The 72,089-nt window shown below is 47.7% G+C and overlaps 2 protein-coding genes and 1 long non-coding RNA gene across 3 annotated transcripts; 2 read left to right on the forward strand and 1 right to left on the reverse strand.

Moving 5' to 3' along the window:
* Positions 1-26,012: 26,012 nt before the first annotated feature.
* On the reverse strand, positions 26,013-36,256 carry LOC123136216 (uncharacterized). The gene is made up of 4 exons (XR_006466679.1): positions 36,034-36,256; positions 33,570-33,728; positions 27,566-27,711; positions 26,013-27,491 (listed from the first exon to the last, which is right to left on the reverse strand). It is a non-coding gene; the product is annotated as an uncharacterized lncRNA (long non-coding RNA).
* LOC123136215 (probable E3 ubiquitin-protein ligase ARI3) lies at positions 27,723-29,962 on the forward strand. The gene is made up of 2 exons (XM_044555547.1): positions 27,723-29,143; positions 29,229-29,962. The coding sequence occupies exons 1-2, from the start codon at positions 28,581-28,583 to the stop codon at positions 29,299-29,301; spliced, it is 636 nt and encodes a 211-aa protein (XP_044411482.1). The 5' UTR covers positions 27,723-28,580; the 3' UTR covers positions 29,302-29,962.
* Positions 36,257-39,437: 3,181 nt separating the features above from the next.
* LOC123133786 (PLASMODESMATA CALLOSE-BINDING PROTEIN 4) lies at positions 39,438-41,437 on the forward strand. Its single transcript, XM_044553193.1, has 4 exons — positions 39,438-39,769; positions 39,931-40,164; positions 40,280-40,313; positions 40,833-41,437. The coding sequence occupies exons 1-4, from the start codon at positions 39,703-39,705 to the stop codon at positions 41,092-41,094; spliced, it is 597 nt and encodes a 198-aa protein (XP_044409128.1). The 5' UTR covers positions 39,438-39,702; the 3' UTR covers positions 41,095-41,437.
* Positions 41,438-72,089: the final 30,652 nt, after the last annotated feature.

Here is a 72,089-nt window from a genome sequence, read left to right on the forward strand (position 1 = left end):
TGCATTACCGAGTGGGCCCAGAGATACCTCTCCGTCATACGGAGTGACAAACCCTAGTCTCGATCCGTGTCAACCCAACAGATACTTTCGGGGATACCCGTAGTATACCTTTATAGTCACCCAGTTACGTTGTGACGTTTGGTACACCTAAAGCACTCCTACGGTATCCGGGAGTTACACGATCTCATGGTCTAAGGAAAAAATACTTGACATTGGAAAATCTCTAGCAAACGAACTACACGATCTTGTGCTATGCTTAGGATTGGGTCTTGTCCATCACATCATTCTCCTAATGATGTGATCCCGTTATCAACGACATCCAATGTCCATAGTCAGGAAACCATGAATATCTGTTGATCAATGAGCTAGTCAACTAGAGGCTTACTAGGGACATGTTGTGGTCTATGTATTCACACATGTATTACGATTTCCGGATAACACAATTATAGCATGAATAAAAGACAATTATCATGAACAAGGAAATATAATAATAATCATTTTAATATTGCCTCTAGGGCATAATTCCAACAGTCTCCCACTTGCACTAGAGTCAATAATCTAGTTACATTGTGATGAATCGAACACCCATAGAGTTCTGGTGTTGATCATGTTTTGCTCGCGGAAGAGGTTTAGTCAACGGATCTGCGACATTCAGATCTGTATGCACTTTGTAAATATCTATGTCTCCATCTTGAACGTTTTCATGAATAGAGTTGGAGCGACGCTTGATGTGCCTGGTCTTCTTGTGAAACCTGGGCTCCTTGGCAAGGGCAATAGCTCCAGTGTTGTCACAGAAGAGAGTGATCGGCCCCGACGCATTGGGTATGACTCCTAGGTCGGTGATGAACTCCTTCATACATATTGCTTCATGCGCTACCTCTGAGGCTGCCATGTACTCCGCTTCACATGTAGATCCCACCACGACGCTCTGCTTGCAACTGCACCAGCTTACTGCCCCATCATTCAAAATATATACGTATCCGGTTTGTGACTTAGAGTCATCTAGATCTGTGTCGAAGCTAGAGTCGACGTAACCCTTTACGACGAGCTCTTCGTCACCTCCAAAAACGAGAAACATATCCTTAGTCCTCTTCAGGTACTTCAGGATATTCTTGACCACTGTCCAGTGTTCCTTGCCGGGATTACTTTGGTACTTTCCTACCAAACTTACGGCAAGGCTTACATCAGGTCTGGTACATAGCATGGCATACATAATAGACCCTATCGCTGAGGCATAGGGGATGACACTCATCTCTTCTATATCTTCTGCCGTGGTCGGGCATTGAGTCGAGCTCAATCTCACACTTTGTAATATAGGCAAGAACCCTTTCTTGGACTGATCTATATTGAACTTCTTCAATATCTTATCAAGGTATGTGCTTTGTGAAAGACCTATGAGGCGTCTCGATCTATCCCTATAGATCTTGATGCCTAATATGTAAGCAGCTTCTCCAAGGTCCTTCATTGAAAAACACTTATTCAAGTAGGCCTTAATGTTGTCCAAAAGTTCTATATCATTTCCCATCAAAAGTATGTCATCTACATATAATATGAGAAATGCTACAGAGCTCCCACTCACTTTCTTGTAAACACAGGCTTCTCCATAAGTCTGCATAAACTCAAACGCTTTGATCATCTCATCAAAGCGAATGTTCCAACTCCGAGATGCTTGCACCAGCCCATAAATGGATCGCTGGAGCTTGCATACCTTGTTAGCATTCTCGGGATCGACAAAACCTTCCGGCTGCATCATATACAGTTCTTCCTTAAGATAGCCGTTAAGGAATGCCGTTTTGACGTCCATTTGCCATATCTCATAATCATAGTATGCGGCAATTGCTAACATGATTCGGACGGACTTCAGCTTTGCTACGGGAGAGAAAGTCTCATCGTAGTCAACCCCTTGAACTTGCCGATAACCCTTAGCGACAAGTCGAGCTTTATAGATGGTAACATTACCATCCGCTTCCGTCTTCTTCTTAAAGATCCATTTATTTTCTATCGCTCGCCGATCATCGGGCAAGTCTGTCAAAGTCCATACTTTGTTTTCATACATGGATCCTATCTCGGATTGCATGGATTCAAGCCATTTGTTGGAATCTAGGCCCGCCATCGCTTCTTCATAGTTCAAAGGTTCACCGTTGTCTAACAACATGATTTCCAGGACAGGGTTGCCATACCACTCTGGTGTGGAACGTGTCCTTGTGGACCTACGAAGTTCAGTAGCAACTTGATCCGAAATACCTTGATCATCATCATTAATTTCCTCTCCAGTCGGTGTAGGCACCACAGGAACATTTTCCTGAGCTGCACTACTTTCCGGTTCAAGAGGTAGTACTTCATCGAGTTCTACTTTCCTCCCACTTACTTCTTTCGAGAGAAACTCTTTCTCCAGAAAGGACCCGTTCTTGGCAACAAAGATCTTGCCTTCGGATCTAAGGTAGAAGGTATACCCAATGGTTTCCTTAGGGTATCCTATGAAGACGCATTTTTCCGACTTGGGTTCGAGCTTTTCAGGTTGAAGTTTCTTGACATAAGCATCGCATCCCCAAACTTTTAGAAACGACAGCTTAGGTTTCTTCCCAAACCATAATTCATACGGTGTCGTCTCAACGGATTTAGACGGTGCCCTATTTAAAGTGAATGTAGCTGTCTCTAGAGCGTATCCCCAAAATGATAGCGGTAAATCGGTAAGAGACATCATAGATCGCACCATATCCAATAGAGTGCGATTACGATGTTCGGACACACCGTTACGGTGAGGTGTTCCAGGCGGCATGAGTTGTGAAACGATTCCACATTTCCTTAAGTGCGTACCAAATTCGTGACTTAAATATTCTCCTCCACAATCTGATTGTAAGAACTTTATTTTTCGGTCACGTTGATTCTCTACCTCATTATGAAATTCCTTGAACTTTTCAAAGGTCTCAGACTTGTGTTTCATCAAGTAGACATACCCATATCTACTTAAGTCATCAGTGAGAGTGAGAACATAACGATAGCCTCCGCGAGCCTCAACACTCATTGGACTGCACACATCAGTATGTATGATTTCCAATAAGTTGGCTGCTCGCTGCATTGTTCCGGAGAACGGAGTCTTGGTCATTTTGCCCATGAGGCATGGTTCGCATGTGTCAAATGATTCATAATTGAGAGACTCTAAAAGTCCATCAGCATGGAGCTTCTTCATGCGCTTGACACCAATGTGACCAAGGCGGCAGTGCCACAAGTATGTGGGACTATCGTTATCAACCTTACATCTTTTGGTATTCACGCTATGAATATGTGTAACATCACGTTCGAGATTCATCAAGAATAAACCATTGACCAGTGGGGCATGACCATAAAACATATCTCTCATATAAATAGAACAACCATTATTCTCGGATTTAAATGAGTAGCCATCTCGTATTAAACGAGATCCAGATACAATATTCATGCTCAAAGCTGGCACTAAATAACAATTATTGAGGTTTAAAACTAATCCCGTAGGCAAATGTAGAGGTAGCGTGCCGACGGCGATCACATCGACCTTGGAACCATTCCCGACGCGCATCGTCACCTCGTCCTTCGCCAGTCTCCGCTTATTCCACAGCTCCTGCTTTGAGTTACAAATATGAGCAATGACACCGGTATCAAATACCCAGGAGCTACTACGAGTACTGGTAAGGTACACATCAATTACATGTATATCACATATACCTTTAGTGTTGCCGACCTTCTTGTCTGCTAAGTATTTGGGGCAGTTCCGCTTCCAGTGACCCTTCCCTTTTCAATAAAAGCACTCAGTCTCAGGCTTGGGTCCATTCTTTGACTTCTTCCCGGCAACTGGCTTACCGGGCGCGACAACTTCCTTGCCGTCCTTCTTGAAGTTCTTATTGCCCTTGCCTTTCTTGAACTTAGTGGTTTTATTGACCATCAACACTTGATGTTCCTTTTTGATTTCCACCTCCGCCGACTTCAGCATTGAAAATACTTCAGGAATAGTTTTCACCATCCCCTGCATATTGTAGTTCATCACAAAGCTCTTGTAGCTAGGTGGGAGCGACTGAAGGATTCTGTCAATGACCGCCTCGTCCGGGAGGTTAATGTCCAGCTGGGACAAGCGGTTGTGCAACCCAGACATTTTGAGTATGTTCTCACTGACAGAACTATTTTCCTCCATCTTACAACTATAGAACTTGTCGGAGACTTCATATCTCTTGACCCGGGCATGAGCTTGGAAAACCATTTTCAGCTCCTCGAACATCTCATATGCTCCGTGTTGCTCAAAACACTTTTGGAGCCCCGGTTCTAAGCTGTAAAGCATGCCACACTAAACGAGGGAGTAATCATCAACACGTGACTGCCAAGCGTTCATAACGTCTTGGTTCTCTGGGATGGGTGCTTCACCTAGCGGTCCTTCTAGGACATATGCTTTCTTGGCAGCTATGAGGATGATCCTCAGGTTCCGGACCCAGTCCATATAGTTGCTGCCATCATCTTTCAGCTTGGTTTTCTCTAGGAACGCGTTGAAGTTGAGGTTGCCATGAGCGTTGGCCATTTGATCTACAAGACATTTTTGCAAAGGTTTTTAGACTAAGTTCATGATAATTAAGTTCATCTAATCAAATTATTTAATGAACTCCCACTCAGATTAGACATTCCTCTAGTCATCTAAGTGATACATGATCCGAGTTGACTAGGCCATGTCCGATCATCACGTGAGACGGACTAGTCATCATCGGTGAACATCTCCATGTTGATCGTATCTTCCATATGACTCATGTTCGACCTTTCGGTCTCTTGTGTTCCGAGGCCATGTCTGTACATGCTAGGCTCGTCAATTTAACCTAAGTGTTTGCATGTGTAAATCTGTCTTACACCCGTTGTATGTGAACGTTAGAATCTATCACACCCGATCATCACGTGGTGCTTCGAAACAACGAACTTTCGCAACGGTGCACAGTTAGGGGGAACACTTTCTTGAAATTATTATGAGGGATCATCTTATTTACTACCGTCGTTCTAAGTAAACAAGATGCAAAAACATGATAAACATCACATGCAATCAAATAGTGACATGATATGGCCAATATCATACAGCTCCTTTGATCTCCATCTTCAGGGCGCCATGATCATCTTCTTCACCGGCATGACACCATGATCTCCATCATCGTGTCTCCATGAAGTTGCTCACCAACTATTACTTCTACTACTATGGCTAATGGTTTAGCAATAAAGCAAAGTAATTACATGGCGTTTAATCATTGACACACATGTCATACAATAATTAAGACAACTCCTATGGCTCCTGCCGGTTGTCATACTCATCGGCATGCAAGTCGTGATTCCTATTACAAGAACATGATCTCATACATCACATATATATCATTCATCACAACTTTTGGCCATATCACATCACAAGGCATATGCTGCAAAAACAAGTTAGACGTCCTCTAATTGTTGTTGCATGTTTTATGTGGCTGCAATAGGGTTCTAGCAAGAACGTTTTCTTACCTACGTGAAAGCCACTACGTGATATGCCAACTTCTATTTACCCTTCGTAAGGACCCTTTTCATCGAATCCGCTCCAACTAAAGTGGGAGAGACAGACACCCGCTAGCCACCTTATGCAACCAGTGCATGTCAGTCGGTGGAACATGTCTCACGTAAGCGTACGTGTAAGGTCAGTCCGGGCTGCTTCATCCCACGATGCCGCCGAAGCAAAATAAGACTAGTAGTGGCAAGAAAGTTGACAACATCTACGCCCACACAAATTTGTGTTCTACTCGTGCAAAGAGAACTACGCATAGACCTAGCTCATGATGCCACTATTGGGGAACGTTGCAGAAAATAAAAAATTTCTATGCTTCACCAAGATCAATCTATGAGTTCATCTAGCAACGAGAGAGAGAAGTGCATCTACATACCCTTGTAGATCGCGAGCGGAAGCGTTCAAGAGAACGGGGTTGAGGGAGTCATACTCGTCGTGATCCAAATCACCGATGATCCTAGTGCTGAACGGACAGCACCTCCGTGTTCAACACACATACGGTTGGGGAAGACGTCTCCTCCTTCTTGATCCAACAAGGGGGAAGGAGAGGTTGATGGAGATCCAGTAGCAGGACGACATGGTGGTGGATGCAGCAGCGATCTCGGCAGGGCTTCGCCAAGCTCTACGAGAGGGAGAGGTGTAGTAGAGGGAGAGGGAGGCACCAAGAGCATGGGTGCGGCTGCCCTCCCCCCCTCTTTATATAGGGCCCCTAGGGGGGGGGGGCCGGCCCTAGGAGATGCAATCTCCAAAGGGGGGCGACGGCCAGGGGGGAAACTTGCCCCCCAAGCCAGGTGGAGGCGCCCCCACCCCTAGGGTTTCCAACCCTAGGCGTAGGCGGGGCCCAAGGGGGGCGCACCAGCCCACCAGGGGCTGGTTCCCCTCCCATTTCAGCCCATGGGGCCCTCCGGGATAGGTGGCCCCACCCAGTGGTCTCGATACAATACCGGTGACCCCCGAAACTTTCCCGATGGCCGAAACCTGACTTCCTATATATAATTCTTCACCTCCGGACCATTCCGGAACTCCTCGTGACGTCCGGGATCTCATCCGGGACTCCGAACAACTTTCGGGGTACTGCATACTAATATCTCTACAACCCTAGCATCACCGAACCTTAAGTGTGTAGACCCTACGGGTTCGGGAGACACGCAGACATGACCGAAACGACTCTCCGATCAATAACCAACAACAGGATCTGGATACCCATGTTGGCTCCCACATGCTCCTCGATGATCTCATCGGATGAACCACGTTGTCGAGGATTCAAGTAACCCCGTATACAATTCCCTTTGTCAATCGGTATGTTACTTTCCCGAGATTCAATCGTCGGTATCCCAATACCTCGTTCAATCTCGTTACCAGCAAGTCACTTTACTCGTACCGTAATGCATGATCCTGTGACCAAACACTTGGTCACTTTGAGCTCATTATGATGATGCATTACCGAGTGGGCCCAGAGATACCTCTCCGTCATACGGAGTGACAAATCCCAGTCTCGATCCGTGTCAACCCAACAGATACTTTTGGGGATACCCGTAGTATACCTTTATAGTCACCTAGTTACGTTGTGACGTTTGGTACACCCAAAGCACTCCTATGGTATCCGGGAGTTACACGATCTCATGGTCTAAGGAAAAAATACTTGACATTGGAGAAGCTCTAGCAAACGAACTACACGATCTTGTGCTATGCTTAGGATTGGGTCTTGTCCATCACATCATTCTCCTAATGATGTGATCCCGTTATCAACGACATCCAATGTCCATAGTCAGGAAACCATGACTATCTGTTGATCAACGAGCTAGTCAACTAGAGGCTTACTAGGGACATATTGTGGTCTATGTATTCACACATGTATTACGATTTCTGGATAACACAATTATAGCATGAATAAAAGACAATTATCATGAACAAGGAAATATAATAATAATCATTTTATTATTGCCTCTAGGGCATATTTCCAACAAGGATAACCGTCGTCTTCCTCTTTGTCCTCGTCTTTGTCCTCGTCTTTGTCCGACTCTTTCTCCTTATCATTGGGTTGTTTCTCTCGGAACCGCTGGATCAGGAGTCGACATTGTCGAGTGGTGTGCTTAGGGTAAATCATATTACCCTCTTCATCTTTCTTCGTATGGATATGACATGGTAAATCCAACACATCATTTCCTGCTTGATCTTTTACCTTCTTAGGGGTCCAGGGCCCCTAGGTTTTCCTTTAAACCTTCCTTGAACTATTGCCGCGATCTCACCGGGTGCTGCAGGCTCGGCCTTACATTTCTGTTTCCGAATAGAATTACCGCCACCGGCATCTTGGCCGACTGGTTTACCCTTTCCGCTGCGGAGTCGATCCTCTTCTTCTCCGTTAGCGTACCAGGTGGCTATTTCCATCATCCGAGTCAGAGTCATATCTCCAGTCCGACCGAACTTCAGGACCAGCTCTCGGTATTTAATGCCTTCCTTGAAGGCAGACACTGCTTGATGCTTCGATACATTTTCCACGGTGTGATGCAAAGTGGTCCACCTCTAAATGAAATCCCTTAGAGTCTCACTCGGTTTCTGCACACAATGCTGCAACTCTGTCAACCCTGCTGGCCGCTTGCAAGTGCCCCCAAAAGTTCTGACGAACACCCGAGCAAGCTCTTCCCAACTGTATATACTGCCTAGGGCTAACTGAGTCAACCATGCTCTGGCCGACCCTTCTAACATCAGAGGAAGATGCTTCATTGCCACTTCATCATTCCCGCCACGATTCTGCACAGCCACTCGGTAATCCTCAAGCCAAGTTTCAGGTTTGGACTCTCCAGTGAACTTACTGACTCTAGTCGCCAACCTAAAGTTGGAAGGAATCACTGTAGCCCTAATGGCTCTGCTGAAACGGACCCGAAACATGAACTCTGCTACCAGTCGGACGATCTCTGCCAGGGTCTTCTCTACGCGCTCTGTTCCGGTCGACTAGACCTTGAACGAGGATAGATCTTGCATCAAAGCCTGGCTCTCTTGGGTCGACTAGTGCTCTGCGCTCGCCACTATGACGGCGCCTGTCATCGTACTGCCGAGACACATATGATGCACTCCTCGGAGGAGGTGTGGGCACTCGACGATGATCGTCGTGGTCGACTCGGTGATCATACTGCCCATGGCCTTCACGCCGCAGGGGCGATCTTGGACTGTGGGCCGACTAAACTATATCCGCTACCAGGGATCTGCTATGAATCCTATTCCGCGACAGAGACACTATCGTGTTCTGTTCTCCTGCTGCCCGGAGTAAGGCTTGGATCTGCATCAAACCTCTGCCAGCCTCCGACTGGGAAGGTTGAATTGACTCTGCTATTCGGGCCGCAGCTGTGAGATTTTGTATCGGAGTGCAGTATACCTTAGGCGGAGGCGGGAAAAGCTGTCATCAACTGGACTCAGGGATCCGCTCCTGAGCGCGCTCGTCGAGAGCGCGCTGGAGGTTCTTCAGTCGAGTGTGCTCAGCCAAATTAGCCAAGCGCACCTCTTCCAAGGCCCGAGCCTCAGGGGTTTCTCCAACGATGGGCGTGTGTGTTGGAAATATGCCCTAGAGGCAACAATAAATTATTTATTATTATTATATTTCCTTGTTCATGATAATCGTTATTATCCATGCTATAATTGTATTGATAGGAAACTCAGATACATGTGTGGGTACATAGACAACACCATGTCCCTAGTAAGCCTCTAGTTGACTAGCTCGTTGATCAATAGATGGTTACAATTTCCTAACCATGGACATTGGATGTCGTTGATAACGGGATCACATCATTAGGAGAATGATGCGATGGACAAGACCCAATCCTAAGCCTAGCACAAAGATCGTGTAGTTCGTATGCTAAAGCTTTTCTAGTGTCAAGTATCATTTCCTTAGACCATGAGATTGTGCAACTCCCAGATACCGTAGGAATGCTTTGGGTGTACCAAACGTCACAAGGTAACTGGGTGGATATAAAGGTGCACTACGGGTATCTCTGAAAGTGTCGGTTGGGTTGGCACGAATCGATACTGGGATTTGTCACTCCGTGTAACGGAGAGGTATCTCTGGGCCCACTCGGTAAGACATCATCATAATGTGCACAATGTAACCAAGGGGTTGATCACGGGATGATGTGTTACGGAACGAGTAAAGAGACTTACCGGTAACGAGATTGAACAAGGTATCGGGATACCGACGATCGAATCTCGGGAAAGTACAATACCGCTAGACAAAGGGAATTGAATACGGGATTGATTGAATCCTCGACATCGTGGTTCATCCGATGAGATCATCGTGGAACATGTGGGAGCCAACATGGGTATCCAGATCCCGCTGTTGGTTATTGGACGAAGAGTTGTCTCGGTCATGTCTATGTGTCTCCCGAACCCGTAGGGTCTACACACTTAAGGTTCGATGACGCTAGGGTTATAGGGAATAGATATATGTGGTTACCGAATGTTGTTCGGAGTCCGGGATGAGATCCCGGACGTCACGAGGAGTTCCGAAATGGTCCGGAGGTAAAGATTTATATATGGAAAGTTGTTGTTCGGGTTCCGGGAAAAGTTCGGGTTTTCTGGTATTGTACCGGGAAGCTTCCAGAAGGTTCCGGAGGATTCCGGAGGGGTTCGGAGGTCCGAAAATTGTTCCACCACGTCCAACACAGCAGCATGGGCTGTAAGGGGGCGCCCTAGCCTTAATGGGCCAGGGGCACCAGCCCCCCCAAGGCCCATGCGCATGGGAGAGGGGAAACCCTAAGGGGAGGGCCTCCAATTGACTTGGGAGGCACTCCTCCCCCCCTTGGCCGCCGCCCCCAACCTTAGATGGGATCTAGGAGGGCCGGCCCCCTTTCTCTCCCCACCTATAAATAGTGGAGGGGTGGGAGGGCAGCCGCACCCCAAGTTCTGGCGCAGCCCTCCCCTCTCCCAAGTACTCCTCCTCTCCCGCGATGCTTGGCGAAGCCCTGCAGGATTGCCACGCTCCTCCACCACCACCACGCCATCGTGCTGCTGCTGGACGGAGTCTTCCCCAACCTCTCCCTCTCTCCTTGCTGGATCAAGGCATGGGAGACGTCACCGGGCTGCATGTGTGTTGAAATGGAGGTGCCGTCCGTTCGGCACTAGGATCTCCGATGATTTGGATCATGACGAGTACGACTCCTTCAACCCCGTTCTCTTGAACGCTTCCGCTTAGCGATCTACAAGGGTATGTAGATGCACTCTCCTCTCTCTCGTTGCTAGTCTCTCCATTGATAGATCTTGGTGACTCGTAGGAAATTTTTGAATTTCTGCTACGTTCCCCAACAGTGGCATCATGAGCTAGGTCTATTGCGTAGATTCTTTGCACAAGTAGAACACAAAGTAGTTGTGGGCGTTGATTTTGTTCAATATGCTTACCGTTACTAGTCCAATCTTGTTTCGACGGTATTGTGGGATGAAGCGGCCCGGACCGACCTTACACGTACACTTACGTGAGAAAGGTTCCACCGATTGACATGCACTTGTTGCATAAGGTGGCTAGCGGGTGCCAGTCTCTCCCACTTTAGTCGGATCGGATTCGATGAAAAGGGTCCTTATGAAGGGTAAATAGCAATTGACATATCACGTTGTGGCTTTTGCGTAGGTAAGAAACGTTCTTGCTAGAAACCCATAGCAGCCATGTAACATGCAAACAACAATTAGAGGACGTCTAACTTGTTTTTGCAGGGTATTCTATGTGATGTGATATGGCCAAAAAGGAATGTGATGAATGACATGTGATGTATGAGATTGATCATGTTCTTGTAATAGGAATCATGACTTGCATGTCGATGAGTATGACAACCGGCAGGAGCCATAGGAGTTGTCTTTATTTATTGTATGACCCACGTGTCACTAAATAACGCCATGTAATTACTTTACTTTATTGCTAAACTGTTAGCCATAGTGGTAGAAGTAATAGTTAGGGAGACAACTTCATGGTGACACGATGATGGAGATCATGATGATGGAGATCATGATGATGGAGATCATGGTGTCATGCCGGTGACGATGATGATCATGGAGCCCCGAAGATGGAGATCAAAAGGAGCAAAATGATATTGGCCATATCATGTCACTATTTGATTGCATGTGATGTTTATCATGTTTATACATCTTATTTGCTTAGAACGACAGTAGTAAATAAGATGATCCCTCACTAAAATTTCAAGAAAGTGTTCCCCCCTAACTGTGCACCATTGCGAAAGTTCGTCGTTTCGAAGCACCACGTGATGATCGGGTGTGATAGATTCTAACATTCACATACAACGGGTGTAAGCCATATTTACACACGCGAAACACTTAGGTTAACTTGACGAGCCTAGCATGTACAGACATGGCCTCGGAACACAAGAGACCGAAAGGTCGAGCATGAGTCGTATAGTAGATACGATCAACATGAAGATGTTCACCGATGATGACTAGTCCGTCTCACGTGATGATCGGACACGACCTAGTTGACTCGGATCATGTAATCACTTAGATGACTAGAGGGATGTCTATCTGAGTGGGAGTTCATAAGATGAACTTAATTATCCTGAACATAGTAAAAAAAACCTTTGCAAATTATGTCATAGCTCGCGCTTTAGTTCTACTGTTTTAGATATGTTCCTAGAGAAAATTTAGTTGAAAGTTGATAGTAGCAATTATGCGGACTGGGTCCATAAACTGAGGATTGTCCTCGTTGCTTCGTAGAAGGCTTATGTCCTTAATGCACCGCTCGGTGTGCTGAACCTCGAACGTGGTCTGTGGATGTTGCGAACATCTGACACACACGTTTTTGATGACTACATAATAGTTCGGTAATGTTAAATGGTTTAGAGTTGAGGCACCAAAGACATTTTTTGAAATGTCGCGGAACATATGAGATGTTTCGAGGGCTAAAATTAGGATTTCAGGCTCGTGCCCATGTCAAGAGGTATAAGACCTCCGACGATTTTCTTAGCCTGCAAACTAAGGGAGAAAAGCTCAATCGTTGAGCTTGTGCTCAGATTGTCTGAGTGCAACAATCACTTGAATCGAGTGGGAGTTGATCTTCCAGAAGAGATAGTGATGTTTCTCCAAAGTCATTGCCACCAAGCTGCTAGAGCTTCATGATGAACTATAACATATCAGGGATAGATATGATGATCCTTGAAGTGTTCATGATGTTTGACACCGCGAAAGTAGAAGTCAAGTAGGAGCATCAATTGTTGATGGTTGCTAAAACCACTAGTTTCAAGAAGGGCAAGGGCAACAAGGGATACTTCATGAAACGGCAAAACAGTTGCTGCTCTAGTGAAGAAACCCAAGGTTGAACCCAAACCCGAGACTAAGTGCTTCTGTAATGAGAGGAACGGACACTGAAGCAGAACCACCCTAGATACTTGGTAGATGAGAAGGCTGGCAAGGTTGATAGAAGTATATTGGATATACATTGAATTAAATGTGTACTTTACTAGTACTCCTAGTAGCACCAGGGTATTAGATACCGGTTCGGTTGCTAAGTGTTAGTAACTCGAAATAAAAGCTACGGAATAAACGGAGACTAGCTAAAGGTGAGCTGACGATATGTGTTGGAAGTGTTTCCAAGGTTGATGTGATCAAGCATTGCACGCTCCCTCTACCATCGAGATTTGGTGTTTGCGTTGAGCATAGACATGATTGGATTATATCTATCGCAATACGGTTATTCATTTAAGGAGAATAATGGTTACTCTGTTTATTTGAATAATACCTTCAATGGTCTTGCACCTAAAAAGAATGGTTTATTGAATCTCGATCGTAGTGATACACATTTTCATGCCAAAAGTTATAAGATAGTAGTGATAGTAGCACTTACTTGTGGCACTGCCATGTAAGTCATATTGGTATAAAACGCATGAAGAAGCTCCATGTTGATGGATCTTTGGACTCACTCGTTTTTGAAAAGTTTGAGACATGCGAACCATGTCTATTGGTGTATACGCATGATGAAACTCCATGCAGATGGATCGTTTGGACTCACTTGATTTTGAATCACTTGAGATATGCAAATCATACCACATGGGCAAGATGACTGAAAAGCCTCGTTTTCAGTAAGATGGAACAAGATAGCAACTTGTTGGAAGTAACACATTTTGATGTGTGCAGTCCAATGAGTGCTGAGGCATGCAGTGAATATCGTTATGTTCTTACTTCACAGATGATTTGAGTAGATACTGAGTATATTTACTTGATGAAACACAAGTCTGAATTATTGAATGGTTCAAGTAATTTCAGAGTGAAGTTGAAGATCATCGTGACAAGAGGATAAAATGTCTATGATATGATCATAAAGATGAGTATCTGAGTTACGAGCTTTGGCACGCTATTAAGACATTGTGGAAATTGTTTCACAATTAATACCGCCTGGAACACCATAGTGTGATGGTGTGTCCGAATATCATAGTTGCACCCTATTGGATATGGTGCGTACCATGATGTATCTTATCGAATTACCACTATCGTTCATGGGTTAGGCATTAGAGACAACCGCACTCACTTTAATAGGGCACCACGTAATTCCGTTGAGACGACACCGTTTGAACTATGGTTTGGAGAAACCTAAGTTGTCGTTTCTTAAAAGTTTGGGGCTGCGACGCTTATGTGAAAAAGTTTCAGGTTGATAAGCTCGAACCCAAAGCAGATAAAAAGCATCTTCATAGGACACCCAAAACAGTTGGGTATACCTCCTAATTCAGATCCGAAAGCAATAGGGATTGTTTCTTGAATCGGGTCCTTTCTCGAGGAAAAGTTTCTCTCGAAGAATTGAGTGGGAGGATGGTGGAGACTTGATGAGGTTATTGAACCATCACTTCAACTAGTGTGTAGCAGGGCACGAGAAGTTGTTCCTGTGGCGCCTACACCAATTGAAGTAGAAGCTTATGATAGTGATCATGAAGTTTCGGATCAAGTCACTACCGTACCTCATAGGGTGACAAGGATGCGTACTACTTCAGAGTGGTACAATAATCCTGTCTTGAAGGTCAAGTTGCTAGACAACAATGAATCTACGAGCTATGGAGAAGTGATGGTGGGCCCATATTCCGACAAATGGTTAGAAGCCATGAAATCCGAGATAGGATCCATGTATCAAAACAAAGCATGGACTTTGGTGGACTTGCCCGATGATCGGCAAGTCATTTAGATAAATGGATCTTTAAGAAGAAGACGGACATGGACGGTAATGTCACCGTCTATGAAGCTCGACTTGTGGCGAAGAGTTTTTGACAAGTTCAAGGAGTTGACTATGATGAGATTTTCTCATCCATAGTGATGCTTAAGTCCGTCGGAATCATGTTAGCATTAGTTGCATTTATGAAATCTTCCAAATGGATGTCAAAACGAGTTTCCTTACCAGTTTTTGTAAGGAAAGGTTGTATGCAATACAATCAGAAAGGTTTTGTCGATCCTAAGGATGCTAAAAGGTATGCTAGCTCCAGCGATCCTTCTAAGGACTGGAGTAAGCATCTCGGAGTTGGAATGTACGCTTTGATGAGATGATCAAAGATTTTGGGTTTATACAAAGTTTATGAGAAACTTGTATTTCCAAAGAAGTGAGTGGGAGCACTATAGAATTTCTGATGAGTATATGTTGTTGACATATTGTTCATCAGAAATGATGTAGAATTTCTGGAAAGCATATAGGGTTATTTGAAAAGTGTTTTTCAATAGAAAACCTGGAATAAGCTGCTTGAACATTGAGCATCAAGATCTATGAGGATAGATCAAAAACGCTAAATGGTACTTTCAAATGAGCATATACCTTGACATGATCTTGAAGGTGTTCAAGATGGATCAGTCAAAGAAGGAGTTCTTGCCTGAGATGTAAGGTATGAAGTTAAGACTTAAAGCTCGACCACGGCAGAAAAGAGAGAAAGGACGAAGGTCGTCCCCTATGCTTTAGACGTAGGCTCTACAGTATGCTATGCTGAGTACCGCACCTGATGTGTGCCTTGCCACATGTCTGGCAAGAGGGTACAAAGGTGATCAAGGAGAGGATCACCAGATAGCGGTCAAAATTATCCTTAGAGGAATAAGGATATGTTTCTCGGTTATGGAGGTGATAAAGAGTTCGACGTAAAGAGTTGCGTCGATGCAAGCTTTAACACCTATCCGAATGACTCTGAGTAGCAAACCGGATACGTATAGTGGAGCGACCATTTGGAATAGCCCCAAGTGGAGCATGGAAGCAGCATTTACAATATGACCTAGAGATTTGCGAAGTACATACGGATCTGAATGTTGCAGACCCGTTGACTGAAACCTCTCTCACAAGCAAAACATGATCAAACCCCAGAACTCATTGAGTCTTAATCACATGATGATGTGAACTAGTTTAATGACACTAGTAAACTCTTTGGATGTTGGTCACATGGCGATGTGACCTATCAGTGTTAATCACATGGCGATGTGAACTAGATTATTGACTCTAGTGCAAGTGGGAGACTGTTGGAAATATGCCCTAGAGGCAATAATAAATTAGTTATTATTATTATATTTCCTTGTTCATGATAATCGTTTATTATCCATGCTATAATTGTATTGATAGGAAACTCATATACATGTGTGGGTACATAGACAACATCATGTCCCTAGTAAGCCTCTAGTTGACTAGCTCGTTAATCAATAGATGGTTACGGTTTCCTGACCATGAACATTGGATGTCGTTGATAACGGGATCGCATCATTAGGAGAATGATGTGCTGGGCAAGACCCAATCCTAAGCCTAGCACAAAGATCGTGTAGTTCGTATGCTAAAGCTTTTCTAATGTCAAGTATCATTTCCTTAGACCATGAGATTGTGCAACTCCCGGATACCGTAGGAATGCTTTGGGTGTACCAAACGTCACAACGTAACTGGGTGGCTATAAAGGTGCACTACGGGTATCTCTGAAAGTGTCTGTTGGGTTGGCACGAATCGATACTGGGATTTGTCACTCTGTGTAACGGAGAGGTATCTCTGGGCCCACTCGGTAGGACATCATCATAATGTGCACAATGTGATCAAGGGGTTGATCACGGGATGATGTGTTACGGAACGAGTAAAGAGACTTACCGGTAACGAGATTGAACAAGGTATCGGGATACCGACGATCGAATCTCGGGAAAGTACAATACCGCTAGACAAAGGGAATTGAATACGGGATTGATTAAATCCTCGACATCGTGGTTCATCCGATGAGATCATCATGGAACATATGGGAGCCAACATGGGTATCCAGATCGCGCTGTTGGTTATTGGCCGGAGAGTTGTCTCGGTCATGTCTACGTGTCTCCCGAACCCATAGGGTCTACACACTTAAGGTTCGATGACGCTAGGGTTATAGGGAATAGATATACGTGGTTACCGAATGTTGTTCAGAGTCCTAGATGAGATCCCAGACATCACGAGGAGTTCCGAAATGGTCCGGAGGTAAAGATTTATATATGGAAAGTTGTTGTTCGGGTTCCGGGAAAAGTTCGGTTTTTTCTGGTATTGTACCGGGAAGCTTCCAGAAGGTTCCGGAGGATTTCGGAGGGGTCCGGAGGTCCGAAAATTGTTCCACCACGTTCAATACAGCAGCATGGGCTGTAAGGGGGCGCCCTAGCCTTAATGGGCCAGGGGCACCAGCCCCCCCAAGGCCCATGCGCATGGGAGAGGGGAAACCCTAAGGGGGACGGCCTCCACTTGACTTGGGAGGCACTCCTCCCCCCTTGGCCGCCGTCCCCAACCTTAGATGGGATCTAGGGGGGCCGGCCCCCTTCTCTCCCCACCTATAAATAGTGGAGGGGTGGGAGGGCAGCCGCACCCCAAGTTCTGGCGCAGCCCTCCCCCTCTCCCAAGTACTCCTCCTCTCCCGCAGTGCTTGGCGAAGCCCTGTAGGATTGCCACGCTCCTCCACCACCACCACGCCGTCGTGTTGCTGCTGGACGGAGTCTTCCCCAACCTCTCCCTCTCTCCTTGCTGGATCAAGGCATGGGAGACGTCACCGGGCTGCATGTGTGTTGAACGCGGAGGTGCCGTCAGTTCGGCACTAGGATCTTCGGTGATTTGGATCACGACGAGTACGACTCCTTCAACCCCGTTCTCTTGAACGCTTCCACTTAGCGATCTACAAGGGTATGTAGTTGCACTCTCCTTTCTCTCGTTGCTAGTCTCTCCATAGATAGATCTTGGTGACTCGTAGGAAAATTTTGAATTTCTGCTACGTTCCCCAAAAGTGTGGAGCACATCCATGTTGCGGCAACGAAGTTCTTCCCTCTGCTGCGAAGAGAGGAGTTCGGGATGGTACTCCTCGTGAACGCGTGACGGATTGCCGCCACCATCCCCGCCGTCTTCATGGCGGAAACCAGGCGGACTTCGTGGTCCATCGACCATCAATACTTCAGCCGCAGGGTCGCTGCTATCGTACTCGGATGTGGTCTCGACGGAGCCAGTCGACAGATCGAACAGGCAGTGGAGAGTTTCGTCGGGCTCGATTGCCGCGACTTGATGGGTGGCCGAATGTCGAGCCACCGCGTGCTTCACCCACCGCTGAAGCCGCGACCGACCGGATCGCTTGCGGCGGCGAACAGCGGGGAGAGAAGACACCATCGAAGCCGACCGATACTGGGTCAACGGCTGCCGGAGAAGGACGCCGCGAACGCACGTGCGAAAGTGTGTTGCCCCTCAGACGGGGAGCGCCTCGACATCAAGGGGAGCTTCATGAAGCCAAGCAGAGTCGTCGGCGATGAAAATGAGCGCGCCGAGACGGATCTCGCGGCCCTCAGCCATTCCACCGCCGGAAACCATGATGATGGGGATCGAAAAAATTGCAACTTCACCAACAAGTCGCTAAGACACCTGCCCCACGGTGGGCGCCAACTGTCGTGGTTTTAAGACTGACAGTAGAAAGGGGGGTAGGTATAGAGAGGCAAGATCCCAGCTATGGTGAAGGTGTACACACAGGATTTACGAGTTCAGGCCCTTCGCGGAGGAAGTAATAGCCCTATGTCTCGGTGCCCGGAGGCGGTCGACTGGATTATATGTGTGTGATGTTACAGGGGGTGCCAACCCTTGTCTTAGAGGAGGGGGGTGGCTTATATAGAGTGCGCCAGGACCCCAGCCATCCTCCATTACAAGGGACTTAATGTACATAAAGTAGGGGCGTTACTGATAACGCCAGCCTTAAGAGTTATTAATGATCTTAAAGACTACGGAGTGAATGTCCGACCGTTGCAGTGCTGAGTGACTCCTGGCCTTCAGTAGGTCGAGTGATTCTTCATATGGTTGAGTGACAACAGGCAGGGGGACACCTGAGTGATATGACTGGTCGAGTGGATTGCACTCGACATCTTTGACTGGGGGTTCTTCGCTGCCTCTTGAACTTCTTATCTTCTAGGGTAGTGACCTTGGGTAGGACGTATAGGTCAGGCCTATGACCCTACCCCAAGTATGTATCCTCATCAGCGGCGGTCCGGAGGTCCTGGTTTGCGTCAGGTTTGCAAGAGTTCGGATGCCCGGACGCGTCTACGGATAATAGGGTTTCATGTTGAATGCTAAACTACGTCCGGACAGCTTGGTTTGAACGTTTGTGGGCTATTTGAGGGTCCGCTTGAAGATGCCCTTACATACAATATTTTCATTTGAACCGTTTGCAACACATTTCTTTTTGTAGCTCATTCATATTTCTTATTTAGGTTGCTTTATTTCTGTTTTTCACATATTTACCGTATAAGGTTTGAATGATGGAGGCCATTAGGTGCACATTTATGATTATTGAGAAAAAAATCAGTATGCACCATGCAAGATGCAAATACTTCGCATTTTTGTTGCATTGCTGGTGTATAGTTCAAAATACAGAGAAAGTTAAAGCTAATATGAATATTGAGAAAACATTACTGTAGTTTTTGGTGAATGGTAAGGATCTTAATGTGTGGCAATGGAAAACTAGCAATATTGTCGGCAGTGGAGGAGCTAGGTAAAATTGTTTGGGGGGGGGGGCAAATAGAAAATGTGGATGCTTGGGGGTGGGGGGGGGGGCAAAAGTCTATATTTCTTCTAATCTTCCTCTCCAAATTTTTTTCCTTCACATAATTTAACCAGGCTGGGGGGGGGGGGGGGGGGGCGCATGGCCCCTGCAGACCACAACATAGCTCCGCCGCTGATTGTCGGCACGCCATACAAAATAATAGAGTCCACATACTGCTTTCTAGCATTATCTCTTCCCCTTCTCCTCGTCCACTGGCGTCTTCCATTAGTAACAAAAGATGTAAATATTTATGTGATCCACTTAAGTCTCGTGGACTCTTCTTCCACTCGGCACATCAATGCCCGTATTGCAATTTCATTTTTAGAATTTTGGAATGTCATGCCTCTGTCGTTTGTTCATTTTCTAATTATGTTTTCTTCTAATTACCTCTATCATTTGGTCATCTCAGGCATTATAAATACCATTGTATATTCATAGAAAATTTGCTAAAACATTCTCTTGTACTCACTTTTTCATAGCTCGTTCATCGAAACTGACTTAAACTTGACATATTTTTTGCTCACAAATCTTTAAAGTCAATTCCAAACACATGAACCAAAATATACATAGTAGGTAAAGTACATGGTTGGAATCATAGATTTTGAATGTTTATTCTATTTTCCATCTGTTTTCAATTGTTCTTTCAAGTTAACATAACTGACATGAGGCTTACAGCTGCACTCTCCGAACTGATAGCTGTGTCATTTCAACAGTTCATCATGTAAGTTTTGTTTACAAACATACGGCCATACACATTGCCCTTATTTTTGCAATCCGAGGGCCTGATTGCTACTCCCTCCGTTCCAAAATAGATGACTCGACTTTGTATTAATTTATTTTGGAACGGAGGGAGTAGATCGCATTATTTTCCATGTTGTATCTTTTGGAGGAGCTCTAGATCACCTACTGTTATTGTACCAACCTCTGATTAATCACATTCTTGCTTCTCTGTAGATTCATGTCCAACAATCAGCCACAACCTTTGATCTGAAATTGATCCTCCTTAGAAGAGCTGTCAGCCTATTGCATCATCGGTTAAAAAAGGCAGCTAAATGATAGGACGTGTCGCAACTTGCATATTTTGTCGGAAATCGTTCAAACCTGGCATGGATCCTTACCACGGGCATGGCCCCTGCCTACAAAAGTTTGGGTCATTTAAATTTTTTCAAAACTAGACCATGTTCAATGGAGGGTGCACCCGGATGGGCATGCCCATGGTAGGCAACCATGCTAGGTTTAACAATTTCCGACACCATATGTAAGTTGCGACATGTTCGACCATTTTATCGGTCTTCTTTTACTAAGAAAACTTCAGAAAATGCAGAACTTGTCAAAAACCAAATCAACTTGGCATGGTGCCCTGAATTGCTCATAAAAGGCCATGGGAAAAATTAGGTCCATTACTTCTTCTTTTTTGCTGGGGAAATTGGGACCATTTCAAAGATATTGAAAAATAATGTGCTCTCAGAAGAATCATTCTGACCTTACCGAATAATCTCCGTTAAACATGGTGTTTTTTGGACATCCTTGAAATGACCCCAACTAATAAATACAAAGGGATAAAATTGAAAACCGTAAGTATTTTTTAAAAGCATTTAATAAAAAAATAGAAAAAATAATTTGGAACCATTAGTTTAAAAAGTTAGTTAAAACATGTATTTTGGTATTAAAAAAAGAGAAAAGTGAATTAGTAAAATAAGAAATGAAATGAAAAAGATAGAAAAGAAAATAGAACGCTTAGGCCTTGGCCTAACTAGGCGACGACATTGCTCTCGTCGGGCGCGTGTGGGCCCGGTCCAAGAGCTCACATATTTGAAAAAAGTTCATCAATTTTTTTACAAAATATTCATGGATCTGAAAATTTTCAAAAAAAAGTTCACTAAGGAAATTTGCCAAAAGGTTTTCTCGGTTTTGGGAACCTTGGCTTCCCAGCCATTTTTTCCGGCTTTGGGACATTCTCGAAGGTCGTGAACCGTGTTTTTTCTTTTTCTCTTTTTATATTCTCTCTTGTTCATTTTTTGTCTTCTTTGACTTTTCGTTTATTCTGTTTATTGTTTCTATTTCTCATAAATTAAATTTTTTCGGAATTCATTTTTTTTTTCATATTCTTCTGGAATTCCAAATTCGCTACTGTTTTTTTAAAAAATGTACATGTTTTAAATTTTTGTTATTTTATAAAAAAAATGTTTGTGTTTTGACATTCTGAGCAAGTTTGAAAGGCATGACATTTTTTTTGAAATTTATGCACAATTTTAAAAAACAAACATTAGTCTTTTATGAACAAAACAGGAAAACTAGAAACCGTAACAAAAACCGTGCAAAAAAACATAAACCAAAGAGTGAAGGTGTTGTGTTTTTTTTTCTTGGCGTTGTGTCTCTCGAACAAGAAGAAGAAAACAAGGTTAGTAAGCATATTAGATGTGCTAGCCCAGATGGTTTGTGCGGTTACATGTAGTGCGTGAGTGCTGTAGTTCGAATCCAGCCGACGACATCCATTTTTTAATGATTAAAACTAAAAAAGCTAAATGGGCTGAGCCCATGTGGGAGGGCTGTTCGCCGGGTATTATACGAACCTACAACGTATACGTAGAAAAGTGTCCATACTATTCTTTATACGTTTTGTGAGGGGGGGTGTACCGAAGCATTGCTGACTCGATAAATGTGTCTTGCTACATACATACGCACTGCATTAGACAAGAAAGAACATAGTGCCAAACACATGACACAAAGTTCCTTTGTACACCTGTACAAATACAATAACGAATGTCTAGAAATGAAAACGGGGAAAACAAAAAACAGCATGTGCTAGTATCTTGCTTGATCAGACTGACCTACAATTATCGCCTTTAAGAAAAAAAATACTCCTATTACTTTCCATCCACTAACCTTGGAAGAAGGAAAGGAAGACTCATGCAGTATGCTGGTCATAACATCCAAGGCTCTCATCCGGATCACGCGGCACTTCTCGAGCCCATGAGGGTCACACAGGCTGAAGGTGACGACTGACGAGCTTCTTCTTTCTCTTGATCCAATCGCACAACTTCTTGGCCTCCTTTGCCATACCCTTGAATCGAATCCAAGACATTCATCTTTTGCAACCAGTACGTGCCACTATGAATAGTCCGGCAATTCACAGAAAAGAAATGGATAGACATATACTCCCTCTGTAAACTAATATAAAAGTTTTTAGATTACTAAACTAGTGATCTAAACACTCTTATATTAGTTTACAGAGGGAGTACTTGTTAAAATTCAGCGCATTTTGGAAGGCAGGCACGTACCACCATTGCAGCAGCGGGGGCAATAGACTGCTGTCCTTTGAGGTTGTTGGCAAGGCCCAAGGCGCACGTGCGGATCATGCTGCTATGCTGGATTATGTCGTCAAAAGGCGCCGCGCCATGCTTCAGCAGCTCACACATCAGGTCAGCCTCTCTGATGATACACTTGAAGCCAATTTTTTTGCATCAGTCAAAAGACCACAGAAAGAATCGAACGAAATACGCTAAGATTGAGAGGGATAGCATTCCAGTGGTAACATACAAAAATAAATAATTTGCTTTGTTCAGGCAAGGAAGGCACATACCACAAGAGCAACGGCAGTAGGAACACACAATTCACCCCCTGCGCCGTAGATTGAAAGTGCAAACTGCTTGATAAGGCTACTCTGAATGGTAGTGCTGATTGGTAAAGTGGCATCCAAGCTACGTTCCACTCGAGTCTTCCACTTGGACAGGAGTTCCTCCTCCGTCTTGATACACTACTTGAAAAAAAACGCCAATTTGAAATATGTCGGCGCAAAAAGTTTCAGTTAGGTAACTGATGGTTACTTACCAATTTGGCAACAGCAGTACCCATGTCAGCAGCAGCGGTGATTTGCGAATCCCCGGGAGTTTCGTTTGCAGCAGCAGCATCGGCGACCAACTCATGAGCATTGCAGTTATAGTACTCCTCAAGGTAGCTGCTATAGTAAGACCACTTAATGGAATCGAGCAGTGGTAGCAGCCTTTCCCACCCCCATAGTTTCTCAAAAAGATCTTCTGAAACAAAACATTACCCAATTCTTTTTTACATACGAAGCGTATTGCAAGGGAAATGTGAAGAGCCCATAATAACCATAATTGTGGTGATTAGCTTGTCTGTTACCTTCTTTCCTCTTCTCACTCTTTTCACCACCTTTAATATTTTTCTTATACTGAGAATTCAACACATCTGGAATGCCGCCCCTGGTGATCATACAGTGAAATGGTATAGCATTACCATCACAATGCTTCTTACCATCAAGAAGTAACAAACTAATTCTCTTCAACCACCTATAGCTGCATCAAGAAGGAAGAAACAAATGGAACATCCATACTAGATGTCAGCAGCAACTGCGATTTGCAAATCCTGGGGAGTTTGGTTGGCAGCAGCAGCAGCATCGGCAATGAACCCGTAAGCATTGCGTTTGTAGTACTCCTCAAGATAGCTGCTATAGTCAGACCACTTAACGGAACCGTATAGTGGCAGCAGCCTTTCCCACCCCATAGTTTCCCAAAAAGATCTTCCAAAACAAAACATTACCCAAAAAACATTACATATGAAGGATATTGCAAGGGAAATATGAAGAGCCCTTATAGTAACCAAAATTGTGGTGATTAGCTTCTCTGTTACCTTCTTTCCTTTCTCACTCTTTTCACCACCTTTAATACTTTTCTTATACTGAGAATTCAATACATCTGAAATGCCGCCCCTGGTGATCGTACAGTGAAATGGTATATAGTATCACAGTGCTTATTATCAAGAAAAAACAGATAAATTCTCTTAAACCACATATAGCTGCATCACGAAGAAGAAACACCCATACCCTGTGATGTTTGCTGCTCCAGCAGCAGCAATGCCGTCCCCGTCACCACCAGGACCATTTCTACTAGCAGGTTCTTCTTTATCAATCTTGTGCCCAGCAACAGCAGAAGACTCTTCTAGTCTGTCAATCATAGCATTAAAAGTTTGGTACCGGATCCTGCGGCTGTCCTCAATCTCATCAGGTACGGAATAATGACATAAATCAACAGGCTTGTTATTTTCACTTATCCACGCACATATAATTCCGGTCTCCTTGGCAATACCCTTAAATTGAAGCAGCCCATCAGTTTGCAGTTAGTGCCCATAATTAAGCTACTAGTAGTAAAAACAAAATTGTGCAAAGTGCAGTTCATAACGCTCAAGAATGGATGGATGATAATGTTATGTTCGACAGATGGCCCGCAAGGCTCATACATAGGTGATCATCAATTTGACAGATGGATGGGTGGTAATATTAGGTGGGTTTTTGAAGGCAGGCAGGCACGTACCAACATGGCAGCGGATGCGGCAACAGAATTGTCCGAGGTGCAGTTCATAAGGCTCAAGGCACAAGTGCGTATCTCTCTGCTCTGGTCGATTAAGTAATCATCAACCGGATCATTGCCACACCTCAACAACACATGCGTCAGGTCAGCTTCCTTTGCAATACACTTGAAACCATCGTTTTGCATTAGTACAATGAAAATAAAGTCAATCAAAATAATCCATATCCAATCCAACTCGCCAAGGCGAATTTGGGTGCCAATTTATCCTTTATATAGGAACAAAGCTGCCAAGTTCCTCCCATATATACTCCATGCGTAAAGAAATACAAGAGCGTCTAGATCACTAAAATAGTAGTGATCTAAACGTTCTTATATTTCTTTACGGATAGAGTAAGTATTAACTAGTCTCTCTCCCCTCTAAACAGGATGTTACCTCCCTTTCCATTTAAAATGATTGTCCAAGTCAGTAAAAATTACTCCCTTTACGTTTTTGACACTACACTAATGTAAAAATCATTCTTATATTATGGGACACAGGGAGTACTAGGTAATTAGGATGCAGAGAAAGGAGTGCTTAACATTTAATGATGAAATGATCCGAGAAGGGCATCCCCCCCTCCCCCGCGCCGCCCTCCTCTGGCGACACGGGGGCGCCCCTGTCGTGCCGCCGCTCCTCTCCCTCCCTCACACCCTGTCTCGCCGCCACCTGAGGAGGCCGCTGGCAAAGGCCGCGCGCGCTCCGGGGAAGGTGGTGGCGAGGCGCTTCTCCTGCTCCGCGCGTCCGTTTCGTCAGAGGAGGGGCAATGGGATGCGTCAGATTGGATCGGGAGGCCGGCCTCGGAGGCGGACGGAGGCGCCGCTCGTCGGCGTCGTCTCGGAGTCCCTGCCGGCCAGTCCCGACCCCCCTATGTGCAGCGCCTCGTCGCTGCTTGCTCGGGCGCTGACTGGTCAGGGGCGGGGGCGGATCTGGGGCTCCCTTCCCAGATCCGGACGGTATTGGCTGGGGCGCGAGGTTGTGGCGGGCGGCAGGTGTGGTTGGGTGTGTGCGATCTGGGCGCCGGCCGCGGCGGCGTCGGAAGGGTGGTCGTGGTGGAGCAGCGCATGACGGTGCTGGCCTGGTGCTCGTTTGGCTGCGTAGTTGGGCCGTCTAGGTCCGGCGCTGTCCAGATCTGCCATCCTCGGCCGCTGGGTCGGCAAGGACTCTGCTCCTGACGATGAGCTACATGCGTGGAGGTGTCTCCGTCCGGTGGCGTGGTGGCGGCTCGCTGCTGGCTGCATGGCGGTGCGTGGCTGGGAGATGGAGGTTGCTGCCGGTGGCGGTGCTTGGTGGGGCGCTCATGGCGCCCAGTGCATCCTGTGGCTGCTGGTGCTGCCATGAGGCGCGGGCGATGGTGCGGTGTGCCATTAATAATCTAATCACAGGGTGTGTGAATGCTCAACTCGGTGAAAGCCATGCTCTGTCCAGAGCCGACGACAGTGACGCCCGTGGGCGCCACTACCCTTCCTGGAGGCGTCATCAAAATGTTGATTTCACCACCCTTTGCCCGACCTAGGAGGAAACTCTGCTTCCAGGTCTACCTGGAACTGATGATGGCGGCGCAACCGTGCGCCGCGCCCCTTCTTGAAGGTATCATCGAGAAGTTGGCTAGGTTGTTTTGTTGGTTAGCTGCAAGCAGTGGGGTTGTCGGTGGTGGTGGTGTGACTGGTTTGGGGTAATGGTGGTGCGTGTCGGGGTCTGGCAACAACACTCCTCCGTGCTGTGGAGCGGCCATCTCTACCCCGTATGCATGTCCTTGGTGGTGTTCTGTAGGGATTTGGCGGCGGTGCCTTTGTGTCGTCCCTCTTGCTGTGCAAGCTCAAGACCTTCTCATGGCTACCGTTGTGTTGATGCGAGCTTCGTGCTCTTGGTGTTGCTTTGGTCATCTTTGCTCAATGCCGCGCAAATAGCCTCCCCAACTTGCTAATCGTCCTGAACTTCATTAGCGGAGCTCGTAGTCAAGGTTCGTACGTGGCACTCGTTGACTATGGTGCTCCTGTGTTGCGCCGTGGGTTCGGTATGCATGCCAGTGCGGTGCGTTAGGTTCCTTGCAAAGTCTTGGTATTGTGTCCCTCGACATTACCCCACAACTACTTGTGTCTTTTATGGTGTTGGTCTTGTTAATCTGCTAGCTATGTCCTGCCTTTGGTGGGCGCCCTACTCTTCTCATCTTCTAGTAACCTTGTTACTTGTACGGTTTTTGGCCCGGTTTTTCTTATAAACGGAGCCAAATTGTTTAGGTTTTCGATTTGGTTTTCCTTATAAACCGGATCACTCTCTGGCATAATAGCCACTTTGAGCAATATATTCAGGTGGAGGGACTCCTCCCCCGGTGATTCTCAAAAAAATAATAATAATTATGAAATGATCAAAGACAAGATAATTGTTTGGTGTGTTCTTATGGAACGTACCAACAAAGCCGAACCGTGCAGATTGGAAAAGCCACGACCTGCTGCGTGGACGACTGAACGTGCACGCTCGTGGATCAGGCAACTCAGAAGGGTCGATTTCCTCATCGGCAGGATAACATCCTTTTGAGATTTCATCTGGGTCTTCCACTCGGACACAAGCTGCTCCTCACTGATGAGACACTGCTTGAAAAACCATAAAAATTAAAAAGAAGCAGGATATGTATAATTGGTGGCAGGAGGTTTATTTTGCTTACAGTCTGAGCTAGAGCAGCTATGCTGCTAACAGCATCGACATTCCGACGGCGATACTCCTCGAGGTAGGCACTGTAGTCGGACCACGACAAGGCGGAATCCCCGATGGATAGCAGTCTGTCCCATCCCCATAGTTTCTCCAAGAGATCTTTCGTCGATCCAACAAGTGAAACAACATAATTAAGTAAGATTCCAGCACTGACGAACAAAGGAAGAAGCATGTTACTGTAGATGGCAATGCAAGCAATGGATGCTGGAGTTTGGTTCCTAGATAGAGTTGAACCATGGTACTTGACGATATGTGCGCTCGGCATCTCCTTTGTGACTGTGCCGGACCTCTCCATGTCTTGGATGAGACCGGTGAAGTACTCCCTGTCCTCTGCCTCTTCTTCCCTGCGCGCGGCCTCCATCCGCATCTTGTTGGCCATGTCCTCGAAACGCCTGCTCTTGGCCTCCATCTGATCGGCCTGCTTCTTCGTCGCGGTGTCGCCGAAATGCGCGCAGCTGAAGGGGTGCTCTGATCGTGCCCCAGCCGGGTCCAAACTCCAAAGTTACGGCGTCGCCGACAGAGCAGTCACCAAGGACGGAGATCACGGCCGGAGAGGCGGCTAGTACTACTTTACTATACTATCTCGTCTCGTCTGCGGGGATGCAAAGGCGCATGCAGTCGAGTTTGTTGGACGTGCCGCGGAAATCAGACCTGATGCGGGGGAGGGGAGAACGCCCGGCCGAACGGGTAGCGAGGGAAAACGAAGCCTTCACTTTCCATTTGCATGGCAAAGTCAAAATCTGGTCAAATCAGTCTTAAAAGATCTTCTTGAATCATCACCACGATCAGTACCGAGGCATCGTCGTCCCATCCGTAGTGTTAATTAACCGAGACTTCTTGGGAAACAACGGAAAGGCCCTTAAAATCCCACTCTAAACCCCCAAAACCAGCAGATCCACTCCTGTCCGGTGACCCCTGTCATTCCAAAACTCCCAGCCTTCCTTTCCTTCCCTCAACAGCTCGCGGCCATGGCGAACGCCGCGCAGCGGCCATGCAGCATCTGCATGGAGCCCATGGCGCCCTCGGAGGCCCACCGCGGCGGGAGCGCCTGCGCGCACGCCTTCTGCGGGGCGTGCCTGACGGGCCACGTCCGCGCGAAGCTCGAGTCCGGCCGCGCCGGCGCCGTGGGGTGCCTCGACGCGGCGTGCGCCGGAAAGCTCGACCCGGAGCTCTGCCGCGCCGCGCTCCCGCGCGACCTGTTCGAGCGGTGGTGCGCCGCGCTGTGCGAGTCCATGTTCGCCGGCGCGCGGCGGACCTACTGCCCGTTCCCGGACTGCTCCGAGATGATGGTGGCTGACGGCGACGGCGACACCGTGACGCAGTCCGAGTGCCAGGTATGCAGGCGGCTGTTCTGCGCCCAATGCCGCGTGCCGTGGCACGCCGGCGTCGACTGCGCCGCGTACAGGCACCGGGACACGGCCAGGGAGGATGCGATGCTGATGGAGATGGCCGCGGGGAGGAAGTGGAGGAGGTGCTCCAAGTGCCAGTTCTTCGTGGAGAAGACCGACGGCTGCTTGCACATCACATGCAGGTAATTAAATCTTCTTGCGAAATTCTATGAAGATGATTTTTGTTGCATCAAAATTGATCGAGATGGTGGTAAAATTAATTGGCAGGTGCGGCTACCAGTTCTGCTACGGGTGTGGCTCGCAGTGGGCTACGTCTTGTTCCGGCGGCTGCACCAATTAGGCCATATATGTATATCCTGAGATTATATCAATGCTCAGATGCATGGAAGGATGATTATCATGTTGTCGGGATATTTGTGGCCAGTTTGCGAATTGGTTGAGGATGATATTTTGATTGAGGATGATAACACTAAGCTAGTAAGAGGTGGTCTTAATTATTTGGCCATGATCGAGGAAATGAAATGATCCATGCTTTAGCCAGTTTATGGATTTGTTAGTCGTTGCTATGTGTCACAGTGATTGTTTGCTGAATGCGTTATAATGTTGTAGCTTATCAGATGATATAACTAATTATGTCAGCTCTACTAACCTATACAATAATCAAATGCAACAAACCGTATGTATTTCCAATATCAGTTCTCATATTATTAATCCAAGTGTTCATGTTTCATACAATCAAATTTTCTTGAATATTGCAACCAATTCATGTACCAACGTGCAAGGTATAATCTAGTTTCTTGAAACGGTGCACCTACTTTCTGATAAAAGATTAAATCAAGTGAGATATATGGGATACACATATTTTAATGATAGTACATGGTCCATCCTCTTACTCTGGTGGTTGGCTGCCGGTGCCTCTTCGCGCGTTGTATTGTGTTGCTCCACACTTCGCCGCTCGAGGAAGCACAATATGTAGCATAGGCGTCGATCTGTCATGGTCCCTACCTTTCTCTCCCTTCTCTCATTCGTCTGGTCGGTGATGCACCCCCCCCCCTCTCTCTCTTTGCTCACCACCAATCATGTATCCTACATAGCTAGATTGACCCGGTGGAATCATGCATGAGACAACCGTGGATAAGAGCGAGAACCTCGTTCGCTTGAACCAGAGCAGACGAGGAGGATTTGGGGATCAGTTGGTTATCTTTTTGTTGCTTGATGAAATCTGTTTTGTTGAACTTGCAGCAGCTTATTCAATAAAGTTGAAATGGAATTACGCCTACAAGTAGCAAAAGTCATTTATGATCACACAACCCAAATAAATAGATAATAAACTTTGCCATCACATGCTTGATGAGCTTCTTCTTTTGCTTGCTTAAGCCTTGCAAACTTGCAGTAATATGATTGGAGACTTGAAGTGAGTGGCAAGAGATAGCAAATAAATTATAGAATAATGTCAAATCTTGGCATAGCTCATGTGAGGTTTGTGATTAACTGAAACACTTCAAGCATGAAGCATGTATACCTCAAAAAATTAGTACAATGGCAAGGTAGAGACATGTTGACACTTGATGCATGATTCATCATAATATTGCAATGAGTTCAGAACTCACGAGATAAAACTACATGTGAGTTCACATCTTGCATAAGTGATATTTGTAGCCTCCTCTTTGGAGTCGTCTTCTTTGCTAAAGCTGCAGTGGGTATCCTCTCTAGACTAGTTCTAGTTTGTGATGAAATACTTCTCCGAGAAAGAAAGCAAGGAGGATGCACATATACATGCTATCAAATTTATATAAGTATTTTGTTTCTCATTTTTTTACATTGTCGAACATGTAACTATTTGTTGTTTACCTTCTAGCGAATACGCCCGGATTGTCGTGTAGTATTTGTTCTCTACCTAGCTTTTGCGGGTTGCTAGATTCACCTATCATAGCTTTTGTATTGCTCTTTATAGGTTTTCTATTCTTAAAATTAAAGAAAACAAGCTTTATTTTTTGGCATGAGGTGATAATTTAAGCTTTGAACGAAAAAAATGACAATTGCCTTCTCTTGGTTCTAAGTGAGCACTTGTAACTAGCTTGCCTATGACCCTTTGTGCCACATTTCTTGCAAGTCACTAGGCCTCTAATCATTTTCTTCACCTTGCATTTGTGGGAGTAGTGCTACCATTCTTGGAACCTTTCTTCATGTGGCCACCTTCAAGGCAATCCTTTAATCCTCATTTTTCTTTATCTTCTTTTATTTCTAGTCTTAAGTATTGTCACCACAACAAATGGAAGCTCCAACCATGACCACTATGATTTTTTCTATCGCTGGCTCAATCTATCTCCCATAAGAGCCTTGAAATTATCCACAAAGTAGTACTAATGCACAAAACTGTTCAAGGCATTTTTGTGAGCTAGTTCAGCAACATGCAAGTCCTCAAAGTCTCTGCTCAAGTTGTAGAAAACTCTCGATATATTATTAGTGATGTAGTCACACTTGATTCCCGGAATGAAGACATACCTTATCGATTTGAGAGTGATATCGACTTAATCAAAGTCATACCTCATTTGATTCTCCAATAGTTGTGTCCATAAGTTACGTGAACACGTCTTTCATATAAGCCATTGCGGCAGAAAACGTCCTTCTGAAACCCCGGGACCTCTTTGCAAAATTATTCATAAGGTGAAAAAACATTCCCCTTGTTCAACATTATAAAATATATTCTTCATTGCATTCTATAAGCCTTTGCAAGCATTTTTAAGTTGATCCATAAACCAAGTTCGATTGTGTTCAGTATCAGAAGCTATAAACAATAGGCAAGTGGATACATCCAATTGTGGCCATCAATTACCCTCAGCTACAAAAATCCAACTCTACTTCCAAAGGCTTAGAGAATGCGGTGGAGAATGTATTTCCCAATGCTGAATAAAGGGAATGTTTTCCCATGTTATGGGGAATTTTGTGAAATGGTTCCGTGTGTTTGGAAGGGTGTATCTTGTGGCATGGGCTTATATGGGAGAGGTGTTCACAGAACATATGGAAGCAATTATTTGATAATAAAATGGGGTATGGCTTTTGTTAAGTTAGTGCATACTCTCAAGTGGGCGAGGTGTGTCTTCAATCCAGACATTAAGTGTGAGCTCATCTCTAGTAACATAGGAGGGGTTTCCAACAACTGGTTCAGAGATATTACGAACTTATTGCTGAACTAGCCGACACGATTAGAGGGATGATCATGGGTCTCTAGAGGACAAGGAGAAGGCTTGGAGGAAGACTGCCATTTGGACCGATCCTACTTATGGGGAAGAGGGAAAATACTAGAGGTTTGGGGAACTTGAAAGTTGTGAAATCTGTTAACTAGAGTGTAGAGATTTGATAAAATATCAAAACTTATTGAAAGGCATATTGTGAAGCTCAATCATAAGATGTGTAGTTTTGCCTTGAAGGGCAGAACACATACAAGCAATGTCAACATGTCTTGCCTTTGTGTCATCATAAAAGGGAGTAGATCTTGAACAGTTTATGCATATGTGTACTATGTGGGCAGATTCAAGGATGTTATATGGGAGAGAGATTGAGCCAATGATAGAGAAATCACAATGGCCACGAGTGGATCTATCATTTGATGTGGTGCCACCACTTCAAAATAGAAATAAAGAAGGACAAAAAATGGAGGATTCAAAGGATGTGTTAAGGAGGTCACAAGGTGTCACTGATGATAGCACTGGTCCCACAAATGCCAAGGGGAAGAAAATGATTAGATGCCTAGTGATTTGCAAGAAATTTGGTTAAAAGTATCATAGGCAAGCTAGTTACAAGTGTCCACTTAATTGAACCCAAAAAGACAATTGGCATTCTTTCATTCAAAGCTTGAATTATCACCTCATGACAAAAGTTTATTGTTTAATTCAAGAAAGAGGAAGCCTAAAAGGAACAATACATAAGGTATGCAAGGTGAACCGAACACCCCACAAAGGCCAACTAGAGAACAAATACTACGGGACAGTTAAGCCATGCATTAGAAGGCAATCAACGAATAGTTATATGTTTAGCAATGTAAAAAACAAAACAATTTTCTTATATATAAATGCCATAACATATATGTGCAATTGCCTTGCTTTATTGCTAACAGAGGGTATTTATTCACAAACCAGCATAACTACTCCAGAGAGGATACTAGTTGCAGCTCTAGCAAAGAAGATGGCTACAAAGAGGAAGCTACCAATTGGATGACAAATCTCCATTAAATTTACTATTCAAGCTGTGCATCCACATGGGCTGCTCTTTTAAGCGTTATCTTCAGTTGCCTATAAAAATGCAAAAGTACATCACCTATTGGTATATTTTTTACCAATATTACTTGGTATCAAGGTTACGTGAAATCCTTGAAATCGAATTGGGATATATGAGACGGCCTCCACGCTCACGATACATATTATAAATTAGAAAGTAGTATCAAAGCCTAAGTATACTAAAACGCCATGATCCACAAGAACCTTGGATCGACAATATTTGTGAGACGACACTAAGAAACCATATGTGTTTCCGAATGATGATAAGCATCCTACTGATTTTGCAACATGCTAGACAAAAAACAATTTGAATTGAAGAATTCCACCATACCTCCTTGCTTTCTCCTTCCACAAACATAAGACTTCCAATGCATCGGCATGTACCTCTTGCATGGATATAACACCTGTTGATTTGTTAAATCTGGAAAAGCTATTGAACTTCATTCTTGTGCACAATTAAACGCCATGTCTAACAAATGTTGACTTCCACCTGCCAAAACAATGGTTTAAACTATAGTAAACATACAATCTGTCATATGTACCTCAGTACTCGAGTTTCTACATGAATGTATAGCTTATTGTGTTGAAAATCTACAAAGATAGACTAGTGTAATCGGAAATCCAACTCGGTGCCGAGGCTCATCTGCTCCCGCTCAGAAAAAAATCAAAACAAATACTAGAGAAATTCAAAAACATCCAAATTTTTTGTGTGTGGTAGATAATTTGATTCGTGAGGTCGGCTTCAAATTTCAACTCATTTGGACATCTGAGTAGCTCTCGGCAAAAAAGACCAATTGCGTCAGAACAGTGCGTGAATAGTAAACTTTTTTACAGACCTTGAATTTGTCTTTTTTTTCCGAGAGCTTCTCAGATGTCCAAATGAGTTGAAATTTGGAGCAGACCTCACGCATCAAATTATCTAGCACACAAAAAAATGGATTTTTTTTGAATTTTTCTAGTATTTGTTTTGATTTTTTTCTAAGAGTGGGTGCAGATGAGCCGGGAGCAGAAACTCCGCGTCCGTGTTGCATAGAGGCTCTTTATCCGAACTACATTTGCTAGCACCAAAAGATAAGAAATGGTCGTGAACTAAATAAATATGAAAGTGGTTAATTGAAAATACCACACTACTATGGCACCAATTCTTTGAAACCGTGATATGCATATAAAATGGCATTTGGTGCATCTTAGCTAATAATAGTACATGTGTTGAGTCTGTAAAAATAATTAAGAAGTTTTGAAGATGTAATGTAAGGTTTGGTAACCGCAGCCCATATTTACATTTAGAGGGATATGCAAAACTTGAAAAAGGAAAATGGAAGACACTATTATAGAAGTACAGAGTGTCCATTGCTAACCTCCAACTTTTGTCATATCCGAATCAGATCACCACTACAATGACTTCAAAGCATTTTCAATTTGAAACCGTACACCAAAATATTTCAGCTAGTACAATGGAGAATTTCCAATTCCTAGTAGATAGATGTTCAGGTTGTAGTATTCTCCACACAATCATTTGAGAATCTTCTTATGCTCATGCAGAGATTGATAACGCATAATGTGCATATTCTCATCTCACACACATAGATCACCTTCTGTGCAGAGCTAAGTCTATTAATATATCATCTCGTTCCATCGCTGCCGCATCGTATATGAGTTTGACAACATGTCAGGTACTACAGAAGGAATCTAAAATGGACATCAGCGAGAAGAAGTGTGGCATATGCATTATATTGGTTTATGAAAATAGGTGATAGAAGAGCCTATTGTCATTTTAGCACAGAAAATACCTCTAGAAACCGAGTCAATGTTTCTATATACTCTGTTTAGTGCAAATTAACACGGGCTTACTTTTTGTACCAAAGTGGAAAAAAACGCATGGCTCGGTTACTCGGAGTTTGCATTCGTAGAAAAGGCAGAACAAATAATTTACCGTGGAGCATATACATAAGTGACAACTCTTGCAGACCTTGCCTATAATAAATTAGCAAAAATACAAAACGAAATTACTAAGGTGAACGTGGTTCCACATGCACCTATGTAAATAGTAAATAAAAAATACTCGAATTTTTATTAAAAAAATCTGAAATTTTGAGGTATCAAACTTGGTCGACCCGACCATACTCATGTGTGAAGTTCGGTGCAGGAGGGACACCCGGTGTATTTCTTAGTGAAGAAAATATAATCCAACCATACTGTTCCTGTCAAACAGTGCTTTTGAATAAAACTTCCATCTGTCATTTTGCCCAAAATACCACGGATGTCATTTCTTCGTGAAACTTCATACGCGAGTACACAATCGACCATGTATATTACAGAAAAAGTCTGATTGTTTTTCTCTTTTTCTAGTTTTTTTGGATTTACTATTTATAAGGGATGCACGTGGAACCACGTTCCACAAATCCGCGTCTAATTACACAAACCTTAAAAAACAGTAGCTTCAAGGAAATAATTTGCTAAAAAACAAGTGTAATTTTCAAGGAAAATAGGATTTTTAGGACACCATTACAGAAGACCAAAACAAAATTCATGGTAAAGCACATACTTTTAGGTCCATTAGAGAAACAAAATACCCGTACGTGTTCCTTTTCTTCCAATAACGTTCGTGTTTTGCAGTGCATCTATCTAAAACCACTTTCTTGGCAAGCAAACAATTCACCAAACACTTTAGAGTGCATTGCCTAATGCCTGTAGTCGATATCAGAAGTAAATAAGGAGGTAGAGGAGGAACGATTGGACCTGCAGCATGCAGGCCATGCGCATCGTGTATGTCTCGACAAGTTGCTGAACATTACCTTTCTTGTGATTCATACCCATCCTCCTCTGTTGCCTGCCTCATCCACCATGGCGCTGACTACGGCGGCTCCTTCCTTCTCCTCCCCGTCCTCCAATCTATCATGGAAACACCGGAGCTGATGGACACCGAGAGAAAGAAAGAAGAGGCGGGGGGCTGCGGCGACGCGGGTGACGGAGAGAGGCGCCGTGGATGAGCTCGTGAGGTGACGGATAAATGCAGAGGGGACAGCTGACCGGGATGAGGTCGTGGGATGATCTGGTGTCCGTGACCCGAGGGCCGAGAGTTGCGTCCAACCCTTGGCTTGGCACCAGATCTAATATACAAATCAACGGCTGGAGAATAATTCAAACGGTGATCGGACGGGCCAGCTTTCGTGATGGCATGAGTTTATCCCGATTAAACGTGGGTCGAACCTCTTTAAGTTTGACGAGCTTTATAGAAAAAAATGTTGATATCTTACAACTGAATTTTGGTCAGGCTCGCTAAGGACATTTTCAATGCCAACCCTCAAACCGCGCCCAAACATCCGGTCCGCATGGTTCAATGTGATGCGTCATCCAACGCGGTTCTGCATCGGTCCGCAAGGTGATATAGACATACTTTTTCCCGTAAACCGAGGACAAATGTGAGGGCTTTGCAGGTGTCTAGACAACAGCCGCGCCCGCTTCTGACCATCCTGACCCACCCCAAACATTCTCCCTCGCCCGCGCGAGTCCCATCCGGCGCTAGCTACCTGCATTTATGTCATCGTAGAACGGCCGCTCCACATTGAAGTCGGCTCAGAGCAGACACGGACTCTCACTGCCTCCACCATTGAAGCGACGCGCAAGCTGAGGGCGCCGCCTGCTGCACGTCCGGCTAAATACGCCTCTTCGCTGCATTCAAACGTCTCCACTAAACCCGCGCGTGTGCTCGGAAAACTACTCCGGCCATATGTCCGTTCACAAGCGGGTCGACGTTAACCATAACTCCGGAGTAGCTCCTCCCGTGAACCCGCTATTTAAAGGAGGCCAGACGTCGGGCAAGTATTGCACCACTTCGTTGCTCCCATCTTCATCTTTCACCAATATATCCATCCTTCTGATGGCATCCGACGAGCAGGAAGACCAGTTCTCCAGCATAAAAGCCAGCTGGGAGACCCACCAAGCTCGTTGGATACGAGCAAGGCAACTCACTGCTCTACCTCCCTCCCTAGCCTGACGGAGCAAGCTGTCGCTCCAAGCCGGTGCGTGGTTAAGAACCTCGTCGCTCCAAGCCAACTCGCGGAAGAGTGGCGAGTAGCTCCAGGCAACACGCGGGGGAGCACGGCGAAACGGGCATCATGGATACCATGGATGAGGCCAGACATATGGCCATCCACCGTCAACGTTGTTGGAACGCATTGGTCAATGGAGAAAAACGTGGAGATCGATGAGTCGGTGGCCAGCGCGTCCACGCCGCCGCCACTGCCATCATTGAGGAGAAGTAGAACGCGGTAGGCCGCCGTCGCTTGGGTCCCAGGAAGGCCACTGCCGGCGCGTCGTCGGCGTGAACATGACTTGCCCAGTTCAGCGCAGACCATCATCGATCCTCGCCTCGGCTTCACAGAAGCGGAGTAGGCACCCATCTCCTCCGGACATAGGGAAGATACAGGGGAAGAATATACCTCCGGGGCTCCCAACAGTCCGATGAGCGGGTTGCCGGATATGGAAAAGACAAAGGGATCCGTTGTGGCTGGCCGTAGACTAGTGTAGTGTATCCATGTCGCTGGAGTGGAGCTCCGCGTACACATAATTTTGCCTTTTTAGTTAAAATGTCCAAAATGTGAATGTTTTCATCCAGTTTGTATGAAATCAATCGTGTTTGCACGAATTTTATCTGGTTGGATCAAAAAGTTATTGAAATGTATGCGAGCAGCGTTCGATGGCCTCCTCCCGCATCCGTGTGCGCGCTCTAGTACCCCTGTCCGTGGACGAATGCAGGATGCAATTTGCGGGTCGCTGTTGGAGATGCCCTAAGCTTTTGATGCTTTATCCCTAAAAAACTTTTAACGCTTTAAAAGTTATCAAAAAATATGAAATAAATATAGGAGCATCACTCTTAAATTATGTCTATCATATCTTATCACCAAACTTGTTGATGCTAGCTAAGCTTTTAACAGATCCTCTACTTCCTCCTGTAACCACCAAAAAAAAAAAGGTTCGGCTGGTGCCGCTGCCGCTGCCGCGCCATTGTGTTGTTGTTCGTTGTCGCCTCCGCACTACAACACTCTTCCTACACGTTTTGTTGCGAGCTGCGACGTTGGACAAATGAGGGTGAGTTGCGTCGGCATGGTCGAGCTACGAGCAAGCGTAACACAGAGACGCCACTGGGCCAACATCGAAGCATTTTATGCAAAAAGACCAGATATTATAAAGATCCACTGAAAGTACAAAACACCTCAAATATAACAAAAATTACATCAAGGTCCATGAACCATCAAACGACCAGAATGAGCTGTTGACGCGTCACTGTCGCCACTCCCATACCAGAACCGGGCCGAGCTTGTTGATGACAGCAGGGAAGTTTTCGTGCAGGTGCCCTACGGACCAGCGCCCCGGAGCCGTAGTCGTTGCCGTTGAATTCTTGAATCGGTCTGAAGAACCTGACACCTAATATCGTCGTTGCATATGCACGACGAGAAACTCGAACCTCCCCGCCTGAGGAGTTGGCATGATTCCACGACAGTGTTTCGCGTAATCTGTTCCAATAGACGAACCTAAGGAGGATCGGAACCCGGAAGACTGACTCGGAGAAGAAACGATTTCCATGAGCTGGTCAATCTTCTCAGCACTTTGAGAAGGAGGATGCAGAGGTCGGTGGTCATCCTCCTTTTAAAAAAAAGAGTTGGGCGGCAATTTTGCAATGTCCATATGGACGTTGGAAATTTTCCAAAGTGAGATGCTCAAAGTGCCGAATATCCAGTTTTCTCCAATCGACACTGCGTTAACCTTTCTTTTCCTGTAAAGGAGAGATCCAGGACCATGGAGAAATTTCCCCGCGGTACTTTGAGAAGTTGGTTCCAATATTTGTCAACGGAGAGGAGAAACTTGCAGCGACCAGCGACGGAGACCTTTCCTTAAAACCGACTTGAAGCGATGAAGATGCAGGCCTCCGTCCTCGCCCACGAGAGCAAGCGGCATTAGTAAAATCGAAACCCTGTCAGAACGGGTGAACGGGCAGATCCCCACGCCAGCGTCGACCTGTCCCATGTTACTTGAAGAAGCCGTAAATAAAGGAAGGAAACGAAGGAGAAAAGAAAGATCGGACTGATGGAACCGACGAACGCACCAAACTGCTTTTGGCGCAGGCGCAGGCGCAGAATCGTGCGTCGTCCTGTAGCCTCGCCTCGCCACCAACCGGTTCATCAGTCACACTCTCACACAGTGCGCAGCGCGCACGCTCTCCTCCTAATCTTAAGTAGAAAACGAGGTAGCTGCCTGCGGCCTACCTCACTCACCCAACCGCGCGCCGGCCCGCTCCTGCACTACGCCAAGAGGCTTCCTCGCACCGGACGGAGGATCGCGACTGCCTAGCTACCCAGAGCAGAGCTTGGAGAATTCTTACGGCTCAGAGCCTGCCCGAGCTCTCCGGTGGTTGTCCCAGCATCGCGATCTGTTTCTTTGGCGATCTTGGGTGTGGCTCGTTGATGATGGAGGCAACACTGGTTCTGGTGGTGGCGGTGCTCCTCCTGTCCCCAGCTCTTGTTGCCTCAGGTGGGCTATAGCTGTAATGCTCTGTTCTTTGAGCGTCCTACTTGAATTACTCTGTTTTTTGAGCATGAGAGATGCTTCATGCTTCCTTGGCTCCTTCAATGAGGTTTGCTCGACTGAGCAAAATCCATGTCTGTTCGTCTTCCCTCTTGTGTGCGTGGCAGATTTCTGCGTGTGCCGGTCGGACCAGCCCACGGCGGTGCTGCAGAAGGCGATCGACTACGCGTGCGGACAGGGCGCGGACTGCACGGCCATCGCGCAGAGCGGGGCGTGCTACAGCCCCGACGAGGTCGCCTCGCACTGCTCCTGGGCCGCCAACAGCTACTTCCAGAAGTTCAGGTCCTCCGGCGCCACCTGCGACTTCACCGGCGCCGCCACCCTCTCCACCACCGACCCCAGTACGTCCTGCTCACCATCACCAGTGCGGCCTCGTCGGTCGCATTGCCATTCCACATGACATCCTTGGATGGATTCTTCCTCACGTACGTTCGTCCTCCGTTGTTCTTCTTTCAGGTTTCTCCGGGTGCACGTTCCCTTCCAGTGCCAGGTACAATCTTCATCCTCTCTCATACGTTAAGTCGCACAATATCTTCCAGTGCTCGTCTCGTTTCTTCCGGCATTTTCCTGAATTTGATTGTAGAATCGGACGGCTCGTTACGTTGAAGTAGAACAAAAGGCTCATGAAAAGGCCAAAAGACATCTTTGTTTGGCTTCGGTGTCTTGCGGTTTTGTCATGGCTAAGCTAGACAAAAAGGAGATGCGCTAATTAAACTTTCCATACGGTTGATCGTCGCATCTGAGCTAAAAAGTTCAGACAGGCGTTCTTCCAGCATGTGCATCATGTCTGTAGACGAAAAGGAAGCTTCACTGGCAGAGCTATTAGCGATTATTGTACTAATATACTCTAGGGAAAGCTCCAGCTTTCCAAAGACTATTATGATAATACAGTTCAAGTGTCAGAGCGTGCGACTAACATATTAGGTTCGGTGTGCAAGCTTGGAAACACAGAGGCATATGACGCCATGATGCATTTTGACGTGGATGTTTTTTCTTCTCTTTGACGCAGTGCCGCCGGCACCACCACGGGCACCGGGACAGCCACGACGGGCACCGGGACAACCACGGGCACCGGGACGACGACTACGGGCACCGGGACAACTACGGGGGGCACCTTCAGCCCCGGGATGGGCACCGGCTTCAACAGCACCGGGTTCAGCCCGACGACCGGGAGCATGGACGGCACCGCCGCGGCGGCCGGCTTGCTTCCGTCGATCAGACTGGCGGCCTCCATCGCCATCCTCCTCCTCTGCTACTTGGCGCTCCCCTGAAGTCTGTCTCTCCGTCCGTCTGTCTTTTCTCATGGCAGAACACAGCACTTAGCTAGTTTCAGTAGTCTTCTTCTGGTCTGCTAGAAGCAAGCTGAGAGTGTGGTTTTGTCTAATGGAATCCATCGATCTGGACAGTTGATTGTTGTTGTTCCCTAGTGTCATGGGCTAGCTGGGGGGTGTCATTTTGGTTCTAGTTTAATTTTAATTTATGGCCTCCCACAGGCTGGTGGTGGTGTATGATTCGGTAGGATGGCTGTCTCTTTCCTCTCCAAGGACCCTTGTCTTCCTTGTCTGTTTTTATACTGTTGGCTTCTCTTAATTTTAAGCATTTTTTGCTTGTGAATCTGGAGCTATAATCTAGCTGGCGGTTTGATTTAATTCATCCAAGAAAGATCGGTTGGTGCAATCATAGGTCGCCATCAACTTTCCTTGCATATTTTTCGGTGTTGATGGTGGCTTGTGCGTGCCATAATATTCTCAACATGGAATCTCGCATCTCCCCGCATGCATCAACTTGTTAGCCACCACCATGTGGTGTGGTGTGACCATCTAGAGGGCAAACAACAGTAAGATAATTCATACCCAAGTACATCTTCATCGTTGATCCTTAAACCGTCCACATCTGTCCGGACCGAGCGGTCCGGTCGCATTTTCTCACCCCATTGGTCCAGACCGCGGCGACACAAGCGTCGGACACCCCGGACCCACTGGAAAATCACTCCCACGCTCGCGCCCTCTCCCACGTGAAGCGGTTGTCGCGTATTCATGCCAGCCTGCACCGCTCCAAAGCGGCAGCGACACATTCATGCCGGCCTACAAGCGGACACGACCTCTATTTGGAGCCGGCATTATAGTAGCACGCCGGCCGAGAGTGCCGCCCTGTCTCCGTGCCTGTCCCAATGCCAGAGAACCATGACCGGACGGTACTGGACGGTTGTGTACCACATTCATGTCGGTTCTCGTCTGCTCACCTGCTGAAGCATTAAACTGGTGTGGAGATTGGGAAAACTACTCGGCGCTCGCATTGATACACCACGGCGCGTGTCCTGACCGGTGCCCGCTATTTAAACGGTGCCTCCTCTCCCGTCACGACTGAGGGAGTCCTGGATTAAGGGGTCCTCGGACAGCCGGATTATATACTTTGGCCGGACTGTTGGACTATGAAGATACAAGATAGAAGACTTCGTCTCGTGTCCGGATGGGACTCTCCTTTGCGTGGAAGGCAAGCTTGGCGATTCGGATATGTAGATTTCCTTCTCTGTAACCGACTCTGTGTAACCCTAGCCCCCTCTGATGTCTATATAAACCGGAGGGTTTAGTCCGTAGGACAAGGACAACAATCATAATCATAGGCTAGCTTCTAGGGTTAGCATCCTCGATCTCGTGGTAAATCAACTCTTGTAATACTCATATCATCAAGATCAATCAAGCAGGAAGTAGGGTATTACCTCCATAGAGAGGGCCCGAACCTGGGTAAAATCGTGCCCCCCGCCTCCTATTACCATTAGCCTTAGACGCGCAGTTCGGGACCCCCTACCCGAGATCCGCCGGTTTTGACACCGACATTGGTGCTTACATTGAGAGTTCCACTGCATTGTCGTCGTAAGGCTTGATGGCTCCCTCAATCATCTATAATGATGAATTCCAGGGCAAGACTTTTCTCCCCAGGCAGATCTTCGTATTTAGCGGCTTCGCACTGCGGGCCAACTTGCTTGGCCATCTGGAGCAGATCGATAGCTACGCCCCTGGCCATCAGGTCGGGTTTGGAAGTTTGAATTACATCGCCGACATTGTAACGCCCCGGATTCGATGCGCCAGGTGTCTGCCAGTTATTTGCTGTTGTTGCCATGTCATTTGCTTGCGTGTTGCATTTTATCATGTCATCATGTGCATTTCATTTTGCATACGTGTTTATCTCATGCATCCGAGCATTTTCCCCGTTGTCCGTTTCGCGATCCGGTGTTCCTATGTCATCCGGCGTTCCCCTTTTGTCTCTCGTTGTGAGCGGGTGTTAAACTTTCTCGGAATGGCCCGAGGTTTGCCTAGCGGCCTTGGTATACTACCGGTAGACCGCCTGTCAAGTTTCGCGCCATTTGGAGGTCGTTTGGTACTCCAACGGTTAACCGTGTAGCCCGAAACCCCCCTTTCTCTTTGCAGCCCAACACCCCTCCAAAGTGGCCCAAAACCCAGCAAACTCCCCTCCATGCTCTCGGTCGTTCGATCATGATCGTGTGGGCGAAAACCGCTCCTCATTTGGACACTCCTAGCTCCCTCTACCTATAAATATGTGGCCTCCCCCGAAATTCCCGCAGTCCAAACCCTAGCCAAACTCCTCCGCGCCGCCGGACATGTCCGTCCGCGCCGGACATGTCCGCCGGACACGTCGTTTCGCCCAATCAGGATCTGCCACGTCACCCCGCCGCCGTCCGCGGCCAACCAGAGGGCGCCGCGTGGCCCGCCGCCGTCCCTCCGCGCCGCGGCCCGCCCGAGCCCATCCGGGGCCCGTGTCGCCGCCGCGCGCCTGCGAGCCGGCCCGCGCCGCCGCCGCACCTCCCAGCCCGGTCCCTCGCCGCCTCGTCGCCGGGTCGTCGCGCCTCCCGCGCCCGGGCGGCCGAGCGCTCCTCCGCCTCCGAGCGCCGCCGCCGGCCTCGCCCCGCCTCCCATGCTCCGCCGGAGCTGTGCCGGTGCCGCCGCCCCGCCATGGCGCGCCGCTCGCCGCGCAGCGCCCCGCCGGTCGCCTTCCGGCCCTGCCGCCCCTGCCTCGCCTCCGTTCCGGCCTGGCCGACGCCGCCCTTGCTCCTCCGCCCGTCGACCCCGTCGCCTCCACCGTCCACCAACCTCGCCGGAGCCGCCCGCCGCTCGCCGGAGTTCTTCTCCGGTCGGATCCGAAGAAGATGGACCAGATCCACCACCACCACCAACCAAACACGGCGCCCCGTTCCGATCCGCTCCGTCCCGGAACCGTCCCGTCCCGGGTTGAGTTTTCCCGGAGGTGAAATTCCACTAAGTCCCCGAATCTATGTAATTTTCATGTCATGTTCGACGCATCATATCTGTGTATCCGTAGCTCCGTTTCGTGCGTGTAATATGTCAAATTGTTTGTCTCAATGAGTACATCTTTTCATTCCATTGCATCATACTCATTTGAGCTCATCTTGATATCTGAATCATCGTTGTAAGAGTGCTTCATAATGTTTTCTGTTGTCTGTTATCAGAACGAGCTCTTTTGTCATTTTTGCCATGATTGATGTGTGCATCCTATGAGATTGATGTCTACATGTGTTTTGAACTATGCCATGTCTTCTTTACAGAGGTGCTTACCATGTATTTTTGTGATCAATGTGGTGACTAGCACAAGCATGCAAACTAGGCATCGTGATGTTACTGATTTTAGTCCCTGTTCTGCTGTTATTTTGATGCCATGTAAACTTGATGCTACAGAGAGATCCATGCATATTTTGAGATAGTTCAGTAAGGATGTTTTGAATATATGGTTATTGTCTATCCATCCCTGCCCTTGGTTGTAATTATGGATTAGTCTAGAATGTCATTTTCGTGCTCTACTTTTGCTTCAAAATATTTCCTGGCAGATTGTTTACTTGTTATTCAATTTTGCCAAGGTTGTTGTAGTTGATCCTTGCATGCTATGAACTTGTTCTTGACTTGGTTTGTTTCACAAACATGTCTTCTTGATGATGCTATGCTTATCTTGTCATGCAATGACTTGTGGTGAGTGAATCGAGCTTGTTAAGTAGTGTACATGATGTTGCTGTTTTGCTAGGCTGAATCTGTTATTTCGTGATGCGATGTAAACCTGCTTCTACAAATCATTCTATGCATAATCTGGAGATATGCTCTAAATATGTTTTGATCTACATGTCATCCTCTAACCATACATGCCCCTGGTTGCATTTATAGGTTGCTGTAGATTGTTCATATCTTGCTCCAAAGTTGCTTCATAATGTTGCTGTCGGCCTGTTAACATTAAGTTCAGTTGTTATCGTGATTGTTGCTAGTGTTCCATGCACCCTATGACCTTGCTATTGCCATTCTTAGCTTCATAAATATGCCTTCTTACTGTTGGTTGCCTTTCCATGCCATGTATTGCTCTATAGTGAGTTGCACAAGCTCATCTACATGCCTTAATAATTCTGTTTCTGCCATGTTTGAATCTGTAATATAACTTGCTATGTTTACGTGGGTGCCATCATATTTTCTGATCTTTTTTGGCTTATGGTCAGTAAGGGACTTTTGATCTATGCATTTAGTAGACTCATGCCATGCCTTTGTTTGCCATTATAAGTTCCTGTAACATGTTGTTTGATAGCTCTAAACATTACAACCTGATATTACTTGTAATCTTACCATGTGTGTTTGAGCATGTTCTAGTGATTCCTGGAGATAGCTCAGTGTTCATGTTTTGTTATGCTTTACCTGTACATCATGTCCATGTCTTTTGTTTTCATGTTGAGATGCTGTAGCTTGTTATTTTGATGCTTGCATTATGCCTAGTTGCTGTTTTGGACAGCTTGTCCTTTAAACTTGTATAGAGTGCATGTGTTGAACCGTTGCTCCGTTTTGAGTGTGCTCTATATGAAACTTGCTTGATTTTGCATGTAGCTTCATATTATCATGTTGCATCCTTGTTTTGGTGTGTTTGCTTGATGTTTGTATGCATTTTGCACCAATGCCATGTTTAACTTGTTTTGCTCATATCTTCTAGGCCGTAGCTCCGAACTAAATGAACTTTATATGTAACTTGACTAGAATCTCGTGTAGATCATCTTTGTGCATCTTAACTTGCTGTTTAACAACTTGAACATAAGGTTTATTCAGATCTGGACCAATTTAGAAATTTGCATATGAGGACTTACCGGAATTGTTATATGTTGTTCCCGGCCTCATTTAAACTTGCCTTGATGTGTTACTCTTGTTTGCATCATCTCTTGCCATGAGTAGCTTCATGTAGCCTTGTCATGCATCATGTTTGTTGTGCATCATGCCTTGTCCATGTGTGGTGTGTTTACCTTGTTGTGTGTTTCTTGTCGATAGTTCCCGTATCGTTGCGATCGTGAGGATTCGTTTGTCTACGCTTGGTTCGTCTTCGTGGCTTCATCCGTTCATCTTCTTCATGGACTCGTTCTTCTTCCTTGCGGGATTTCAGGCAAGATGACCGCTACCCTGGATCTCACTACTATCATTGCTATGCTAGTTGCTTCGTTCTATCGCTATGCTGCGCTACCTATTACCTGTTTATCAAGCCATCCTAAATTGCCATGTCAGCCTCTAACCTTTGACACCTTTCCTATGCAAACCGTTGTTTGGCTATGTTACCGCTTTGCTCAGCCCTCTTATAGCGTTGCTAGTTGCAGGTGAAGTTGAAGATTTCTCCATGGTGGACAGGATTTTGGTTGGGATATCACAATATCTTGCATATTATTAATGCATCTATATACTTGGTAAAGGGTGGAAGACTCGGACTTTTGCCTGGTGTTTTGTTCCACTCTTGCCGCCCTAGTTTCTGTCATACCGGTGTTATGTTCCCGGATTTTGCGTTCCTTACGCGGTCGGGTGATTTATGGGACCCCCTTGACAGTTCGCTTTGAATAAAACTCCTCCAGCAAGGCCCAACCTTGGTTTTACCATTTGCCTCACCTAGCCCTTTTTCCCTTGGGAGTCGCACATCCCGAGGGTCATCTTTACTTTATCCCCCCCCCGGGGCAGTGCTTGTCTAAGTGTTGGTCCAAACCGAGCGATGTCCGGCGCCCCTTGGGCAACCAGGGTCTATGCCAACCCGACGTCTGGCTCATCCGGTGTGCCCTGAGAACGAGATATGTGCAGCTCCTATCGGGATTTGTCGGCACAGCGGGAGGCTTTGCTGGTCTTGTTTTACCATTGTCGAAATGTCTTGTAAACCGGGATTCCGAGTCTGATCGGGTCTTCCTGGGAGAAGGTATATCCTTCTTTGATCGCGAGAGCTTATCATGGGCTAAGTTGGGACACCCCTGCAGGGTATAATATTTCGAAAGCCGTGCCTGCGGTTATAGGCAGATGGGAATTTGTTAATGTCCGGTTGTAAATAACTTGACACCAGATCCGAATTAAAACGCATCAACCGCGTGTGTAGCCGTGATGGTCTCTTTTCAGCGGAGTCCGGGAAGTGAACACGGTTTCTGGGTTATGTTTGACGTAAGTAGGAGTTCAGGATCACTTCTTGATCATTGCTAGCTTCACGACCGTTCCGCTTGTTTCTCTTCTCGCTCTTATTTGAGTATGTTAGCCACCATATATGCTTAGTCGCTGTTGCAGCCTCACCACTTATCCTTTCCATACCCATTAAGCTTTGCTAGTCTTGATACCCATGGTAATGGGATTGCTGAGTCCTCGTGGCTCACAGATTACTACAACAACAGTTGCAGGTACAGGTTATGCGATGATCATGACGCGAGAGCGATGTTGACTTGTTTTGGAGTTCTTCTTTTGCTTCTTCTTCGATCAGGGGATAGGTTCCAGGTCGGCAGCCTGGGCTAGCAGGGTGGATGTCGTTTGAGTTTCTGTTTGTGTTTCATCCGTAGTCGGATGATGCTCTTATGTATTGTGATGTTGTATTCGTGTGGCATTGTATGCCTCTTGTATGTATCCCCATCTATTATGTAATGTTGATGTAATGATATCCACCTTGCAAAAGCGTTTCAATATGCGGGTCTATCTTTGGTGGGACCTTCGAGTTCCTTTTGGATAGGGTCGCATATTGGGCGTGACAGACATCCGCGGAGACTTGATCTTCGACGGATTCGAACCCACGATAGCTGCTCCCTGCAGCCACGATGAACACGACTTAAATCTGTCATTGGACTATGCTTAGAAGACAACACCTGTGACTGTCCCGGCCCTAGATCCGGAACAGATTGCGCCGTCCATAGACGGGGGGCTGGACCCCATCACGGAAGCCGCATACTCTACGACGCTTGAGCCGAGCACAGATTCAACCTCTAGGAAGGCATGTGCCATTGGATCCTCGGACTCGTCTCCGGATATAGGTTCCAAACCGCGTGTGTCCGCGCCCGTCGAATCTGATTGGGCGCCGATCTTGGAGTTTACCTCCGCGGACATCTTTCAACACTCGCCTTTGGGCGATGTGTTAAATTCATTAAGATCTCTCTCCTTGTCAGGAGATACTTGGCTGAACTATGTCCGGCTTGAGTGGGAAACGAACGACGAAGAACTTCGCTGCCCACCCACCACCCACTTCATACCCACTGTCGACGACTTGATCGACATGCTTGACTTCGACTTTGAAGACATCGACGGTATGGACGACGATGCGGGATAAGAAAAGGAACCACCGCCCACAGGGCGCTGGACAGCCACCTCGTCATACGACATTTACATGGTGGATACCCCCAAAGAAGACAATGGCAAGGACAAAAAGGACCCATTTGAGGATAAGCCTCCTGAGAAGCAGCCGAAGCACCGACGTTAGCGGCGCCGCTCTAAACCACGCCATGGTAAAAATAGCAATACCGGCATAGGAGATAATACCCCGGACAATGCTGAAAACAATGAAGACCCCGCACACTTAGTCATGAAGCAGGACGGACAGGGAGACGGTGAACATAGTTCGGGGCCGCTGTCCGATCACAGCGACACCGAAGACACCACTTACCAACCTGTCTCCGAAGAAGAGGACAGCCTGGATGACGACACATTCATCATCCCCGATACACAAGTGGAATGAGAACGCCTCCAGTAGAGACTTATCGCCACTGCTAGGAGCTTGAATAAGTAGAAGTAATGGCTTAAAGCTGCACAGGATATGCTCGATGACAAATGGAACGAAGTGCTCGACACTAAGGAAAAATACGACGGCAATCACCAAACAAAGAGCTATCCCAAACGTAAACTACTGCCCGAATTCGATGATGAGGCTATAAAGCCCATACCGCCGAATAACTGCACGGACAATCGACAGGACCGACCACCTCGTGGTCGAGACAGAACAGCTAATAACCCCGCGCACAAATCTGCACCCCCGCTCCTTAAAGAAAGGGAGGTTGCAACCCGGAACCAGAAACACGATTTACGTGAAGACCTAGACAAAAGGGCTGGTGTAACAAGGTCCATCTACGGATCTCGAGAACGCGCTCCCACACAGGGTCGCGACCACCAACACAAATATCCTGGCCGCTCCCTAGTTTGGAACCAACACCGAACACTACAACCACCGGACTCACGCCATGGCATAACCAAATACATGGGCGCTGCACACCCCCTGTGCTTCACCGATGAGGTGCTGGATCATGAATTTCCAACAGGGTTTAAACCCGTAAACATCGAGGCATACGACGAAACGACAGACCCTGTGGTATGGATAGAGGACTTTATTCTTCATATCCATATGGCACGCGGAGATGATCTCCATGCAATCAAATACTTACCCCTCAAGCTCAAGGGACCAGCTCGGCACTGGCTGAAAAGCCTCCCCGACAATTCTATAGGAAGCTGGGAGGAGCTCGAGGACGCTTTTAGGGCAAATTTTCAAGGGACTTATGTCCGACCTCCGGATGCAGATGATCTAAGTCATATAACCCAACAACCCGGAGAGTCCGCCCTAAGCTTTGGAAAAGATTTCTGACCAAGAAAAACCAAATCGTCGACTGTCCGGATGCCGAAGCTTTAGCAGCTTTCAAACACAGTATCCGGGACGAATGGCTTGCCAGACACCTCGGCCAAGAAAAGCCCATGACAATGGCATCCCTAACCACCCTCATGACCCTCTTTTGTGCAGGTGAGTAGCTGGTAGGCCCGTAACAGCACCAGCGACCCATGCACATTCGAAATTAGGGATGGCAATGGAAAACCACGACGCAATAAAAACAAACATCGAAATAATGAAGACAACCCAGAAAATACAGCGATGAACGTCGGATTCAGGGGCTCCAAACCCGGTCAACGGAAAAAGACATTTAAAGGCAGCCGAGAAGGTCCTTCCAGCTTAGACAAAATTCTCGACAGGCCCTGCCAGATTCATGGCACCCTTGATAAGCCAGCTAACCACACCAACAGAGAATGTTGGGTCTTTAGACAGGCCGGCAAGCTCAACGTCGAACACAAAGGGAAGGGTCGCTAAGTGAAGACAAGGACGAATCCGCCAGCCGAACACAGGAGGACAGAAAAAGTTCCCACCGGAGGTTAAAACAGTGAACATGATTTACGTCACTCATATCCCAAAAAGGGAGCGCAAACACGCACTCCGAGATGTATACGCTATAGAGCCCGTCATCCCCAAATTTAACCCGTGGTCGGCCTGTCCGATCACTTTTGATCGCAGGGATCATCCGACTAGTATCCGTCACAGGGGCTCGGCCGCCTTAGTGCTTGCCCGATAATCGACGGATACCACCTCACTCGAGTCCTCATGGATGGCGGCAACAGTCTCAATCTGATATATCAGGACACTGTCTGCAAGATGGGGATAGACCAGTCAAGAATTAAGCAAAGCAGCACTACCTTTAAAGGAGCGATACCAGGCGCAGAGGCCCGCAGCAGTGGCTCCCTGACGTTGGAAGTTGTATTCGGTTCTCTCGATAACTTCCAAAGCGAAGAACTAATCTTTGATATTGCTCCGTTCTGTAGCGGTTACCATGCACTACTTGGAAGAACGGCATTCGCCCGCTTCAATGCAGTCCCGCATTACGCTTATCTTAAACTTAAGATGCCCGGTCCACGTGGCGTCATCACAATCAGCGGAAACACGGAGCATTCCCTTCGAGCGGAAGAACACGTCGCGGTTCTAGCAGCCGAATCATGGAGTGACCTCTGCAAAACGAGCAACTCATCGATTCTCGAAACCGCGGACACAGTTAGACGTGTTCAGCGCACACCTAGGTGTAGCAGCTCAGATAAAGCTGAGCTTGATTAGCGGCTATACTCCCACAAAAACAAGAAGACTATACATGTCTCCCTATATATGTAAAATAGGGCTTCAAAACTCCATGTGTGGTGTGTGGGGCCGCACGCATATAAAAGGTCCATAGTTCGGTTTAACCCTATTTGGACTCAAAAAATTATATCTTCATGGTTCTTTAAAACAAACCAATTCTACTCATGATCACACCAGATCCGGTCACCCGGTTCTTTCTTTGTTTCAGGTGGCCACCACTCTTTACCCCTCAAGGACACAAGCGCAACGGAGATAAAGCCGCAGACGTGCAGCAGGGCCCCGTTCTAAGGTTTCCTTTTAGATTAAGCCCCTGCGTAAACCTTTTTTACTATCTTTTGTTGTTTTCATATCCTCCTGGCTCTTTAAATGACCCACAAGGATGTCGGCGTCGTTGTCACGCCGAATAGACCTGTACCTTGAAATCAAGGGTTTTATTGCCAGGGGCTGTCATTTAGCCCGGTATTTTTTGCAAAGACCGAACACCTTCGGGAGTGTTTGGCGTCGCGAGTTTGGCCCTATATGCATCAGCTCCGAATCATGTCTTTGGTCAAATGTTGGGTTTGCCCAGCTCCCGCGTTTTGCTACCTTACGTTCCGCACCATCGGCTAAGGAAGCACGGGGAGAACTACTGCGATTGTGCCCTAGTTCATTCGGACGAGCACCTCAATAGAGAAAGCCAAAAACTGACTGTCATGATATAGCGAGAGACTGGTCAACCACTCGATGACACAATGGAATCCTCGAGATTCCTCTGCATTAAGGAAGGACCGGTTTTCCTATCACGTATGTAAATGCACCGTTTTTAGATAAAATGCGGACATACCAGGGGCTATGTAGTAGCCCCACCATCAAACTCCTATGGCTAAGTGAAAGTGTTAAAGCTTTATAGTCTGATTGCCTTGTTCGCCGCACTATCACCTCCTCAAATGGACCAAGACGTTGGATCAAGTGTGACTACGTGCTTTTTCCGAACACCCACGCGTTATTCGCAAAGGGGTTGAAGCCAACGACTGCAATCTTTCAGGTTATATACATATATACATAAACGGCTGCACAGGAGAAACTAAAATACTTTACAGGCAAAAGTATAAATATAGCATTTATTATCAAAAGCATTGTCTTTACAATTCAGATATATATCATTCGAACATGAAGTCTTCGAGCACTGAGCCTCTATCAGGCGGGCACCCTCTAAGACCTCTTCAAAATAGTGCTCCGGCAGGTCCTGGCCCCCAGTCGAACCCCGTGTTGCAATACCGGTGGCCTCCATCCCCGCCCAGTACATTTTAACGCGGGCGAGGGCCATCCACGCACCCTCTATGCATGTCGACCGCTTGATAGTGGTGATATGTGGCACAACACGAATAAATCGTTTCACCAAACCAAAATAACTACTCGGGCTTGGTTCCCCCAGCCACAAGCAGTCCACGACAACCTTCATGGCAAGTCCGGATAACCTATGGAGCACCGCCCATTCGGCCATCTTCTCGTTTAACAGCAGCGGACGCTTTGGCGTGCTGAACTGTGACCAGAACAGTCTTTCCGCTTCATGATCTTCTTGGTCCTGGAAGAACCGTGTCGCATCGGTGACACTATTTGACAAGTCCAAAGACGCGTCTTGAGAACTCCACATTTGATCAAGAGGGGCATACTTCGGATCGCCGAACTTAGTTCACAATAAAAAGGGCTTCCCAGCCGCGATCTCGCTGGCTTGCCGGAGCTCCTCCCGAGCTGCTCTGATCTTAGATCGAGTCTCTTTTGCCGTTTGCAAGGCCTTTTGCAGGTCCTCCATTTTTTCTAGGCTCTCCTTCTTGAGCAGCTCATAACGGTTAGCGTCATCCTTCAGCTCAAGAGTCATATTGGCTATTTTTTCCTCACTTCGGCGATGAGCAGCCTGTTCGGCTTTCAATTCACTCACTGCCTTTTCGGCAGCCACGTCGCTTACTCTAGCTTGCTCCTTAGCACGCGCAAGCTCAGCCCAAAGAATCTCCACAGCGGCTGCACCATCTGCACACAAAGCATATTGTAAGTCCCAGTGTCATACTGTCATACATACTTGCTGACCGCCCAGAAGACACACCTTGCGCCTCGTCAAGACGCTTATTCATGAGCGTGATGTCCTCATCCGCCGCATCAAGTTTCCGTTTCAATTCGACAAATTAGGCAGCCCGCGCAGTTCTCGGGGTTGCAGCCGCCTGTGTACAAAATTGGCAAAATCCTTTCCTGAGATTATTGATATTTTTTGATCCTCTGATCGCTCCGTTCGGATAGCAACCAGAGCCTCAGGGGCTACTATCTACACACAGTGCACCTTGTGTTCTGCAATACAAACTAACAAAAAATTGCCACCTTACGTACCTCGAAGCCTCTTAACAGTCTCATAAAGGCTTCATCCAGTCCGCTTTTCACGGACGAAATTCTTTTAATCACCGTACCCACTAAGGTATGATGTTCCTCTGAAACAGGTGCTTGCTGCAGAAGACCCATCAACGTATCCGGCTGTGCGTCGGACAGTCTGGGGCTTCTGTCTATGGTCTCTTTAGGAGTCGAACACCCCTAACCTCGGGCGGCTAAATATTCACCTTCTGGCCTCGTCCTCTTTTGGGGATCGGGAGAGATCCTCCAAGACGACACTTTGGGGTCTTCCTCCTTATGGGGTGGGGGAGTATGAGGAGGCGTCTCGCTCTCCATTATCTCCGGAAGAAGATCCCCAGAGGACGAAGATTGCTGCGGAAGGCTATAGGTCAGACTGCCAAACATATGTTTCAGATATTACTATCATAAACAGGAGAAGAACGGGGTAGGCTTACAGAGCACCCTTGTTCACTTACGTCTGGGCTAGCGGCTGGTCCCCTTGTGGGTGCTGTTCGGCAACGTTGCTCCCCGAGACGGGGCCCCCTGATAGGGATTTCTTCCCTTGCTTGGAGGCCTTCGCCTTCAAGTCTTCGGGGGCGGCCCTTTTCTTCCCGCGGAGGGAGGGAATATTTGATTCCCCTCTCCGTTTACTCTCTGACACGGGAGTTCCAATTTCTCCGGATACAGTACGTGATGTACCACCTGTATGGAGGCCACTTTTGACCTCCCCGCTCCCCTCCTTGTCTTCCCCCGATGGCGCTTGATATGGTGCACGAGCCAGCATCCTGGTTAACACCGGATCTGCTGAGTCTTCGGGAAGAGGCGCTGAACACCTGATCCTCTCTACCTTCTTTATCCAACCCTGGTCGAGGACGATTATTCAGGATAACATTATGATAAATATAATGACAACGTGTTCAGTTACGGGGTGCTCACCGGGGTATCTGGATGGTTGCAGTCAAGGCCTGCATCTTCCGTGGTGTCTGGACACTTTATTCGTGATCCGAAGAATGATTTATACATCCCTTCGAGCATCATGCCGAAGAAGTGTTGAACGGTTTGCGGTCCTTCCGGATTGAACTCCCACATACGGAGAGGTTGTCATTGGCATGGCAGGACCCGTCGAACTAGCATTACCTGAATCACCTTTACAAGACCAATATCCTTCTCGATAAGATCTAGGATGCGGCTTTGCAACGTCCGTACATCGTTAGCTGACCCCCAGTCCAGCCCCTTGTTGACCCATGATGCAAGCTGTGGTGGAGGACCGGAGCAGCCGCCCGCTTTTTTCCTCGGGGAGCTGTGATGTAAAACCACTCCCGTTGCCACAGGTCGGAAACCTCTGGGAAGGAACCCTTTGGCCATAAAGCGTTGGAAAATTTGCTTATTTTTGCCCCTCAGCACTCCGCGTGTTTCCCATTAATCATCTTCGATGTTACATTAAAGGTTTTACACCATAAGCCGAAGTGTGTAACAATGTGGAGGAAGGCCTCGCACACGATGATGAAGGACGAGATGTGAAGGAAGGAATCGGGAGCTAGATCAATAAAATCTAGCCTGTAATAGAACATGAGCCCTCTAACAAAGGGATGAAGACTGAGGCCTAGCCCTCGGAGGAAGTGAGAGATAAACACAACACTCTCTTCGGACTTGGGAGTAGGGATAACCTGCCCTTGAGCAGGAAGCATGTGGGGAATTTCTGCTGTCAAGTACCTTGCCTCCCTAAGCTTCTTGATATCCTCCTTTGTGACGGAGGGGGCCATACACCAGCCTTGAAGGCTGGATCCGGACATGATTGGAAGTTTAGAGAGTTTTGGCTGAAGCCTTGGGTGTTGGAACTCGAGGTAGGAGAAGGAGAGGATTAAGCATAGAGGGAAAAGACAAGCCTTGATCTATTTATAAAGAGGATGAATGCCAAACGTCCCCTGATGAAGTCATGTACCTAGGGTAGGGTCATGGTCCTATCCTAGGTACCCTACCCAAGGACATCCTTAGAAGAAGCTACCTTCCAGTCGACCAAGAGGGACTTCACTCGACCAAGAGGGACTTCACTCGACGATGAAGATAGCCACTCGACCATGAAGCTAACCACTCGACGGCCAGGAGACCTAAAGTCACTCAGCACGCAACGGTCTATCATTAAGTAGCTTTAATAGTCTTCATGGTATTTTATGAGGGCGTTACCAGTAACCCCATGTCTTAATGTACTTTAAACCCTGCATAACTGAGGGCCGGAGGGGTCTGGCAAACTCTATATAAGCCACCCCCCTCCTCGGTGTAAAGGGTCCGCACCCCTGTAACTCATATACACAGAAACCAGTCGACCGCCTCCGGGCTCCGAGACGTAGGGCTATTACTTCCTCCGAGAAGGGCCTGAACTCGTAAAACACTCTTGTGTACAATTACTCCATAGCTAGGATCTTGCCTCTCCATACCTACCCCCCATTCTACTGTCAGACTTAGAACCACGACAGTTGGCGCCCACCGTGGGGCAGGTGTCTTAGCGACTTTTTGGAGAAATTGCAATTTGTCCGATTGCCTTCATCATGGTTTCTGGCGGAGCTCTGGTCGAGGGCCGCGAGATCCGTCTCGGTGCGCTCGCTTTCATCGCCGACGACTCCGCTTGGCTCCAGGAGGCACCACTCGACATCGACGCGCTCCCCGTCTGTGGGGCGACGCACTTTCGGGCGTGTGTCCGCGGCGTCCTGCTGCGGCAGCCGTCGACCCCATACCGGTCGACTCATGTGCCGTCCTCCCTCCCTGTCTCCCGCCAGCGCAAGCGCTCCGGTCGGTCGAGACTTCAGCGATGGGTGAGACACGCAGTGGCTCGCCAATCGGCCACCACCCAAGTCGCGGCAATTGAGCCCGACGAATCTCTCTACGGCCTGTTCGATCTGTCGAGTGGCTCCGTGGAGACTGCATCCGAGTGCGACAGCAGTGATCCGGCGGCGGAGGTCCTGATGGTCAACGGGCCCCTTAGCCCTCCCGGTTTCCCCCGCACTGACGGGATGGACGACGGAGGCGACCCCGCTCAGGCCCACGAAGAATATCAACCCAAGCCACTCACTTCTCAGCAAAGAGAAGATCTTCGCTGCCGGAACATGGATGCCCTGCACACTCCCATCGCAGGATAAACTCCTGAGGCTCGTGCTTTGGAAGAGGCGCATTTGGCCAACTTGGTTGAACGCACTCGACTGGAGAACCTCCAGCGAGCACTCGATGAGCGTGCGCGTCAATGAGTGCCTAACTCCAGCTGACGTCAGCTCTTTCCGCAACCGACTCAGGTATATCGAACCCCGATTCAGAATTTGGCAGCTGCAGCCCGTATAGCAGAGTCAATTCAGCCCTCTCAGTCGGAGGCTGGAAGAGGCTTGATGCAGATCAGAGATTTGCTCCGGGCGGCAGGAGATCAGAATTTAGTTGTGTCACAGTATCGCAACAGGATTCACAGTCGATCCGTCGCTGCGAATACTGTTCAGTCGGCTCACAGCCCAAGGTCACCTCTGAGGCGCGTGGGACATGAAGGACGGCAAGACCACTATGATGACCGATTTGATCGTGATGATAGGCGTCGAGTGCCCACTCCTCCCCCGAGAAGTGGGTCTAACGCCCATCGGCAGCAAGATGACAGGCGCCAGCTCAGTGTTGGGCGGAGAGCTCCGGTCAACCCCAGAGAACCAGGCTTTGACGCGAGATCCATCATCGTGCAAGGTTTGGTCGATCGGAACAGAGCTCATAGAGGTGGCCATGACAGAGATGTGCCCACTAGCAGCCGAGTCCATGTTTCGGGTCCAGAATGCTTTAGCAGAGCCATCAGAGCCGCAGTGATACCCCCCAACTTCAGGTTGGCGACTGGGGTAAGTAAGTTCACCGGAGAGTCCAAGCCTGAAACTTGGCTTGAAGACTACCGAGTGGCCGTATAGATTGGTGGTGGTAATGATGAGGTGGCCATGAAGCATTTGCCACTCATGCTAGAGGGTTCGGCCAGGGCGTGGTTGAATCAGTTAGCTCCTAGCAGCATTTACACCTGGGAAGATCTTTCCTGAGTGTTCGTCAGGACGTTCAAGGGAACTTGCAAGCGGCCGGCCGGATTGACGGAGCTGCAAGTCTGCGTACAAAAGTCGAGTGAAACATTGAAAGATTACATCCAGAGATGGATCACTTTGCATCATACCGTGGAGAATGTGTCGGACCATCAAGCGGTCTGCGCCTTCAAGGATGGTGTCAAGAACAGAGAGTTGAGCCTGAAGTTTGGTCGAACTGGAGATATGACCCTGAGTCGAATGATGGAGATTGCCACCAAATACGCTAACGGTGAAGAAGGGGACAGGCTCCGGAGTGGCAAGTATAAGCCGAGTCAGTCGGAAAAAGGAAACCCCAGTCGGAAGCAGAAGCGGAAGGCCGAGCCAGCTACTCCTAGAGAGGCTCTGGCCGTGACTCAGGGCAAATTCAAAGGGAAGCCCAAAGGATCTTGGAACCCCAAGAAGGTAAAGGATAAAGAAGGAAATGACGTGATGGATCTACCGTGTCACATCCACACGAAGAAAGACGAAGATGGTAACTTCATCTACCCGAAACATACCACTCGCCAGTGCCGGCTCTTAATCCAGCAGTTTCAAGGAAAACAGCCCAAGGACAAAGAGAAGGAGTCGGACAAGGCCGAGGACAAGGAGGACAGTGATGGAGGGTACCCTCATGTCAATTCCACCCTGATGATTTTTGCTGACGTAGAGAGCAAAAGTCGACTAAAAGTGATCAACCGAGAGGTAAATATGGTCGCCCCGGCGACACCAAGCTATCTGAAATGGTCGTAAACTCCCATTACGTTCGACCAATCCGATCACCCCACTCACATTGCCACCCCTGGGAGGCAAGCGCTGGTGGTCGACCCAGTCGTCGAAGGCACTCGACTGACGAAGGTATTGATGGATGGCGGAAGTGGGTTGAATATACTGTATGCAGAGACGCTCAAGGGAATGAGCATTCCGATGTCCAGGCTCAGCTCCAGCAACATGAGTTTTCATGGAGTCATTCCTGGGAAGAAGGCTGAGTCACTCGGTCAAATAGCTCTGGATGTAGTGTTCGGCGACTCGAAGCATTTCCGCAAGGAGAAGCTGACGTTTGAAGTCGTGGATTTCCAGAGCGCTTACCACGCTATTTTGGGAAGACCAGCCTATGCTTGCTTCATGGCTCGACCATGTTATGTGTACCTCAAATTAAAGATGCCTGGCCCCAAGGGCGTGATCACTATCACTGGCAACCGGAAGAAGGCAGAAGAGTGTTTCCAGAAAGGCTCGAAGATTGCGGATTCCCAGATAACAGTGGTAGAGCTAGAAGAATATAAGAAAGATGCAGATCTGAGTGATTTGCTGCGGGCCAAGAAGCTCGTCACAGAGTCAGCGTTCCAGTCGTCAGGGGAGACAAAGCCAGTTCATATCCACCCGACTGACCCCAACGCAGCCCCGGCCCATATTTCCACAACACTCGACTCTAAATAGGAAGAAGTGCTCATCCAGTTCCTCCGTGAGAACTGGGACATCTTTGCATGGAAGCCAGCTGACATGCCGGGTGTTCCCAGGGGACTGGCTGAGCATCGCCTTAGAGTCGACTCAAAAGTGAAACCTGTTAAGGAACATCTTCGACGGTTCGCCGTTCAGAAGAAAAAAGCCATTGGCGAGGAGGTGGCTCGACTCCTTGCAGCAGAGTTTATCTGAGAGATATACCACTCCGAGTGGCTCGCCAATGTCGTCATGGTTCCAAGAAGGACAACTCACTTCGCATGTGCATTGATTTCAAACATATCAATCGGACCTGCCCAAAAGATCATTTTCCTCTCCCTCGCATCGACCAAATTGTCGGCTCGACTGCGGGGTGCGAGAGATTGTCTTTTTTAGACGCCTATTCCGGGTATCATCAGATCCGTCTGTATGGACCTGACGAAATCAAAACAGCTTTCATCACTCCATTCGGGTGCTTCTGCTATATCACCATGCCATTCGGTCTCAAGAATGCCGGAGCCACGTTCATGAGAATGATTCAAAAGTGTTTACTCACTCAAATCAGTCGGAATGTGGAAGCGTACATGGATGATATCATGGTCAAGTCACAAAAGGGTTCCGACCTGTTGACTAACCTAGCTGAAACATTTGCCAATCTCAGGAGATATGATATCAAGCTCAATCCATCAAAGTGCACATTCGGAGTGCCTGGCGGAAAATTACTCGGTTTTCTCGTTTCAGAGCGAGGAATCGATGCTAACCCAGAAAAATTTAGCACCATACTCCAAATGAAACGCCCTGTGCGTGTGCACGATGTCCAGAAGCTTACTGGATGCTTGGCCGCGTTAAGTCGATTCATCTCTCGCCTCGGTGAAAAGGCGTTGCCTCTTTACCGACTGATGAAGAAGGCAGACAAGTTCGAGTGGACTCTAGAAGCTGATGCAGCGTTTGCCGAGCTAAAAGCTCTGCTCTCCACCCAGCCGGTGCTTGCTGCTCCAATCAGCAAAGAGCCTCTGTTGCTTTACATTGCAGCCACAGGACAAGTCGTCAGTACAGTACTTACGGTCGAGCGGGAAGAGGAAGGTAAAATCTTCAACGTTCAGCGCCCAGTGTATTATCTCTCTGAAGTTTTGACCCCATCGAAGCAAATATATCCTCATTATCAGAAGCTCGTATATGGGATCTACATGACCATGAAGAAGGTTGCTCATTATTTCTCTGATCATGACATTATAGTCATCAGCGACGCACCATTGTCAGAGATTCTGCACAACAGAGATGCAACTGGTCGAGTGGCTAAATGGGCGATTGAACTCCTTCCCCTTGATATCAAATTTGAGGCAAAGAAAGCCATTAAGTCCCAGGCTATAGCAATTTCCTTGTCGAGTGGATTGAACAGCAGCAGCCGACTCAAGTTCACTCGGAGCATTGGACCATGTTCTTTGATGGCTCTAAGATGTTAAATGGTTCTGGTGCTGGGGTAGTTTTGGTTTCTCCCCGAGGAGATAAGCTCAGATATGTGCTCCAGATCCACTTTGATTCCTCCAACAATGAGGCAGAATATGAAGCACTTTTATATGGGTTGCGCATGGCCATTTCACTCGGCGTCCGTTGCCTTATGGTGTATGGCGACTCAGATTTGGTGGTCAATCAGGTGATGAAGGAGTGGGACGTTAGAAGCCCAGCCATGGCTCGATACTGCAATGCAGTGAGGAAGCTCGAAAAGAAATTTGAAGGGTTAGAGCTCCATCACGTTCCCCGACTGAAAAATCAAGCAGCCGATGACTTGGCGAAGATAGGTTCCAAGAGAGAAGCCATTCCGAGTGGTGTGTTTTTGGAGCATGTTCACACACCATCGGTTCAAGAAGATCCTTTCACTGAAGAAGTCCCGCAGCCCAAAAGTGCCACAATCCGACTGAAGTCGCGGTCCCAGCTGTGGTCGACTTGATCATGGAAGTTTTGGTCATCACTCCCGATTGGACAGTGCCCTATATCACCTATATTTTGAGAAAAGAACTCCCCGAGAATGAAGAAGAGGCTCGGGAGATCGTCCGCCGATCCAAAGTCTTCACCGTCATGAGGGGTCAGTTATACAGAGAAAGTGCGACTGGAGTCAGCCAGAAATGCATAACACCGGAGGAAGGTCGAATGATTCTCAACGACATCCTCTCGGGGACCTGTGGCCATCATGCGTCTTCTCAGACCATCGTGGCTAAAGCATACTGAGCTGGTTTTTATTGGCCCTGAGCGAATGAAATGGCAAAGGAGATAGTCGACAAGTGTGAGGGATGTCAATTTACTCCAATATGTCACACAATCCCGCCTCAGCTTTAAAGACCATACCACTCGTTTGTTCCTTTGCAGTATGGGGGTTGGATATGGTCGGCCCTTTGAGAACAGGCAGAAGCGGTTTCACCCATGTGCTGGTAGCAGTCGACAAGTTCACCAAGTGGATTGAGGCCAAATCCATCAAGAACCTCGATGCCGGTACTGCTGTCAGCTTTATCAGAGAATTAATATTCAGATATGGAGTCCCGCACAGCATCATCACTGACAACGGGTCAAACTTCGATTCCGAAGAATTCAGAGCTTTCTGCACGTCTCAAGGCACATGAGTCGACTATGCTTCAGTCACCCATCCACAGTCGAATGGACAGGCAGAACGAGCCAACGGCTTGATTCTCAAAGGGTTGAAACCCCGTTTGATGCGTGATCTCAAGCATGCGGCTGGTGCATGGGTCGACGAACTTCCCTCGGTGCTTTGGGGGTTAAGGACCACGCCCAACTGGTCGACTGGAAGAACTCCGTTCTTCTTGGTCTACGGAGCTGAAGCAGTCTTGCCGAGTGACCTTCTCCACAATGCTCCTCGGGTCGAGCTCTACACCTAAGCTGAAGCAGAACAAGCACGGAAGGATGCAGTCGACCTTTTAGAGGAAGAAAGAGAGATGGCTCTGATCCGATTGACCATTTATCAACAAGACTTGAGTCGCTTCCACGCCAAAAACGTGAAGAGTCGAGCCTTCCAGGAAGGAGATTTGGTCCTCCGAGTGGATCAGCAGAAACCACACAAGCTTGCTCCTTCTTGGGAAGGACCCTTCATCGTCACCAAGGTTCTCCACAATGGAGCATATCGTCTTTACAATGTCGAGCATCAGATCGACGATCCCCGAGCTTGGAACCCGGAGCTTCTCCGCCCCTTTTACACTTAAGTATTCACTCGGATGAGTTGTAATAAAAGTACTTCTGTAGTTTATTTATCAAAAACAAGAGCTTTATAGTTTTCCCAGTAATTGTTATTACTTTTGTCCACATAAAACAATCCCCTAGTGGGTGGCTTGGCTGCGAATCTGATTCGCCTAAGTCTGTAAAAAAAATCATAATCGAGTGGTGAGCCAGCCTCCCACTCGAAGGCTTAGCTTCGAAATCCGTTTCGCCTAAGTTAAACGAAATCCTACCGAGTGGTAAGCCAGCCTTCCACTCGGAGGCTTAGCTGCAGTCCAAGTACTCGCCTAAGTTTTTGAAAATCCTACCGAGTGGTAAGCCAGCCTTCCACTCGGAGGCTTAGATGCAGTACAAGTACTCGCCTAAGTTAAATAAAATCCTACCGAGTGGTAAGCCAGCCTTCCACTCGAAGGCTTAGCTGCAGTACAAGTACTCGCCTAAGTTAAACAAAATCCTACCGAGTGGCAAGCCAGCCTTCCACTCGGAGGCTTAGCTGCAGCATTGCGCTCGCCTAAGTACAAATACAACATGCGCTCTGCGAGGAGGACAAGGTGCAGGTCGACTGCTACCCTCTCCTTCCGAGCTACGCCACAAATACAACATGCGCTCTGCGAGGAGGACGAGGTGCAGGTCGACTGCTACCCTCTCCTTCCGAGCTTCACCACAAATACAACGTGCGCTCTACGAGGAGGACGAGGTGCAGGTCGACTGCTACCCTCTCCTTCCGAGCTACGCCACAAATACAACATGCGCTCTGCGAGGAGGACGAGGTGCAGGTCGACTGCTACCTCCTTCTCCAGAGGTACCCCTTGAAAATCCTACCAAGTGGAGAGCAAACCTCCCACTCGGGGCTTAGCTGCAGCCCAGTGTTCGCCTAAGTTTTAGAAAATCCTACCAGGTGGAGAGCAGACCTCCCCACTCGGGGGCTTAGCTGCAGCCCAGTGCTCGCCTAAGTTTTTGAAAATCCTACCGAGTGGAGAGCGAACCTCCCACTCGGAGGCTTAGCTGCAGCCCAGTGCTCGCCTAAGTTTTTAAAAATCCTACCGAGTGGAGAGCAGACCTCCCCACTCGGGGGCTTAGCTGCAGCCCAGTGCTCGGCTAAGTTTTTGAAAATCCTACCGAGTGGAGAGCAAACCTCCCACTTGGGGGCTTAGCTGCATCCTAGTGCTCGCCTAAGTTTTTGAAAATCCCACCGAGTGGAGAGCGAACCTCCCACTCGGAGGCTTAGCTGCAGCCCAGTGCTCGCCTAAGTTTTTGAAAATCCTACCGAGTGGAGAGCAGACCTCCCCACTCGGGGGCTTAGCTGCAGCCCAGCGCTTGCCTAAGTGTATCGGGGAACAAGTCGATTGCAATGAGCGCCTCGCTTTAGCCTGCAAAAGACACCTCAAACCAAATGCAAACATATTCAACGTCGAATCCAAGTTCTGATAGCACCTAATGGAACCGAAAGTGCTCAAGCGCTAAGCCTGTTAAGGTTTGTCGGTTACAAAACTCACTCGGCATACCGAGGCAAATTTAAAGTATCAAGCTCAGAAGTTTTTTACCCCTCCTGTGGAGGGCTGGAAGGTGCAACAAACTCATCCAGGTCGATTCCATCTGCAATCCGAGTTGCAGCAGCGATGAAGGTCTCCATGAAAGATCGGAAATCATGCTTCTTGGTGTTAGCCACCCTAAGGGCCACCAGCTTGTCCTCTCGTGCATCCTTGCAGTGAACGCGGACCAGAGACAGAGCAACATCTGCGCCACACCTGGCAGAAGACTTCTTCCACTCCTGCACTCGACTTGGGACCTCGTTCAGTCGAGTCATTAGAGACTCGAGGTCGTTCTGGAGCGTCTCTCTTGGCCAGAGTGTTGCGTCGATGCGAGAAGTTGCGACCTTCAGCCTTACGAGATAGTCAACGACAACAGCAACGCGAGATTCAAGCCGGAGCACATTCATGGCGACTTCATCTTTCACCGGAGAGTTGATGGGATCCAGGTTTATTTCCAGTCGACCAGTCTCCTCTTCAAAGTTCTGGCAAAATTCTGCAAGCACAACCACCGAGTCAAGACAACAGTCGGAGATCACAGTTAAAACGTCTGTTTGATACAAAAGATTACCTTCAAGCATGAGGAATAGCTTCTTGGCAAGTCCACCCAGATAAGCCTCCAGATCGTTCTTCTTTCCCACCAACTCATTGGCCTTGTCATTCAGGGCAACCTTGTCACTTTTCAGTCGACTGACCTCCTTGTTAGCAGCATCAAGAGCAACCTTCAGATTGGTGTTCTCTTCTTCAAGCTTGGTGACTGAAGCCAGCTTTTCATCTGCGAGCTTGGTCCTCTCTAAAGCCGCTTTCTGCAACTCAGCCAAGTCAAGGTCTTTCTTCTTCAAGGCATCCCTCACTTTGTCTGCAAAGTTAAAGTGAGATTAGACTCTGAAACAAACGAGAGACAAAGGCAGTCGTCGGAGGCCTCACCAAACATACCTTTAGCTTCCTCCTTCGCCTTCGTTAGGTTCTCTTGGGTCAGTTTCAGATCAAGCTTGAGCTGGATGTGTTTGTTCTCCAACTCAGTATAACGGGCCGCAAGGCCGCAGGATTTCTACGAAGAACCAATCGACAGATGTCAAAGACAATTCACTTCCGAGTGACTAAGGAAAAATCATAGTGTTTCTAAGACTACGGCCGAATACAAACATTCGACCACAGTCTCGGGGACTACACCCAATGGGTGCACTCAGCGTGCCCCCACTAGTTTCATCAGTTAGAGTCGACCAGTCGACCAACAAAAAAAACGGGAGGTGTTCTTCAGACTATAGTCGACTGCCAGTAGTCGACCACAGTCTCGGGGACTACACCCAGTGGGTGCACTCAGCGTGCCCCCACCGGTCTATGAATCTATTCGACCTAGTCGAGTAAGGAAAAAACTTAAGACATAAAGACTATGGTCGACTGCCAGCAGTCCACCATAGCCTTGGGGACTACACCCAGTGGGTGCACTCAGCGTGCCCCCACTAACCCGGAATTTCAATCGACACACCCAGTGGGTGTAGGACAAACTCTAGGAATTTCAGAAAGAAGAGTTTTCAGATATCATATCCTAACAGAACAGGCAGTGACCGACTGACCTGAACATTACTCTGAAGAGCTGAACTGGCGTCATAGGCTGCCTGGCTGGCTTCTCGTATTGCCTTCACTTGCTCCATCATGACCCCCGCTTGGCGTATTGCTTCTTTAGCAGCACTAGCTTGGTCTTTTGGAACGTGGCAGGTTGAGAAAAGCGAGGGTTGAGCAGCACTCGACGATGAAGGACGAGCACTCATCAATGGCACCGCAAAGGTTACGGTAGGCCGAGTGACATATTCTCCCTCCACGCCCAATGTCTCGGGTGCTGGCACGTCCTGAGTCGCCTTGCCAGCAGACGCTTTCTTGCTCCTTCTCTACCTCGGTGGTTCCTCATCGTCGTCGTCGGGAAGGTCGATAATGATGTTAGATGAAGCTGCAGAAAAAGAATCAAAATTAGAGACAAGAAGCCAATCGACTGAAGACGTAACTACAAGAGTCATACCAGGTTTCGAAGTAACAGCATCCTCCATCTCCTGGTCTTCAGCTCTGGCCGAGGTATCAGAAGTAGCAGCACTGCAGTTCCAGAAGTCAGTTGATTAGCTCATGAGTCGACCAAGAATAAGTTCATGTGGAACAGACAAACTCAAGCTACACCATTACCCTGAGATAGTGGGGATCACCATCTTCATCTTCGGCAAGACCTTCGCCGACTTCGACGGTGCCACTCAAGATTGCTTCAGAGCTTTCTCAGTCGGCACAGGAGAAGTAGTCCGAGGGCGCTTGGACGACTGCGTGACGGTTGCGACCCCCTTACCACGCTCGGCCGCGGGATCATGGACAAGCTTCGAGCGTCTTTCCGAGCGAGGAGGTACAACTTCCTCCTCCTCCTTCTCCTCCTCTTCCTCCTCACCAGAGTCATCACCCTCATCATCGTCGTCAGCATCCGAATCCCACTCCTCCGGGCTTTCGCCCCCACTTCCTTTCTCCTCTTCAGTCGGTGTTTGCGCTCCATTGGGCATCGAGTATAACTCAGTGGTGGCCTGTCAGACAACAAAACAAAACAAAGATCAATTGACCAATTCGCAGCGAAGAAGAATGAATGAAGAAAGATTACAATTGGAGATAAGTGGTCATACCGTGTCCGGTGTGTAGGTACAGTCGAGTGGCGGGATCCTCCTAGCCCCTCGAGGGTTGTCCTTATTCCCTGTGATTGCGGCCACCCACCTCTCCAGTGTGGCATCGTTGACCGCTTCTGGATGGACCCGAGTGGTGTCTTCGGTACCACAGTACAGCCACATCGGGTGGCATCGGTACTGAAGCGGTTGGATGCACCGTCTAAGGAAGACCTCCAGAAGATCCATACCCGTCACTCCGTCCCTAACGAGTTGGACTACGTGCTCCATCAACATTTTTACCTAAGCTTTCTTCTCAGGAAGCACCTTCAGAGAAGAGGGTTTATCCACTCGGTCCATGGAGAACGGAGGGAGACCAGTCGACTGCCCCGGCGTCGACTCGTCTTGGCAGTAGAACCAAGTCGACTGCCACCCTCTGACCGACTCAGGAAGGGTCATGGCCGGGAAAGTACTCTTATTCCTCATCTGAATCCCAAGACCCCCGCACATCTGGATAACCTTAGTCCTCTCATCATCCGGACTCGCCTTTTTCACCGTCTGTGAGCGACAGGTGAATATGTGCTTAAAGAGACCCCAGTGTGGTCGACAACCCAGGAAGTTCTCGCACATGGACACGAAAGCAGCAAGATAGGCAATGGAATTGGGAGTGAAATAGTGGAGTTGCGCCCCAAAGAAGTTCAGAAACCCTCGGAAGAAAACACTCGGCGGCAGAGAGAATCCACGGTCTACATGAGTGGCTAGGAGAACGCACTCACCCTCCTGCGGTTGCGGTTGACACTCGGTCCCCGGAAGCCTTCCTGACCCGTGGGGGATCAGACCCTCGTTGGCCAGGTCATTGAGATCCGTCTCGGTGATGGTCGAACGGATCCAATCCCCTTGGACCCAACCTTTTGGCAGGCGGGACCTTGACGAAGATCCGCCCCGACTGGACGCTCTCCCCTTCGCTTTCCCCGTCGCTGTCGCCTTCTTCGCGCGCTCCAAGGCCGCCGTCTTCTCCTTCACCATTGTCGCCGGCGAAGCACGCGAGGAGTGGATAGGCGGAGGCGAGAGCAGGCACAGCGGGCGGAGGCAAATAGGGCATAGAGGAGAATGAGAACGCACTGTTCGAAAACCCTCGCCCGGCGCTTTATATAAGGACGCTTCCGAGTGGCTGACAAGTAGGCCCGGGCGGTCCTGTCACATCCTGAAACAGTCGCGCATGCGTGATACGTGGCGACACAGGCGGCGCAGAAATCGAGGCATTCACGCCTTATCCCATTCAAGTACCGCGGTCCGCCCCGCTTCGTGCGCTTCCCAAAATCCAGATCCCACAAAATCCGCTAACGGCAGATCAATCTGTCAGACGGTAGATTTCCTGCAATCCGTCGCTCGGAAGTTCACTAAGTTCAAAAGTTCACTCGACAGAAGAAAAGAATGGATCAAGGCGACTGAAAGAAAACTTGATGCCAACGCCAAAAAAGAAAAATCGCTGATCCAGGATACGACATCATCAGAGCACGGGAAATAGGTCGGAGAAAATTATCAACCCCTTCCTCACTCGAACCTCGATCCATTCGGGGGCTAATGATGAAGTCATGTACCTAGGGTAGGGTCATGGTCCTATCCTACGTACCCTACCCAAGGACATCCTTAGAAGAAGCTACCTTCCAGTCGACCAAGAGGGACTTCACTCGACCAAGAGGGACTTCACTCGACGATGAAGATAGCCACTCGACCATGAAGCTAACCACTCGACGGCCATGAGACCTAAAGTCACTCAGCACGCAACGGTCTGTCATTAAGTAGCTTTAATAGTCTTCATGGTATTTTATGAGGGCGTTACCAGTAACCCCCTGTCTTAATGTACTTTAAACCCTGCATAACTAAGGGCCGGAGGGGTCTGGCGAACTCTATATAAGCCACCCCCCTCCTCGGTGTAAAGGGTTCACACCCCTGTAACTCATATACACAGAAACCAGTCGACCGCCTCCGGGCTCCGAGACGTAGGGCTATTACTTCCTCCGAGAAGGGCCTGAACTCGTAAAACACTCGTGTGTACAACTACTCCATAGCTAGGATCTTGCCTCTCCATACCTACCCCCCATTCTACTGTCAGACTTAGAACCACGACATCCCCCGCGTGGCCTTTCTGGAACTTACCTATTCTCAAGGAATCCTATCCGTGGAACGATTGGGTTACCCACGCCATATTGATGAGAATCCCGTGATAAGGGGACACGATTTCTGCTTCGACAAGACGTGCCAATAAAGCCGCCTCGTGAAACGTGTCGTGGCAGGCTGATAAAAATGTTCGGATAAAAACTGGGCTGTGGTGTGATGTCACTCTATGAATAAACTGTCAGCAGATTAGATCCGTGATATATTATACTCTCTATGGTAGTATGTGGAATTTTTTTTTGCAGAGCTGGACACGATTCTTGTGTTCAGAGATCTACTTTGGAGTATTCGGACAAGGAACCCGCCTTGCAATGCCGAAGACAATCTGCGCGCCAGACTCAATCGTCATTGAAACCTAGTTCAGGGGCTACTGAGGGAGTCCTGGATTAAGGGGTCCTCGGACAGCCGGATTATATACTTTGGCCAGACTATTGGACTATGAAGATACAAGATAGAAGACTTCGTCCCGTGTCCGGATGGGACTCTCCTTTGCGTGGAAGGCAAGCTTGGCAATTCGGAGATGTAGATATCCTTCTCTGTAACCGACTCTGTGTAACCCTAGCCTCCTCCGGTGTCTATACAAACCGGAGGGTTTAGTCTGTAGGACAAGGACAACAATCATAATCATAGGCTAGCTTCTAGGGTTAGCCTCCTCGATCTTGTGATAGATCAGCTCTTGTAATACTCATATCATAAAGATCAATCAAGCAGGAAGTAGGGTATTACCTCCATAGAGAGGGCCCGAACCTGGGTAAACATCGTGTCCCCCGCCTCCTGTTATCATTAGCCTTAGATGCGCAGTTCGGGACCCCCTACCCAAGATCCGCCGGTTTTGACACCGACAACGACCAGCACCACCGCAGCACGTCTGTCGTGTCCTCGAGAACTGGAGTTGTGTGGGATAGCCTGTCCATTGAGCAAAAGCAGAAGTTGGTTGACATTGTGGACGGTTGCCAGGCCTGTCATGCGCAAGGTATTGAGGCTGGATTGCGGGCTAGCTCACCGGAGGTGAACGACGAGCCGACGCCCATGCCCGCACAAGAGCAACCGGCACCGCATGTGTCAGTGTTCGTCGATGAGCACCATCTCGCATAGGGGAAAATTATTGGCAGGCGAACGACGATGCCGTCGCAGGCATGGTCGCGGAGGATCCAGGCTTCCTTAATGAGTAGTGGGGCGGTGTATGAGTCTATGAGGAGCGCCTGTGACATCCACCTCAAGCAATGGAGGTTGCACGTCCTGCAGGCGGAGAGAGACGCCTGGTTCACAAGAATCGATGAGGCAGTGGAAGAATAGGAAGCGCAGGAGACCGCAGACGTCGCCAATTCTGTGTCGGTCGCGTCGCCACCATGGTTCACGCCTTGACCATGAGGCCGACATGCCCATGTCCGGCGGCATCGACGATGCGGACTATGGCAAGGAAAAGTAGCACATAGGAAGTCGTCAGGGCTTGGGTCCCAGGAAGTCCACTCCCGCGGCTTCACTTCTTAGGGTATGTCTTCTCTGTTCATGAACTTATGCAAATACTTCGATAATAAAGCCTAGTTTTGGATTTTCATATGAACAATACCGAGGCCGCCCTTATTTTTTTGGGTGGCAAATCAAATGCCAGGCGAACAACGAGTGACACCTAGCATCTTAGTCCATCACCTTTCTCCTAAACCTGGGCATCGGTGGCCCGGCCCGATAGGTCCGTCCTAAAGCCCGACGTCCGGGCTGGGCACGGGCCTCACTTTCCAACCTGAAGCCCAGAAAAAGCCAAGTAAAACATGATTTTTTTTAGTTTTTTATATGAATATAGGCATAGTATTATAGTATGAATCCCCAAAAATAGTTATTTTATTGTTTTATATACGAAAAATAGGCATTTTACCGGGTTGTGGGTCGGGCCCAGGCTTGGGATTTTAGGGTCGGGCTTTTTGAAACCCGGCACGACCCGAAATGCCCAGGCCTACTTTCTCCACAATCAACGACATCTTGGTCTGCCAAATAGATCAGTTAATTTATCTGGCAACTTGAAGACACACAAAGCAAAAGACAGGAGCCATGATAGTGTTGAGTTGACATATTGCACTCGGCCACCATATGCTAACCACTTACAAAGTGGTGCTAGATAGACATCTTTCAAGGCTCTTGACAAGGGGCATAAGTTCTTGGGTAGTAGTACGGGTGGTGCCCAAGGGCAGCCCTTGATTGAGATTATCTAAATATCAAAATCGATTGGCTCGACGAGATAGAGACATTTTGTGTAGAACACTTTTTATATCAGGTCATTTTGGATGCGTAGTCAGCGACATCCATGATAAGGTAGCCAGCACAAGCATCAATACCATGGTGAAATTTGTCTATACTATGAAGGTGTTTGGACTAGAGAACTTGACAGAACTAAATGTCGAGGACACAAAATAGTTATTAGAAACTAGAGCAGAATGAGGTTTCCCGGGTGAAATATCATGGATGTCGCCTAAAAGGAGGGGTGAATAGGCGCTTTAAAATAATTACAGTTTAGGCTTGAACAAATGCGGAATAAAACTAGCATTTAATTTGTCAAGCACAAAACTTAAAACAACTAGGCTTACCTATGTGCACCAACAACTTATACTAAGTAAGATAAACAACGAAGTGATAGCAAGATATATAACATGAAACACTATGGCCATCACAAAGTAAAGTGTATATGTAAAGGGCTCGAGTAAGAGATAACCGAGGCAGTTCACAACCTTGTGGAAGCTAATCCCCGTTTGACGCGGTGTGGAGGCACAATGGACCCCAAGAAGCCACTAGGGCCACCGTAATCTCCTCACGCCCTCGCGCAATGCAAGATGCCGTTATTCCACTAAGAGACCCTTGAGGGCGGTCACCAAACCCGTACAAATGGAGACCCTTGGGGCGGTCACCGAACCCATACACTTTGGCAACCCTTGGGGGCGGTCACTGGAACCCGTATAAATTGCTCGGGGCTATCTCCACAACATAATTAGAGACCCCCGACGCCTGCCTAGGGCTTTACACCATAATGATTGAGCTCCGAATGCACCAACCATCTAGGGCAGCAAAGCACCAAAGAGGAACAAGCTCTAGGGTGCCCAAACACCCAATAGTAATAAGCTTCTCAACTTTCACTTCCATGTATCACCGTGGAGAACTCAAACCAATGCACCAAATGCAATGGCAAGGGCACACGGAGTACCCAAGTCCTTCTCTCCCAAATCCCACCACAACAACTAATGCTATGGAGGAAAATGAGAGGAAGAATGAAGAAGAGAACACAAAGAACTCCAAGATCTAGATCCAAGGGGTTCCCTTCACATAGCGGAAAAAGTGATTGGTGGAAACATAGATCTAGATCTCCTCTATCTTTCCCTCAAGAACTAGAAAGAATTATTGCAGGGATTGTGAGATATCAAGCTCAAAGAAGGTCAACAATGGGGGAAGAACACGAGGTCAAGTCATAAGAACCAATGGGGCAGAAAACCCCCTTTTATAGGAAGGAAAAAATCCAACTATTATGCCTTCAACCCACACACAAGGGGTACTACCGCTCAGGTGAGCGGTACTACCGCTTGGGGCGGTAGTTCTAGGTGTAGCACTGAGAGAATGCAAGTTCAGGCGCGGTAGTGCCGCCGAAGCGGTACTACTGTCC

The sequence above is a fragment of the Triticum aestivum genome, chromosome 6B (genome assembly GCF_018294505.1).
Source record: "Triticum aestivum cultivar Chinese Spring chromosome 6B, IWGSC CS RefSeq v2.1, whole genome shotgun sequence".
Taxonomy (NCBI): Eukaryota; Viridiplantae; Streptophyta; class Magnoliopsida; order Poales; family Poaceae; genus Triticum; species Triticum aestivum.

Bases quoted from the DNA above. Each gene is read 5' to 3' on its own strand.
- LOC123136215 (XM_044555547.1), top strand. From the start codon at position 28,581: ATGGCGAACGCCGCGCAGCGGCCATGCAGCATCTGCATGGAGCCCATG. The intron at 29,144-29,228 runs GTAATTAAATCT...ATTAATTGGCAG, and splicing joins TGCTTGCACATCACATGCAG to GTGCGGCTACCAGTTCTGCT.
- LOC123133786 (XM_044553193.1), top strand. From the start codon at position 39,703: ATGATGGAGGCAACACTGGTTCTGGTGGTGGCGGTGCTCCTCCTGTCC. The intron at 39,770-39,930 runs GTGGGCTATAGC...TGTGCGTGGCAG, and splicing joins CCCAGCTCTTGTTGCCTCAG to ATTTCTGCGTGTGCCGGTCG. The intron at 40,314-40,832 runs GTACAATCTTCA...TCTTTGACGCAG, and splicing joins ACGTTCCCTTCCAGTGCCAG to TGCCGCCGGCACCACCACGG.